At 36.8% G+C, this 61,728-nt stretch overlaps 1 protein-coding gene across 2 annotated transcripts; it reads left to right on the forward strand.

The window, feature by feature from the left end:
- Window positions 1-8,145: 8,145 nt before the first annotated feature.
- On the forward strand, window positions 8,146-57,797 carry atp10b (ATPase phospholipid transporting 10B). Of its 2 annotated transcripts, XM_088604055.1 has the most exons (21): window positions 8,146-8,712; window positions 17,247-17,451; window positions 22,337-22,422; window positions 25,696-25,802; window positions 28,543-28,674; window positions 28,848-28,975; window positions 29,375-29,627; window positions 30,464-30,678; window positions 35,232-35,411; window positions 39,225-39,822; window positions 41,275-41,381; window positions 42,006-42,132; window positions 42,503-42,687; window positions 46,280-46,586; window positions 48,772-48,848; window positions 49,594-49,719; window positions 50,036-50,236; window positions 51,261-51,341; window positions 51,430-51,534; window positions 52,615-52,802; window positions 53,107-57,797. In XM_088604055.1, the coding sequence occupies exons 1-21, from the start codon at window positions 8,303-8,305 to the stop codon at window positions 53,570-53,572; spliced, it is 4,284 nt and encodes a 1,427-aa protein (XP_088460181.1). In that variant the 5' UTR covers window positions 8,146-8,302; the 3' UTR covers window positions 53,573-57,797. The 2 variants fall into 2 exon arrangements, with proteins under 2 accessions (XP_088460181.1, XP_088460182.1); XM_088604056.1 differs by lacking the exon at window positions 28,543-28,674.
- The last annotated feature ends 3,931 nt before the right edge of the window (window positions 57,798-61,728 follow it).

The raw sequence follows: 61,728 nt of genomic DNA on the forward strand, positions 1-61,728 counted from the left end.
TCTTGACTAATATACTGTATTTCACGATAGGAAAAACGTATTTCTTCTACCTGGTTTTGCAAACTCATCTCAAAATAGTCAATATCATTGACATATATGTTCTTTCTTAACTACAATGTGGTAAATGCATTGTGTTGTTCAGATATTCCAGTATTCGGAATGCTCACTATTCAATCAAGTGTTCGTCGATATATAAATAGGCTTGTATAAAAGGCATTCACTTACCTGAACAAAATACAGACATAACTGTTTCAGTAATTGTCCTTTGAATTAAAGGAGTATAAATGAGTTGTATATCCTTTAAAATGTCTTTCTATACCATGCCTGCTCAAGATGTTACACTGATACTGTACAGTATGTGTTTTTTTACACTGAATTGCTGGGGACAGCAATCCTGACTCCAAGTTACAAAAGGCATGGAAATCATAGTCATTATTTCAACAGTACAGATAATTCTGGACTTTTCAGGGTGTTGTCATAGCTAAATTACGTCACTTAAAAGCTTTTCACTTTTAATTTGATCTCCAAACACTTGTAGGTCAAATGTGAACCTATTTGTTCTGTTTGAATCTATTTGTTCTGTTCACTCAGAACCAGCGACTTACCTGCTTACCCGTCTATCAAGGCTGCAGTTGTATTAAATTTTCAGCTTCCTGTTTGATAGCAAGAGTGTCATGGCCGTAGATATTCCTCAAGCATATAAAACAAAGATAAGTAAATAAGGGTGAGGGTTCTCTAGGATTACAGTCCTAATGAGTTAGTATTAAAAAAATAAATTAAATTTCTATTAATACAATTCTATTAATTAATTTTCAGATGTTCAAATGCAACATCTGAATGGGCCATAGATGTTAACTAAACACCTTCCTATCTTATGTGCAATGTCATAATAGTTGATGTAACATAGCAAAGTGCTTGGTCACACTGTGCTGTACAGATGTGGTAAGATTTTAACATGGAGTTTAATTTTAATATTGTGATTTAAATGTACTTTTTTCAAACCGATATATTCTGGATTATTCTCCATCTGGGTTCTTAATCACAGTCCTGTGGATTTCTGTTGTCTTTTTGACGCATATGTTTTAAATTTGCTTCCAGTTGTGGATTGACATTTGTATTGGTATACAATTGGTACAATACAATTGGTATCATCCCTGTACCAATTGCTGAATCTAAGAACTCCCCCTCATTCAGGTATGAAGCATGTAGCATAACCAGTTGGTCCCTAATCAGTGGTTTAGTGAAGTTACCAGAAATAATATATTTGTGGTTTGGAATAGAAATAAGTGCAAAAACTGATAAACAAGCAGATCAGTTAAAAGCTTCAATAGCTGTTAAGAACAAAAAACACAGTTGTCCTCTAAAAGAATGACTGGGTTAAACACACACCATCTTTGAAACTAATTAGCATATCTATTTGCTACTCCAGCAGCCATATCACTCTGCAACTCACAACTGACTACCCACTGAAACTAAGCAGGTATGAGCCTGGTCAGTACCTGGATGAGAGACCTCCTGGGAAAAACTAAGGCTGCTGTTGGAAGAGGTGTTAGTGGGGCCAGCAGGGGGCGCTCACCCTGCAGTCCATGTGGGTCCTAATGCCCCAGTATGCTGACGGGGACACTATACTGTAAACAGGCGCCATCCTTCGGATGAGATATAAAACTGAGGTCCTGACTCTCTGTGGTCATTAAAAATCCCTGGGCATTTCTTGAAAAGAATAGGGGTGTAACCCCGGCGTCCTCGCCAAATTTCCCATTGGCCCTTACCAATCATCGCCTCCCTAATAATCCCCATCTATGAATTGGCTTCATTAATCTGCTCTCCTCCCTACTGATAGCTGATGTGTGGTGAGCGTTCTGGTGCACTATGGCTGCCGTTGCCTCATCCAGGTGGATGTTGCACATTGAGAGTGGTGGAGGGGAGTCCACATTACCTGTAAAGCGCTTTGAGTCCAGAAAAGCGCTATATAAGTGTAATCAATTATTATTATTCAAAACTATAACCTCTATTTACTCCACTTGTCGTTCAATCTCCCTTAATTCTATAACAAATTTCTTCTCCAACCTCTCTTTTTTCAGTTGATGTGGACTGTGGCAGAAAATGGCACTGTCAATAGACTGGGTTAGATATCGCTTTGGGACATTTTCCTCACCTAATCCTGTTGGCAGGTGCCCAGAAACAGCTCCCCTGTTGACGTCAAACAGCCAGGAAATAGATAAAATGTGTCTAAGGAAGCACCGTGTCATCTTTCCCAGCAATGGAACTTTTATCAAAGACCGTACAAAGGTTATGAACAAATATTCTGGAAACAAAATCCAGACAACAAAGTATAGTGTTCTGAGCTTTCTGCCAAGAAATCTGTTTGAGCAGTTCTACAGGTGATTTGCCTTTTTATTCATTCCTTTATAGATGTGAATACAAGTTCAGATTACCTTTATATAAAAACAAAGCATCTAGACCATCATGTACACTGTGATCTGGTACATTAGAGCATGGAAACATTCTTTAATGCCTTATTTAAAATTGTCAACATGCACAGGAAAATGTGAAACCTAAATCCCTCCAACCTGTTATTAACATTGGTATTTTAAAAATAAAACATTATGTATTTATATGTAATATATTTATATGACTATATTTTATTTGTGTGCTTGACTGTGTTCCCTTTGAAAATGCAGAAAAAACACAGAAATATTAGTCTGCTTGTGTGTGAAGATTATACAGCCAAGGCTGATTGTGAGTGATATTAAACACAAAAACTGATTATGTTTCTATAATTGTTTAACTATAATTGTTTAAGTTTTGAGGGATTTAAAAGTTGGGGTGAATGATGAAGATCAAGATAGTATTTAATGAAGATGGTCCTAATTGAGTTCCTTAACTCTGTTAAGGTTGCTTCCCAGAGGGATTGGGTCATCACATGGTTTTGAAATGGATAAACAGAGTTAATGCGATTTGCTTACCAGCAAACACTGTCGATTAATCTCCGGTGTAATCGCACATCTCATGGGAGCACTCTGCTTAAAAGGTCACATATTTCAAGGGCGTCCAGTCCTCCTATGAACGACACTACGTTTCCTTATAAAGCAGGGATCTTTCATACCAGATACCTTAACAGCTGCTAAAGATGACGAAATATGTCTAATTGAGGAATTAATTGACAGCCCTGGTGAAACTGTCAGTCCTTTCTTGTGGGATGGTTTTGGATATCCCCTGTGTCTAAGGCTAGCACAGTTAAAGTTGTTTGGCAGAAGAAATAACAATAAGTTGTTTCGCAGAAGAAGTCTGTTTTAATTAAAATAAAGATCAGTCTTTTAACCTGCTGTCATTTTGTTTTAAAAAAAAACAAAGATGGCTCTTGCTAGACTATAATCTAGCATTATCATACTGTATGTAAGACTGCTAAAATAAAATGACCTTAATCGTCATTTTATTTTTAAGAAATATTTTAATCTAGTGATTTTCCACTGGTATTTATAATACTTTAGGTGTAGACAACCATGGTCCTAGTGTGTTTGCTATTTATTTCTGCTTCGCATTCCATCTCAAATCTTAATGACTATCAGCTGTGAATCCAGGCTTGAATCATGTTATCACTAAAAGTAGCCCCTTAAACCGACAGAAATCCAGAACCCATTCCTTACCTTTAATATAGAGTCTATTATGTAATACATGTCATAATATACTGTATAATATCAATAAAATTATATAATGTTGCTTCTTCTTTTCCCAGACTTGCAAATCTTTACTTCCTATTCCTGGTCATACTAAATTTGATCCCACATCTGGAAGTATTCCACAGAGAGATTACAGTGCTACCCCTCGCTATTGTGATGACCGTAATTGGGTTCAAGGATGCTGTGGAAGACTGCAGAAGATACAAGTTGGACCAGAAAGTGAACCATGGAAAAGCAACTGTTTTTGACTGGTAGGCATAACACACCATTTATCGTTCATTGTCTGTACCTGTATGTGAAAGAAAAAATGAGCATAGCACAATTAATTCTGACATTGTTTTCATTCTTATGATCTGTACCACATATTTTATGAACCTCAGTTAATGCATAAAGTTGTTGTTTACACAACAAGTTGCTGTTATCAGAATGTCTTGCACTTTTAATGAATTTCATATAAAGTATTCATATTTCTTTTGTCCAAATGCCACACATTTACTTGGATGTACAGGTTTCCTACTAAAAGAGGTGCCATAACATTTCTGAGACAACCTGTGCTACTTTAAAAATCAAACTCCATTAATGAGCAGGTTATCTGGTTATGGAGGTATCCATTCACTGCTCAGAGTCAAGAAGACTTATCAATATTGTGCTCAATCTCTGTTCCTCTCAACATCATTAATTACTCTCAGTGACTGGATATTTAATTTAAAACAAGCTCCACAAACCTCTTTTTTCACAAATATGTCTGATCAGGAAATTGCATTATCTACAACTGAGAAAATACACATATCTACATAACTTTCAAGAAGCTGTTTTGTAATACAGAAGTTTAATCATTGTTAGTTTATTGCTGTGTAGAAGTTGAATTAATGAAGGAATGTTATGACAGCTACTGTATTCTTTGTTGGTGACATGTGTCTCTTGTTGTATTGTTATATTTATCTCTGCCAAGTAACAGGTTTCCCCCAGGGGACAAAAAATTTAAGTGAATTTAAAAACCCATTTAAAATACTAGTGTATACATGTTTTTTAGTCATATAAATCTGTCCTGTTCTTGCTTCACCTGTTACAGAAGTGTAGCATTTCTGTACTTCTCAGTGATCATTTATCTCTCACCAGCTCCTTGACACAACAGTTAGTTATTAGTTAAGTTTATTGCAGTAGTTCAGTTCAATCCTTACAGAAGCGCATTGCTGCCACCAAAGGAAAAAATGTTTTGCCCCATTATCTCATAATTAGATAATGATTAATTAAAGACAGCAATGATTACTTCAGTGTACTGTGCACTGTAAGCATCTAGAAGCTACCATGAACTTGGCTGGCACTTTTGGTTTAATGATTGTGTCGATGTCCAACGCCACAGAATTTGTACGGATTTACTTTCGACTGGGGTTTAGTCATAATGAAATCTTGCAATTTGTAGCAAATATGAACAGAATCATTACAAGCATGAGGACCAGTTTTGTGGGATTTAGAGATCAAAGCAATGATGTTTCCGTCATGAACAGTTATACAGTATATGCAATCAGTTCCACTGCTTAAAACTGTAAGTCCGCACGTAGCGATACACAGTAGGTATTATTTTACAGTTGTGCTATCACGTGATCACATAAACTACGTGGAAATTACTATTATGACAAAGTTATTTCGTAATTACGAGATAAAGGCGAGGAGTTGTTTTCCTTGGTGGTAGCAATGCCCTTCCGTAGATCCTAATGAATTGTAGCGGCCACGATGTTCACGCTGGGAAAAATAGAACCAAGACCAACTTTGGAGCGATATATACCATCTTTATTCCCGGAACTCAGGCCGCAGCAAGACTGCAGTACCCATATTAACTCCAAGAAATGCTTGATTACACGTGGCCAGCAATGGGAACCGACACACAGGTTTAGGGTGGACACAACTCTCGGAAAAAGGGGGCCAACAACAACAACACGCTATTCACATACTTTCCTACCCAACTATTTACATGGCCAGGGTCATCAAGTGGCCAGCCAGCTCAGTCCATCCCCCGTCAGCGATGCACTGTGACGCATATATTATCTGGGAGCACTTCTGCTTAGGCACCCGACCAGGGCGCTACAGAATGCAATTGTAACGCTTCGGGGTTCTGGCCCTTTTAGCAGTGGATCTCTCTTTAGTTCACCAGGCTGGGTCCCTGTTGAGTGACGCCAGAGGCCCAGGTTCACATCCCCGACGGTGTGGGGCCAACCTGTGTAGGCAGCAGGCGAGGGCGCCCACCTGAACCCCATTGCGTTATAAAATAAAGAGACGAAAAATGTCGAGAGAATTTAATGCGACAGCTAACTGAGCGAATGGCAGCCTATGTGTGAGAAGGCAGGAGGGATATGAGAGAAATATACAAAGGGAGGAAATGGGTGCAAGACTAAGTGTGCAGGCGAGCAGAAGTGTGCAAAAATTGGACCTTCCTCACTAATGTCTATTATAAACTCCATAAAGCTTGTTTTTGTCTTTTTTGTGAACTAACTGGATCTAATTGGATGTACAGTATAAGCAATTTTATCTATTAATTAATCTAAAATTCATGAAACACTTAAATGTAAAACTCTATTTTTACCTAGTTTTAGCTAACAAAACAGCTTAGTATGTATCTGCAAAGAGGCCCATAAAAGCTCTTTGAGCATCTGCCAAGCCATCTGTTGATTTATGTGTGTCTTCAAAACAATCTAGCAGAAAACAAATGTTCATTTGTTTGATATATAGCACATTTAGATCACTCTTGACTTTCATTTATATATATCTTTGTGAGTATGGGTGTGCAATGGGGCACTGTTGAGACAATATGGTGAAATTAATTTGAGTATTACAGAATGGATAAAACTGTGCATTTCAGACAGAGATCAGTGTCAGAGAAGATAAATGTTTTTATTGGACTAATGGAGGATAACACTGGCACATTGTGCTTCATTGGTAAGACAGTAACACTCATTTATGCTAATTCAACATTTGGCATTTACCATACATACATTTGTGACTTTTCTTGTAGAAAATCTTTATTTATTTAATTAAATCTCATCTTGACATTTGTTGTGAGTCATAAAAAATATATATTCTAAAATACTGGATAAATTTCTCAAATATTAACAATCAATCAATGTAATATTTTTTGCTGGCGATTTAAGAAAATAAACAATCTCCTTTATACATTTTTTGTAATCTTAATGAGAAAAATGAAACTGTTTTTGAAATATGTATTGCAGATACCCAAGAAAAAGAATGAAAGTGATGAGCTCTTAGGTTTGAGATTTATTTATTTTTTTGGCAATGAGCTTGCTTTTGTTTAATTAAATAGTTTAAAATCTTAGTTATTTGAACAGAAGCAAGTATAACAACACCAGTGTGAACATAGTGTCTATGATATGGTCATCTGTACTGGGCACAGTATTTAAATAGTGGGAGCTAAGAACAACATCTGAATCCATACTACAAGTTTGTGCTTGGTGATCTTATTCACTGTGATTTCCAACAATTTTGAATTTTGCTACTGTAAGATATGATGTTTTTATACGCTACTCCTACAGTAGATACATGTTTAAAGTGACAGAACCATCATGATTGAGATTTTCTTGTTTAAAAAAGCTTCCTGCCTTCCTTCCTGGTTTACTTGACAATGTTTAAAATTATATTAAATTCAACCTTAAATCTGACCATAGCCTTCATCTTAACCCTAAAAATAATCCTTACATCAACCTTGACCATAATCTTATTTTTAACACGAACAAACAGCCTGGTAGGTAGCGCTCAGGGTTCGGACTACAAAGTAAATTTGTGAATTCTGTTTACACCATGAATGGTTGTGGTTGTGCTACTGTTTTTTTTACTGTCCAGTTCCTCACATCATATAGAATTTTACTTTTTAACATCCAAGAAAATATAAACATGTATTGTAACATGTAAGTTGTATTAGACTGTCCAGGATGTACCCCACCTTGTGCCTGTTGTTTGCCAAAATAGGTTTTCGTTCCCTTGCAAACCTGAATTGGATGAAACAGTGAGAAAATGGATGGATGGATTAGTACTATTTTAAAGACCCTGGGAATGTACATGCGTGTTGTTATTGTATGCTTTACATGAAGCTCTCTGGGGGGTTGGCTTTAAACAATCAATGACTTCAGGTCAAGATGGGTCTGAAACAGATTAAGTTACAGTCAATAATTATTTAAACAAAGCACTGTGGTGTATGAGTGAAATTGGAAGGAAAATCTGGAGGTCATCCTGACCTCAAGAAAAACTTTCATGTTGCTGAAATATTTTCTATTACATCTCTGCCTTTTCCTCCTCTATATCCTAAAGGATTTTTCCCTTGAGGGTTACAGGTAGTGTAGTACAGTTCCACCCTATAACCGGTAAGGAGCTAGGACCCAGTGACAACCGATCACAGGTGTAAGACGGAGTAAGCTAATTGGATCATACCTGGTTTCACTTTTCAGTCACAGACAGGTGCGGGAGACAGTTGTGATTTCCTCTTTACATAGTTACTTCAGAAAGAAGTTCTTGGAGCTGGTTGTCACCCACGCTGGGCTGCTGCAGTACTTTTGACTTGACAGGCTATGCGAGCTGTCACCAAAAGGACTAGCTTTTGAAGAGACAGGGTGGCTATGGCTTCATTGCTTCCTGACAGCCTTCAAATAAGGGGATGGAGGAAGAATAAAAGGAATGAAGAAAAGGTTCGAGTTTTGGTATCCAACTTGCCATATGAAGATTGCAAGAAAAGGCACCAACCTAACCGCCAATATGCTGGCAATGCCATCAAGACCACTAAATACACTTTGTGGTCTTTCATACCCAAGAACCTTTTTGAGCAGTTTCACCGTTTCGCCAATGTGTACTTTATAGGAATTGCTTTCTTGAATTTTGTGCCAGTAGTGAGTGCATTTCAACCAGGAATTGCACTTATCCCTATATGCGTCATATTGGCTCTCACTGCCATAAAGGATGCCTGGGAAGACTTCAGGAGATATCAAACTGACAAAGAGTTGAACAATACAGCGTGTCTCATCTACAGCAGGTAAACACAGTAACTGTTGAAATGGCAGAGTGAGCTTGTGCTTCTGATACAGACTTTTAAATCAGTGTACTCCTCCTTTACCTGTTCAACTCAGTCATATCACAGCACATTCACAATGGAAAATTCATACAAGTAGGAGAGAAATGCAGCAAAATAATGAGGTGTATAAAAAGCTGTTCAGACTCCAGACAGAGTTTCCTAAGAATTAAACCATCATCTGAAGTAAAAAATAAATAAGAAATACGAGGCACAACTGTTAATTATTTTTAAATGACTTTGTTCTAATTATTTCTCATTCCCAAACATTAATAAATGAGTACTGTTCAAGTGCCTGCAGTATTTAAATTCCTGTGGACATGGTTTGCCAGCTGGAAACTGAAAATGTACTATACAGTATTGTGTACGAATCGGGTAGTAGGACTTTCAGTACTGAAATGGAAACATCCTAGTATCTTAATCATAGTAATTCAATGAAGTTTTAACAAGTTCTTACAAAGCCTTTTGTCTTACATTCCATTGAACACCTGTCAGAAAAAAAAAATACTTGTTTGTTTCTTGTTCCTGAATTAAGTCACCAGGAATGTAGAAAGTACAGTATTGAGCATAACAGAAATATCTTGTTACTTTAACAGATCAGATTTAAGGTGGATGCTACATTGAGGTAGATATCTAAAAATGGAAGAACATCCAGTGCACAGCCCTTTATTCTCAGAGATGCTAAACTGCAATAAAAATGGAAATATAGTATACGTGTTGCACACATTTTCTCTTGGGTAAGAATCAGGCATGTAAACCGCAGTATTTGTGTGTGTGTGTGGAGAGGATGGGGGGAGTTAGGAAGAATAAATCTCAAACCTCAAGCTATATCCTACAAAATGTGATAATCATCATTCTTTCAATCCACTCTTAGCAAAGAATCTATTCCTTGACCTGGATGTTTTGTTTAGACCTTTTTTAACGATTATTTCTAGTCCATTTTTACTCTTGAATATTATGAGATTAAAAACATTTTTGTGGCCTTTATAAATGCTAAAAATTGTTTTTTTCCCCACAAGCTATAATGGGGATTTTGCAGTGTCAGATTCATACTTTTTTGTTATCAAATTTATATAATAATATTATATTCCTTAATTTAATTAAAAAATGTGAAGAAATACAGTAAATATCACAAAGAGATCTCTTAGATAAAAATGTTTGCTGGTGTGACGAGACTTTGGATACCTGTCCTCATTTCCTAATGAGTTTTTTTAAAACATTTCCTTTCACAGTGGGATAAGTTCTACTGTACAGTACATAGATAAAAGTAATTACTTGAGTTGTTTCTCATTGAAAACCAGACATGAATTTCCTCATTTTACTTCAGAAAAGGTCAAAGTACTTTGTTACTTGTAGCTCTGTTTAAGTATTTACTATAACCATAATCTCGGGAGTCTACAGCTGCGCTTATGAAATGACTAAAGAATGATAATTTGCTCCTTCCTTAGACATTGGATTTTTAAAATTCATGGCAAAAAATTAAGTTCCGGGAGATCTAGAAGATTAATTTAAGACAGACACATTAAATTTAAAATGTTGCAATATGCTGATTCACTCAAGGGCCTGGCAAGTCTGTCAACTATAAGCCTTGTAAAAATTTCTGACCAGGAGAGTTTGTTTTCCATAACTTGCTCTGTAACAGGAAATAACCATGTTTCTTTTTTTCTTTTTTTCTTTTTTTAGCAGTCCCATCATAAACACGTAGATCATTTCTCTTATTGCTCATATAATAAAATAGGGGTGGCATGGCTGCGTCGCAGTGATTGGGCCCTGGGTTCAATTCTGGACCTGGGGTGCTATCTGCATGCAGTTTGTACTGTATGTTCTTTTAATGTCCATGTAGGTTTCCTCTTTATGCTCCAGCTTCCTCCCAAAGTCCAAAAACAAACTGGTAGGTTAATTGGTTTCTAGGAACACCAGCCGTGGTGTAAGTTTGTGTGGGTTTGTGTCTGTATATGCCCTGTGATGGACTGTCATCCTATCAAGGGTGTATTCTGCCTTGGGCCCGTTGCTTGCTGGCATAAGTTCTGGCTCCTCCATGACCCTGAATTGGAAGCAGTGGTTAGAAAAGGGTAATAAAATAGTTCTGTTAGAAAAATGGGGGGAAGGGTAAAATGAAAAATCTATAAATTAAGATGATACCTAGCAACTGCTTCACAGCAAAGAGAATGACAATCCAGCATGTTGTTACTTTATTAAATATAAGGTTATTTCAAAATGTTTGCATACTTTATTTGAATTTTTTATAGCCAAGCCCATTTGGGAACATGCCAAAATCTAAATCTGTAATCTGATTTGGCTCTATGGCTTGGCATTTGACTTACTGTTTATGCTGCCATTTAGCACTGTATTTGTTTCCTATCAAACAATTTCTCATAATTAATAAACAGTACTTGGAGTATGAATTTAATGTTACAAATTATTCTTTTTTTGTTTTGCTTATGTACACTAATACTTTAAATGAGAAATTAAACTGACTGTTTGGTGATTAAAGATCCCATGTCACCGTGTGTAAAACTAGAGGTGTTAATCCTGGTGTTCTGGCTAAATTCCACTTTGGGCTTGCACAGTGTGGCCTATCCTAAATTCTCCAATAATTCTATCAATGAATTAAATAGTGAAGTTGTTTCTCCCTTCATCATGTGATCTGTTGTGTAGTTAGTCTTATTGAGAGTCTTTGTGCTTCGGTGTTGGATTAAGAGTTTTCCACTATGACTAGTGCTTTGGGAGCCTTTGGAGATTAAAAGAATTATAAAAAATATTCGTATGATTATGATGATGATTATTTAAATGAATATGGAATTCCTAGACATAGTACTCACAGTGGTTCACAGAATGCATTTGTTAGATGTTGTACAATAAGTACTCAGAGAGTTGTTTTTTATATCCCATGTTTAAAAGTCACCTGTCACCTCATTTCAATCAATTACTAGACATTTCATCACACCAATAAGTTGGCATGGTGGATCCAATGGTTGTAGCTTACATTTCTCCCATAGTGAGGACTGTACAACTTCAATCCGTCTCAATGTGACAATGTGACATTATATTTTATCCCTGTTTTACATGGAAGATATTGTAGCACTCATGGGTTCATGTGGGTATGTGGGCTACTGGAGACTCGAACCCGGGCCTCTCAACAGGGACCCAGCCAGCTGACCTAAAGTAAAGTCTCCTGTCAGCCCGACGGCTGCAGTCCCTGCTATTCACAGGGAAGGGCGGTGACGTCACAGGGCTGGTAAGCCGGCTCGCACAACCTGCAATGTCGGTCATAAACGTTACAATATGTTCTCTGATTTCTAGTTAAATGGAGTCTGATTTCTAGTTAAATGGCAGGTTGTTTATTAGACCACAGCTATTGTTTTTTTTATTAGTCTGTTAACAAGATGAGTAATTAGTCATATTCAAAATACTTTGATACATGTATGAGAAGCCATTTCAAGCTGGATATAATTGTATTCCTTTGCCCATCTGCTCAACTGGCTGGCAAAGGCGATTTTGCCCTGATATCATTATTTTGAAATGATAACCTATGAAATAATTCATTTTCTCACCTTCTGACTCAGTGAAGTGTGAGCAATTCGCCATTTTCTGTAGCCTCAAATTGCCCACATACTGTAGGTCTGTAATCCACTTGTTCTTATAAAGCCATATAAACCTCTTTGGCTTCTACTGCTGTTGAAACACAGGTCCATATTAATCTCTCTGCATTGGTATGTCATTGCCTGTGCCCGTAGTGGAGAAGATGACCCCTTAATCTGATTACAAATCACCTGAACCTTGCACATACAGTATAGTGCACATATTGTTACAAATGGATAGACTTTCAAAAAAAAAATGAGAGGTGCTTCATTGCCAAATAAACAGTAATCTATGTACTGTATAGCATAATTCACACATGGGGTCTAAATTCACTGGGCACTTGACAGACGTGTTGGAATGTATTTGAAAGGTTATCACATTGTCAGTTATGAAGGATAAATCCTAATTGGCTATATCATGGAAGCCTTTTAACTAAAATGCTGTTTTTGTAAATGTCATTGTTTATGGTAAATAGATGAGTAAAGTATGATTTAAAAATTCAATTAATATAAATATACATATAGAAGAGTAAACAAGTGGTGTATAATATGTATCTGGACTTAATGAAACTGCAGTTTCAGAAAGTGTTGTCTTATTTGTAATAAAATTGAAGCATATATGAATTCTGCCTTCCAAAGTGATGAGTACTGCATTAGGTTAATTGTAATGCTTCTAAAATAAATGTTGGTAACCACTTTCTTCTTCTATAATTGTACAACAATATGAATAAATGATAAACGGTGCAGAATTCTGCCTATACTGTCTTATTCTTGCAAGTCATTCCTATAATAGTAATTGCTATTATGGGGAAATTTCATGTGATTTAAATCCATTATTCATTGACACAGAGTTATAACAAGTTTTACCAAAGTCATCTGTGCTATGCATTTTTAAATCATTTAGTCTTATTTATTGGCGTAAGAATTTCATAAAACATTCTACAGGAAAACCCAAAGAACGTGCTGGTGCCTCAGGATACTGTAGTTTCTCAATGCACAATGCTAAAACAGTTGTCATTATGAGGTTTCATGGAAGCTATGGTTAAGAACAATCTGGAGTCAAGAACTATCCACCCTTTCAGGTTTTACATGTATGACTACAAGTGCTGCTGGCTTTCAGTTCTGCTTCAAAATTCCATTTGCAGTTTCTGAGAAGTGTTTTATTTTTTTGCACATCTTAAATGCCTAGTGTTTGGGGACCAATGCAAAAATGCAGAACATTAACTTTCTAAACTCCTCCGTCTCTTAATCTTTCTGAGTTGTATTCTGGGTAGAAACTGTACCGTCTATTGCTTGTGAGATGTCAGCGGTTTTCAGCCATGTGTCTTGATGAGTAATTGCACCTTACCCATAGGGGCTATTGAGCAGAGAACCTAAAAACACACTTGAAGAATCCATTGACAAGGCATGGTCAGCCTAGCCATTTAGGGATTTGTAAATGTGCAAGTTAAATCAATTTGAATTTAAGGACCTTCTAAAGTTGTTTTTTCTGTATCAAAAATTAACTTATCTGGGAATTGTGAGTGACTTGTCTTCCTGGCAAAAGGTCAGATTCTTTTTGTAACAGACTTGGATTGTGCTTATCCAGAGACCAGCATGCAACAGAATTAAATATTGAAACTATTCGTCTTTAATTTTCTGTCAATTGAGCAGCACACAACTGTGTAAAGATGTACTTCCTAATTTGGCTTCTTATCCTGGACTCTTGTTTCACTATGTTTAGGTTTTCTCCTTTTTTAATGAGTTTGTTTATTACGTTCGAGGGTACCTGTGTCAACCCCCTCATCAAACTTCAGTTTTTTTTAATCTGTTTGTATAACATTGTTCCTTTTAAAACAGAAATGATTCTACTCAGTATTTTTTGCACCTTTTCCCTGGAAAAGTGTTCTTCGTTGTGCTTCAATAAAATTTCCATTTTAATTTTTGTTTTTGCAAAATTCACAATTGTACTCTAGAAAGGGGCACATAATGAAAATTATGCATGAGTTAAATTGGTACTTTTTTCCATTTGTCAGGCTGCAAATGAAAGGAATCTGGCTGTCAGCACTGTAAGTCCACCAAAGTGATCTGAGGGACAGATGGTTTATATAAATTCTCTTACTTAAATTTTGAAGAAAAAAAACTATGATTGAACCCGCTACTTGTGTAAGTGTTGAATAATGGTTTGCAAGCTGTGAGGCTTCATTAAAATGAAAATTAATTGGAACTAATAGGCTGCAACAAAACAGTGCCAAAATCACGGAAAAGGGGAACAGTCTCTCTCTACTACAGAGATGCTGCCCGAGGCAGTCTTGTATAATGAGGTGGTTTGTGCTTGAGAAAGCCACATGAGCAGAATGCAGTATGGTCCTTCTTGTCAACTAATCAGTTCCTTCTAGATTGTGCAGCAAGGTTCATATGTCAGCCTTTGTGTGTTCAATATCCAGGAGGTCATTTTAATAACAAAAGTAGGCTTAGGAAGCTTTAAGGAAGTCTAGATTTCTTTTGTATCTGATTTGACAGTGACCTCTTTGATGAGTGATATATCATTAGGGAATATCAACACCAGACTATCAGATGATTCCTAAGAGATTGATTGTTTTATTTAGATATTGTGGCATTCTCTATTTTTTTTAAAAAAAAGCACACTTGCTAAAGGGATTCTCTAAGTTATGCATATTGTAACGCAACGGGGGCTCTGAGGGGCGCCCTAGCCGCATTAGGTCGGCCCCCCACCGTTGGGGGCTCAAACCCGGGACTCCTGCGTCTCTCTGCAGGGACCCAGCCCCGTGAGCCAAAGAGAGATCCCTCTACAGCCCAGTAGCTGTAGTCCTGCTATCACAGGGAAGGGCGGTGATGTCACCTGCTCTGGTACGCCGGCTCTTACACAGTGCCTGCCGGCCGTAAGCGTTACAATATCAAATAATTCAACTTAAAGAGCATGCTATCTGAAACACCAAAGGTAACAATATGTGTAGTAGCTGCTGTTGTTACACTGTAGATATCCGACCTAGTAAGTTGATTCCTTTGTTTTGTTAATACAGTAACTTGTGTTACACAGTTTTCCACCTCCATATTCCTGGTCTTCTCTATATTGCCTCATTCATGTTTTATATCAAAGTAAAATTAAGGCGCTTTTTTGTGGTTGCTCTATTTAAATTGTTATTCAGCTCAGTACAGGGTCACATCAGACTGTTGCAATAGTTTTGTTTTTGCATATCCTGGTCTTCAGTGATTGTTCAGAACCCCTTAAAAGGGATCAGTTCACTATGGGAAACTTACATTTTAGAGCTCATATAAACTGAAGATCAAATAAATGTTTGGCTGAAGTCACAAATACTAAAAATACAAATATAGCTAACTACAGCTGACAAAAGGAGGTCAGCAAATACACCTCAGAAACTGTTTCCAAAGAGTCTTTTGATTTACAATCTATTTATTGTAAATAAAGGGTGGATTGGTGGCACTGTGGCTGAGGATCTGTGCCTGTGGCTGGCAGGTTGCTTGTTCAAAGTCTGTGGCTGGCAGAGGAATCCTATTCCATTGTGCCCCTGAGCAAGGCCCTTAACCCCAACTGTTCAAGGGGCAGACCCTGTGCTCTGATCCCAAGCTTCTCTCTCCCTGCCTGTGTGTCTCATGGAGAGCAAGCTAGGGTATGCAAAAAGACAAATTCCTAATGCAAGATATTGTATATGGCCAATAAAGTGATCTCATTTATGGTGAATCCAAGATGATTGTTTTCCTGATGCCCATTATACACAGGGTCTGTATGTATATTCTATATATAATGATATTGTTACAAATGGGGGGGTTATGAAAAATGGTGAAAATCAGGAATGGACTGAGCGTTTTAATCAGTGAAATAATTATTCATAACCCCTGACCAGACACACTTGGTTAAACAAATATTTGTTACAATGACACAAACTACACAACACACTACAAAGCATACAACAGACAAGTTACTGTATGTACAGTATTTACAAACAAGGCATTCCAGAGGCCTAACATTCTGGTCACCCAGAAAACCCCAGACTGCTACTAAGATAACTCTTAATACGCCTACAGATGCCACACAAGAGCTGCCTTCTAACTAAATACAATGCAACCTGCAGTTTAATCTCTCTCTCTGCACCCCGGATGCCACCAAATAAATGGGAGCCTATATCACTATCCATACAAATGGACCCTAAGCAGGAAAGACGTTACTGATTTATCTTTTACCCAGGAAACCCAAGTTCCCTAAAACACAGAATAGCATGCTCTCTCTAACAAGGTTCAAATACTTAGCTCCAGTCAGGTTTGGTTTGGATGATCATGAAGTAGGGGCTCTCCCCTGCCGCAAGTTCAAGTCCCACCTCCTCTGGACTCCTCTCTCTTCTACCTGTGCCCTGCTCCTCCTTGTTTCTCCCTGTCTTAATGTGATCTTATATTGCATGTGTCTGTACTGCTCCTTGACAATCATTAATCCACAACTTGCCTAGGTGTACAGAACTACAGTAAACCTTACAGTTTTTTTCTACTCAAGGGAACCCCTCAGACCTCATCAAACATCCTCTCTGCTTTGAAGTTGGAAGTGTCACAAACTTTATCTAAAATCTAAGAGACACTTCTCAGTCAGCTAAAGCTATAACATATATGAATCTGATATGTACAAATAATGCATAAGAAAGTTAAAAAGATTTAAGTTTTCAAAATGAAATCATTCCATCTTGAAATTCCAATTTGAATTTCAGGTTTACAACTTCAAAGCCAGCATTTTAGTATTTCCAGTGGTACGTGCTTACATGCATCAAGGGGAAAAAAAAGACAGGAATAAATACTGATGCAAAGGGCTTCTCTATTCCAAAGAATGTATTCTCCTCCTATGTTTAAATGTGCCAAACAAAGTTTCCAGTTTTGATGTTGATCTTGATGTGCTTTCTTTTTTTGCTCAAGGAAACAGAAAGATTATGTTGAAAAATGCTGGAAAAACGTTCGAGTTGGCGATTTTGTAAAGGTTGTTTGCAATGAGATCATCCCTGCAGACATTCTTCTCCTGTACACCTCGGACCCAAATGGTATCTGCCACATTGAGACCGCCAGTCTGGATGGAGAAACTAACCTGAAACAGAGGCAGGCCGTGAAAGGTTTCTGGATGCCAGTAAGTATAGTGATACAAAAAAGTAGAGAACTCCTTCACACCTTCAGCCCTTCATTCTGAATAGCTTGAAAATATCTCTTGTGCTTTATTTTTTTAAGTTAACATCTTATCAGTAAAATGTAAGTAAGACCCTATTTTTTAAAAAACAAGCTATTTAATTCAAGTTTAATTTAAGCCATACAAAATAACTACATATATATTCAATATCTATAAAGAAATGTGAAATCACCCAAATCATTTTTTCTCACTTTTTTGGCAAACTAATACATAAACAAAGAGTCAACACATTTTCAACTACCAGCCAGCTTTACTCATCATTGTATGTATATGGACTTATTTTATCTTCATGTGAAAAGTCAGCTTTAGTCCTGGTTATATCTAATATACCTGTGTGTTCAGTATGTAAAGTATGTGCTGTTTATATGACATGAGAAAATGCTGATATTCCTGCAGGTCCAGTTTTAGTTTTCAGGTGCAAAATATGAGCACACCTTTGTAAACTAGCATCCCATTCATATTTCTTACCACAACAGTAATTCTTTTGGCATGCTTTTTACTTATGGAGTTCTCATAATCCTTGTTTGTAATAATAAGACTTAAAAATAAATACACTGACACTGTTGGCATGGGTGTACGTCACAAAATTCTTTTCCTCTGTCATCCTGTTGTTTTAGTTTTACCATATTGCAAACTTGAGGAATGTAAAAAAGAAAATGCTTCAGGCGTACATTGCCATAACATTTAGAAAGTGTTCTGAAGGGAAAAAAAACTTAAGGAAATCAAATAGAAATCTATATAGTCAATAAGCTATTGACAAAACTATGAGCAAAGATCAGCCAAACCTTTTAGCCTTTCTTATGTTTCCTGTGTTGAGTCAGATTACTAGGTTCAGTCGCTTTTATAAATAGAAGGTTTTGCAGCAAACTATAGTGCAAAAGGCATGTATTTCACCTTGAATGCTGTACATTCACTTTTTTAAGCAACATTAACAAATGCATACAGTATATTGAAATCTGTAAATTGCAAACAGTTCAGAAAATGCTAATGCTTATAAATCAGTGCCATATAATAACTGATATCCAGTGTTTTATCTTTTGTGATAAAACAAAAAATATATATTTTTTAAAAATCACAAATCATTCTTTTAAAAATGCATGACTCCTTAATGAAGGGCTTTCAGTTCACGCCCTATGGTTTTGGTCAATACAAATGTATTGCACTTACAATTTCTCAATGTTTCTGTATTTTCAATTTAAGATTTTTTAAGTACATCTTTTATCAAGACTCTCTATTATTGCTTTGTGCTTCACTTTTTTGAGATCATGAAAACATCGCACCAAACAAAGAAAAATGTTATTTTTAGTCTGTTACTATGTAGATGCTTTATTCTTTACCTTCAGGACATGCTTATCATCTGTTTTTATGCTATTGACTTTATGCTGTTACATAAAGATATTGAGTTCTCAAAGGGTTGTCAGTCACCTAGCAACACGAGGATAAAGTCCTAAAAATTAATGCAGAAAAGATACCTTGTGTCTTTTATTTATTTTTACATTTGTGTGTATCAGTGTTACTTAGAAATATGTTGTAGTGCCTTGTTATGTGAGGTTTGAGGTTTAGATCAGACATTTGTCTTTACATGAGGTTCTAGATCATAAGCACTCTGGTTATGAAGTTGTTTTTCATAAAAATGAAAAAAAATATATTAAGATTGATTGTTTAACATTTATAAGTGGAAATACATTCTTTCTGTATTTCTTTCATAAATGGCTTCTATTTTCTAATTCCTGTTTGAATAATCCTTATTGAATTAAGTGATTCCCTCACTTTAATGATGTCTTACTGAAAAGAAACACAAAAAGGGACACTAATTCAGTAATTAGTGACAAGTATTTTCTTTGTGATACATAAATATTTAAGAATGAATTTAGTCCAGAACCAAGTTCTACTCAGTCTATCAGAACACTGCAGAATTTTAAACCGAGGACCAATAAGTCAACATGGCTGGAAAGCTTATTATATACTCCCACAACCCAAATGTCAGTGATGGCTAAATGTAATATTAATTTTGACAGCAGCATTACCAGATCTTCTAGCCTAATCTAGTTGAATCTCAGATGCTAAGCAAGGCTTGGCTGCTCAGTACTGGGATCATAGACCTCTAGGGAATATCAGGTTGCTTGCTATAAGGTGTTCTTCCCTCCAGACTAGAATTTCCAAAGTTCCTCAATATGATGATAGGGGTCACTGTGCTGTAAGAAATGCCATCCTTGAGATGTGATATTAAACTGTGGTCTTGACCACCTGGTCATTACAGATCCCATGGCACTGTTTGACAGTCACAGTATGAGTTACAACTACTCCAGGGTAATTTCCAGGGTAAATTCCACTCTAGGCTTGTACAAGCTTGCAACAATATTGAGTTCTTAGTTTAGCATCAACTTACCCCCTGCTAATTTGAAAAATAAAGGCTCTTTTACAGGTTTTAAACCTAGACTAAAATCTTATCTGTTTAGTCTGGCTTTTAATTAGTATTTGCTTTTTTATTTTTTCCATGTTTTTATTTAATTATTTCTATTTTTTCTCTTTTTTGCTTGTTTGGTTTTGCCTTGTGCTCCAAACACTGTTGATGTTCATAAGGGCAAAAATAAATCCTTATCTTAAGCCTTATTATATGACCAAATACTTTTTCCATTTTCTTAACCCAGCCAATCCAAGGTTGAGAAAACTGACATTTGCTGACAGAAATGAGACCTGGCAAAACTACATACCTTCTCAGAAAACAAATCACCCCAGCTAGAAATATTTAAGAATTATAGGTGAATTTTTTAATGTATTTGTAAGACAACACACTAGGCATTGCTGGTGTTTTCAGTTACTCAGTTGGTAGAATCACATCAGTATGAAGACAATACCGTGTCTGGTCAGTCATCATGAAGGAGTACGTTAGCTTGTGTGTTGACTTGTGTTGTGTTCACATTCTAGCCACTGAAGACACCTACAATGCTTAGTGTGCTGTCTTAAAAAGACAATTATAATGTTGTCTCTAAAATTTTAATGCAGATATGACTTACATGGACAGAGTGTCTGTGCTGTACTTACTTTGCAGTAATAGTTTAAAATTTAAAATTTAGTGTTTTGGTACAAATTATATGTTTTCTCAAAACTTCAAAAAAGTACTTAAGGTTGATGTTATGTCTTGACTGTAAACTGTGCTGTTGCATTACAAATGAGACTGTAAGACTCCCACATTAATGCATCCATACCTACAGCCTAGTGATGTCATCAGCAAATTGCAGACACATCTTTGATTAGAAGAGCGAAGAATAGAGAAATAATGGTCGAGTCAGACACATACAAATTACTTTGAGCAGCTGTAATTGGCCCTATAACTGAAAATAAATCTCTACTAATTCATCTTGAAAAGATTGTCACTGATGTCAATAAGATGCTAAGTTCCTTAATGCAGCCATTTTAATTACTTTGCAATGGAACTGTACAATCTGACATTGACTTATTTATCTAACAAGGACTTTTGTTCTCTATGAAGCAGACAAGGACTTTTGTTCTCTATGAAGCAGAACTGCTCTTCAAACAAACCTCAGCACATTTCCCCTTTTCATCTACTTGTGTGAGATTTCAGGGAAGATGTGCTAGGTTAATTATAGGTTACTATAACCCCAACATTCTAGTATTATTGTCACGCCCAGTATACCAAGAGGGTGCTCTACTTTCCTCCTGTTCCTAGTTCCCTGTGATTATTCATGTCTTTCAGGTGTGTCTTGTTGTGTAGCCTATTTATTTCCTGCTTCTGCTCTGCTACTTGCTCAGCATTGATGTTCAGTTGCCCTGAGACCCGCCTATCACCAGGTCACTCCTGTCCTTGGCCTGAGGGCATAGGTTTCTATACAGCTACGCCTGAACAGCTGAGCCTGGGCTAACCCCCGTCTCGCCGCTACGCATAGGGTCTTTATCGCTCTCCTGCCATTCCACGGTTCGTCCTTTCGGACATACGTGACATATGGAAATTATTCCATAATTTGTGTTCTTCTCACAGTGTCTATGGTTGCAATTCACTTGACATTATGATTTTAGTGAACAATCTTGACATTTAAGATTTTCCTAAACAAATGAAAAAGGCTTTTAAGTAGTTTAAAAGCACAACATTCTGTGATATTTTGGACTGACAATAAACACGTCAGAGTGTCTTGAGAGTTTGATGACGTATACATATGCCATATGCAGGCATGCCTCAGTACATTTCTGTTGTTGTAATAATGACAAAACAAAAAAACAACTTTGAACAGTGATTTCTGTCTGAATAGCTCAAATTTATTTGTCATCTGCATTCTACAATATGTATGGCTTGAAATATTCTTTTTCACATTTTCTGCTGTTACGACTATGTTCAGTTTTCTGGAAGAGAAGTATATTAAAATGTCAAATTATTTATGTGATACCCAGCAGAAGACCAATCACATGACCTATTGCTATGTATGCCTTTTGATTTTGTTCAAGTGGCCTGATGGATTCTTGTAAGCTGAGGAATGGTTTTTGCTCAATACATTTTTAAAGCAAGTCTGGTGTTCTGTCTATCCTGTTTTTCCACATATTTGGTTACTGAGTGAGGTAAAAGCTTATTTTGATTTTGAGAAAAAATGTAACTCTTTTTTGAAGCGCAAATATTGTGCCTAAACAGTAACTACTAGTTTAATGATAAATTAATCTTTGAAAACTTTAAACATAAGATGTTTCACTTCCTATGGATTAGATATATGTTTTAAAAATATATACATGAGCAGACTAACAATTTACTTTTAAACAGAGACTGGTTTCCTAATATTTTAAAAAGATGCCATTTTGACTATGGATGTTTGTGTTTCAGAACTCTAGATTTGAACCTGAACATTTCGCCAGCATTGTCATCTGTGAGAAGCCCAACAGTAAACTCAACTGCTTCAAAGGTTATCTGTAAGTAGATGGCATGGTGAAAAATACCCTTTACATTTCATCTCACTCCCAGGGGCTATATGTTTTCTTGATAAGGACTCCACTTTAGAAGAATACTGTTTTACTAATTGATTGTGAAGAATAATTCAAACATTTGCTTGCCCATTAGAAGTGCCCCTTGAACTAATTAAATTCAAACACAAGTAATCAAAATAACCATTGTCTGCAAAGACCTAGCCTTGTTATCTCCAGAAGTGCCAAAAGGGGCTTGTATCTCTCTATATATAGTACAGTCTAGTATCACTGTATACTGTACAGTGCCCTTCTATTTTATTTGTAGCTTATTATTTACCCTCGCCACTGACATCTGGTGGAGAGGGTCTTTTCACACCAGGAGGAACTGAACCTGTTAGTTTCTGCCAGGCCAAGTCCTGAAAACTCTATGCAACCAGAATCCCCTAACCCTACATGGGTGTAGTTCAGTCTCTAGACAATTGCCTACACTCCAAGACAGCACTGCTACCTGATCTGGCACCATCACCTACTCTCACACATCCAAACACACAGAAATACAGAAGGGGCTGGGGGAAGACAAACAAGCAACCATAACAATATACGAACATTAACCAAAGAGCTACACATAATCAGCAATTGTCATCAAACAGTTCTCTCTTACACCTTCAGGGCTCTGTGCCCATGACAACAAACAACAAAGTAATTTACTTTGAACTTGAGATCAGCTTCTCATTATTGCCCAAATAGCCTTTGAACTGAAACTGAAACAAAAGTGGGCAGAAGTGCTAGAGTTGCTGACATGTATTGGATTCTTGAATCTTTTGTGAGGAGTTTGCGGAATCTCCCCACCCTCTCTTGGTGTTCTATTTTTCTCACACCCTCCCAGGTGTGATGGACGGGTGGGATTACTAAGGCACTGTATCTTCAAGAAGATTCAGCAATATATCAGATTTAACACAAAAAAAAAACTTTTTAAACAGGCTGCAGCAACCTTTCAATCACCACCTGTTTTTAAATTAGGTTTAAGTACTGTCAGTCCTTTTTTAATTTAGTTTTGATTTGCTCTCTCTCTGTGATTCAGGGACAACATTTGCAGGTTTCACATACTATCTGCTTTTGGAATCAAACTAATAACAGTTTAGATAAAACAGATCTCTATAAAATGCAGCAGCTGTCCAAAAGGATAAATAAGTGGCCCTCTTCATATTGTCTGATCTATATATAGGGATTTAAAATGGATACTTGTGCCATCATCAGTCTGTTAACATGAGATTAATGAGTCCATTCTATGTTTGTAATGCATATGCAAATGATAATTTTGCTCATGTTTTATCTTTGCAAAGCTGCTTATTTAGAGGGGAGGTGGTTATGAATGGTAAATGTACAGTAGATAAAGCTACTGACAGACGGAAAAAAAAACCTTGAAGGGCACAAAACATCAGGAAGGAAGGAGCAGACTGAGATCAATGGAAAATATGCAAATTATCTGAATATCTGTTTTTGCACTTGGGGGGGAGGACATTTTCCCATTTGCTGCACTGCCCGTGAGCAGTCTCAACAAGTAGCCCGCAATGAACTGCGGATGGAATTTGTAGTAGCATGCCACTGCAAAGTGCTCCATTTCCCCAAGCTCTCCTTCTGCGATCTGAATTCCAATTATTTGTCTTTGAATTTCGATTTGCATTAACTTTCTTCAGAAAAGCATCTTGACCTTGGAGGGATTGCACTTTGCTGTTGAGTCAGCTTAATGAGGAAAAGCCTTGAAGATGCAATGCGCAAAGCGGTTTGATGCATCCATTAGTTAATGACTTTGTAAATTATTTGGGGGTTGGGGGTTGGTGGGGGAAGCGCAATTAATGGTCTTCGTTACCACCTATCCCTGTTTTTGTAAATATTTTCTTTTACTTGTTGTTGATTTTTCCATTGGAACTCCCCACCAGCTTTCATTATTTTGCCAGTTAATCCTTGGAAGTATATTGTAAAACTCTATACTGCTCTTTGGTCCCCAAGGTTGTATCTGCATAATATTGGCATTTATGTGTGTTAAAAAAAAATCTTGTCAGTGGAGTATAAGGATGGAATGTTTGGTTATTGGTTATTAGGGTGGTTTAATGGCTCCTGACTTTACCAAATGTAAAATTTTTGAATGTGAATTAAATCAAATTAATTTGATACCAATTAACCTCTTTAGATGTGAATTTCTAACATAACTAGAAGTATGTAAAGGTGAGCTGTGTCTGTAATTGGTCTGACATTCAGTGAATTTTCATTGAGAAAATAAATGAATGCTGATAACAGTAGTAATGAGATTAGGAATCAAATTAAAAATCTCAAGCCTTTTTGCAATTAATAGGCAAATGAGATCCATATCCAATTAATGGTAATGGTGTGAAGGCTTTTATAGACCTTTCTGTTTCCAAGTGTTACTCTGTACAGTCCTGTGGTGAATATGACAGAGACAAGACAGATGGAAAATCCTCAGACTCGGCTCACAGTGCTGCTGCAGTTCCCAGGCTTCATCACCAACCCTATCATTAAAACCTTTAAGAGTACTGTAAATGCCTGCGGAAAAGCAATGCTCTGGGATACTCCATAGTACACTATGAGTATTTTTGCACTTTGTATGAAGCACTATACACGTTGGTACAGAACCCTTGGGCATATGCAGTGAAAAATATTATGATTGAGATTATCCATAATTCAGAGTTTGATACCACAAAAAAGTGCAGTGAGAATAGATAGTAGTTCCAATGAGAGCCAGCAAATACCAGCCTACTGCTGAAAAATTCAGCTGTGTTTTGCTTTAATATACAGTATATTACTGCTTGTTTTCAGGACTGGAGAAATATGAAGTAAATAAAGAGCACTTGACATGGCTATTGTTCCATCTGCTTTTGTGTTCTTCAGCCCTCACTGCTGTGCCACTCTGTCTCAAAAGGAAAATGAGAATCATTTGCGTCAGATTTCATTTTTTTATAGCTTTGCAGAGGGTGTAATGTCATATTAGGGTAAAACTGCATCAGCACACCATTGCCGGTGCTTAACCACTTTAATTTTGTCCAGCTTGAACTTAAGCGAATGTGTCACTGTGTTCCCAGCTACTTGCCATTTCAGATTGGCTTAGTCACAGTGTTGCCATGCGAAATGGGTCATATAACAACTACGGCTATACTTGCCTTTTGTTGTAGACCTGGTCCCTGGGGCCACAAGTGACTAATGTTTAGATAAAAAGTGAGTCCAGATCTTTTTTTGAAAGGCTGTGTTGTTTTTCATTTGTAGAGATGAGCCTGACAAGAAGAAGATTGGCTTTGGCAGGCAAAACCTGCTGTTGCGTGGGTGCACCGTTAGAAACACAGAGGAAGCTGCAGGAATTGTGGTCTATGCCGGTATTTTAAGTTATTATTATTATCATCATTAATATACCTTTCTTCGGCCTTTTATTGCTCCCCCTCCCCCCCTCCCCTTGTTTGTTACAAGTGTAACAAAAAGAGATCTCCACTTAACCTGACTTAATCTGATGGCTTGCTTTTCATCTGTATCCACTGAAAAAGACTCAGCTTTGATAAACATTTGAGGTGAGAGATTCTTGACAAATCAAGTTGTGTCGAGTGAGTGGCTCCATGTGTTTGTTTCAGCTCTGTTGATGGAAAGGGAGGCATATCACTGCTATGCCTCAGCTGTTGACGCTCTGCCTGTGCCTGGTGAGGTCAGGCGCAAGGTTTACACCACTCCTCCTGGGCTCAAGTTGATTGTCACTCTTCTTCAATTACATTCGCCCAGTTACACCGGAATGAAACTAGGCATTCAGATCAAAGGCATGCTCATTGGCCTTTAGTCTCATTCCCTCACACCTGGGCTGCAGTGAAAATGTTAAATTTCAATGTGAACGCTGGCAGAAAACCAAACAAGAAACCACTACATAGGAGAGCCTTCATTTAAGATGATTCAGTTTTGCAGGCTTTAATAATCATTATGACTGCTCTCAAGAAAATCAAGCCGAGATTTATTTTCTTTGTTTCCTATAGATATAGATTTCAAAACAAAAACATAGCACACCTCATGAATTAGCACATCCTGATTTTAACTCAAATTTACATGAAAAATGAGTTTGCTTGAACACCTGAGATCATAAATAGAGTTTTTCGACCTGCCGTATGAGATTAACCTTGATTGACTTTCATTCCAGGCTGTCATTAAAGGGAAGCAGGAGAAACTCTGTTATAAATTACTCAATTACTAGATGCAGGTGCAGAAAAGCACTATATAGGAAAATAATGGTGTGTAGCCTCATCTTACTGCCATTCTAGATTACATTTGATGGCTAGATTGTCATATGATTGTATTGTACAGTGCCTTGCGAAAGTATTCGGCCCCCTTGAACTTTTCAACCTTTTGCCACATTTCAGGCTTCAAACATAAAGATATAAATTTTTTATTTTATGTGAAGAATCACCAACAAGTGGGACACAATTGTGAAGTGGAACGAAATCTATTGGATTTTTGAAACTTTTTTAACTAATAAAAAAATGAAAAGTGGGGCGTGCAAAATTATTCGGCCCCTTTACTTTCAGTGCAGCAAACTCACTCCAGAAGTTCAGCGAGGATCTCTGAATGATCCAATGTTGTCCTAAATGACTGATGGTGATAAATAGAATCCACCTGTGTGTAATCAAGTCTCTGTATAAATGCACCTGCTCTGTGATAGTCTCAAGGTTCTGTTGAAAGCGCAGAGAGCATCATGAAGACCAAGGAACACACCAGGCAGGTCCGTAATACTGTTGTGGAGAAGTTTAAAGCCGGATTTGGATACAAAAAGATTTCCCAAGCTTCAAACATCCCAAGGAGCACTGTGCAAGCGATCATCTTGAAATGGAAGGAGTATCAGACCACTGCAAATCTACCAAGACCTGGCCGTCCCTCTAAACTTTCAGCTCAGACAAGGAGAAGACTGATCAGAGATGCAGCCAAGAGGCCCATGATCACTCTGGATGAACTGCAGAGAACTACAGCTGAGGTGGGAGAGTCTGTCCATAGGACAACAATCAGTCTTATACTGCACAAATCTGGCCTTTATGGAAGAGTGGCAAGAAGAAAGCCATTTCTCAAAGATATCCATAAAAAGCCTCGTCTAAAGTTTGCCACAAGCCACCTGGGAGACACCCCAAACATGTGGAAGAAGGTGCTCTGGTCAGATGAAACCAAAATCGAACTTTTTGGCCACAATGCAAAACGATATGTTTGGCGTAAAAGCAACACAGCTCATCACCCTCAACACACCATCCCCACTGTCAAACATGGTGGTGGCAGCATCATGGTTTGGGCCTGCTTTTCTTCAGCAGGGACAGGGAAGATGGTTATAATTGAGGGGAAGATGGATGCAGCCAAATACAGGACCATTCTGGATGAAAACCTGTTGGAGTCTGCAAAAGACCTGAAACTGGGACGGAGATTTATCTTCCAACAAGACAATGATCCCAAACATACAGCAAAATCTACAAAGGAATGGTTCACAAATAAACGTATCCAGGTGTTTGAATGGCCAAGTCAAAGTCCAGACCTGAATCCAATCGAGAATCTGTGGAAAGAGCTGAAAACTGCTGTTCACAAACGCTCTCCATCCAACCTCACTGAGCTCGAGCTGTTTTGCAAGGAAGAATGGGCAAGAATTTCAGTCTCTCGATGTGCAAAACTGATAGAGACATACCCCAAGCGACTTGCAGCTGTAATCGCAGCAAAAGGTGGCTCTACAAAGTATTAACGCAAGGGGGCCGAATAATTTTGCACGCCCCACTTTTCATTTTTTTATTAGTTAAAAAAGTTTCAAAAATCCAATAGATTTCGTTCCACTTCACAATTGTGTCCCACTTGTTGGTGATTCTTCACATAAAATAAAAAATTTATATCTTTATGTTTGAAGCCTGAAATGTGGCAAAAGGTTGAAAAGTTCAAGGGGGCCGAATACTTTCGCAAGGCACTGTATACATTATAACTTAAGTGTTAAATAATATATACAGTATTCCATTAATTGTTGTACAGTAAATAAGAGAAAGATGCAAAGCTATATGAGTATTCATTTAACAAAAAACAGTCGCAATCATTGATTAATGATGTTAATTGGTGCTGTAGGTCATGAAACCAAGGCCATGCTAAATAACAATGGTCCCAGATACAAACGCAGCAAGCTGGAGAGAAGACTGAACACTGATGTGCTGTGCAGTGTTGGACTTCTGTTTTTTATGTGCCTTACAGGAGCAATAGGTAAGGCACTGACACAGTGTTACTGAATTATGATTAATGACCTATAACCTATACACAAGAGAGTACAGAGCTTTATTGCAATTATATGACATTTTAACTCATCCCCATCTCAACCTGTTTTTTAATAACAAAGAAGAAACAGGAGTTAATCTCGCCTTTTTCTCCATCCTCAGGTCACACAAGGTGGCTGCAGAATTTTCAGATCCAGCCTCCATTTGATATTCCAGACATAAATGGGGAGTACATCTCACCATCTTTGGCAGGATTCTACATTTTCTTCACAATGATCATTTTGCTGCAAGTAAGTTCTGTTGGGAAATGGTATTTATATATATTTTTTTATTTTGAAATGAAATCACCATTTCAGCTCTGTTCTGAAATTCTGAGCATACTGGACGATTCATGCACATTGTGACATTTTGTTCTGCTTGTACAAAGTATTCAAACAAGCATTCAAACAAGAGGAGCTGAAATCTATAGAAAAGCTTATTTTTCAAAACTTATTGTCATAAAATGTTTTACATTTTGGGCTATGAATGGGAAAGTCTTATTAGTCTCAGAGTACATCTTTTCTTGCTTTCCTGAAGAAATGTCTTCCGATTTCACAGTGAATAGGAAACAACAGAGGTAAACAAAATTCTCATGGTCAGCTGAATGTATTTTAAGTGCTTTTTCCTGTTTTTTTCATCTAACATTCCAGGTGTTGATTCCAATCTCTCTCTACGTGTCTATTGAACTTGTGAAAGTGGGTCAAATCTTCTTTCTTAGCAATGATATTGACCTCTATGATGAGGAGTTGGACCTGCGCCTGCAGTGTCGGGCCCTCAACATCACCGAAGACCTGGGGCAGATACAGTACCTCTTCTCGGACAAGACAGGGACACTCACGGAGAACAAGATGGTTTTCAGGCGCTGCAGCATTATGGGCACAGAGTACTGCCATCAGGAAAATGGTGAATACTTCATTATTTGAATAAGGCACAGTGGTTAGCCTTGCTCCGTTGCAGCTTTGGGGTTCTGGGTTCAATTCCAGTCATGGGGTACTATATGTGGGGAGTGTGTGTCTTCTCCTTGTGTTCCCATGGTTTTTTTTCCAGGTGCTCTGGTTTCTTCCTATAGTCCAAAGACATACTGGTAGGTAAATTGGCTCCTGGAAAAATTCTGTGTCTGTGTTTCTTCCTTGCAACAGACAGATATCCTGTCTAGTTTGTACCCTGCTTTGCACCTGTTGCTTGCAAGAATAAGCCCTAGGTCCCCTGAATTGGAAGGAGTGGATAGAAAATGGATGGATCATGTGTTTATTTTTAACTCATGACTCATCAGACACATTAGAAAATAAAAGTCAGAATTGTTTTTTTTTGTCTTTTCATTGCAAGTAATCATGTACTGAGGCTTTTCAAATTTTACATGTAATCTTTAAGTAGAAACCTTAGTATGCCTTTTCATCACAGTTCTATGATAAATGGATCTCTGAAACATTTGTTCTAACTTTTATTTAGTATTTTGTAAAATGCAATGAACATATCATAACTGAATAGTTCCCCTCTTTAGTATGGGATATGCAAGTAAAAGCAGCTCAATATACTGCTCTGTAGTGCAGTTACTAAAAGTCCTCTTATGAAGTTCTCTTATTTCTTCCACTGTGTCACCCACTGAAAGCCATGCTGAAGTCAGCAGCTCAAACCAGAATACACACAGAAATTTTATTTATGTGCCTATGTGTTCCCCAGTTATGACATAGCAAGACTGAATAACCTCTCATTTGTAATTTTTCTTATGTTTTAAATAGCAATACGCCTTGCAGCCCATGGAGAACTGGATTCAGATGAGGAAGACTTGTCTTATGTCCACAGACAAGTCAGGTCTCGACTCAGGCCTAACCTCAGGAGCCAGGGCACCAAAGGGCTTAGAAGATGGCATAGTGCCAAGGCCTGTTATGGTGGTCAAACTAAAAGGAAGTCAGCAGGGCGCATGGACAGTGAAGTGGCTTTCAGCAGTCCACTTGTGAGTATATTCTCAATTCTCAATTCTATAGAGACCTATTGGCATTGAGGTTGCATGATGGTAAGGTTCTATTCATTTGACTGGGGATTCCTTATATTTTAGCAAGGAAAAATATCAGCATATGGATGGCATGGTAGCACAGTGGTTAGCATTGGTTCCTCGCAGTGCTGGCTGGGGCCCTGGATTCATTTCCTGGGGTCTTATCTACACTATGTGGAATTTGGATGTTCTGCCCATGTTTGCATGGGTTTCCTCCAGGAATTCCAGTTTCCTCCCATAATCCAAAGACATACTGGTAGGTTAATTGACTTCTGAGAAAACTGGCCCTGGTGTGAGTGTGCCCTGCGATGAGCTGGCATCTTATCCAGGACATACTCATTCCAATTGCTTTCCAGGATAGGCTCCAGCACCCCCCCAACCCTAACCCTGTATTGGATAAGGCTGTTAGAAAGTGGATGGATGGACATATTAGCATATTCTAGATAGAATTGGCCTACATATGTTTTAATTGACACAAGCTGTTGTATAGTTTGTGAAATGGTTTTTGTTTTTGTAATGACCTGATGACTTGTGTTCACTGTTCTGACTGTCACTTCAACTGAGATTGTGCTGATATAAATGTTCCTTTATCTTAAGTTACACTGACAGATCTTATGAGTGAAGCCTAAGCATTTTAAGAGGTAAATAATGGAAAATGGAAGTCATGCTTTTTGCAGCTATCCAAGAAAATATGAGCCATTACATGCGTATTGTTCTATATCTTTGTCACCAAAAGTTGCCTAAAACCCAGAGCTCTTAATAAAATGGTATAAGAGACCAGTGTCATGTTGCCACAATCAATATTAGATGTTCTGTACTGTTCACAATTGGATCAAGGAGGGTGTGTTGCATTAAGCATCACAATGTCTAACCAAGTAATTTTAGTTCAGCGGTGATACAAGTAACTCACACAGTAAGTAATTTTAAGAAAAGTGTTTAATTTTTGTTCTGCAGTACGAGGCAAAATTTACAATCTTTCCATGCCCTTAGCTTGTTGCTGTGATTCAAATTGTACTTGTAGAACAGAGATGTTACTTTCTTCTCCAGGGCACTGAAATGGCAACCTTGTCTTCTTCTGTTTTCTTTTTGAAAATTGCAGTGTTGGAAAATGGATTTAAAAAAATGCACGAGGTTAGTCTGACAGGAGAGCAGGGAAACAGGAAAATGCTGTTTGTATCTGTCTGGTGGGATGCCCTGGCTGTTGGGCATTTATCTGGCTAAGCTGATTACATTGTGGCTATGAAGCAGAAAACACTGACTGATTGCAATGACATTTGGCTACAGGGATAAGTTCGGTTACACAAACCAGAAGATTCCCTATGCACTGTACATGGGTCTTTGTTTAGTTTTTGGAAACATTATGTCTTCTGGCAAGGCAGAAAGCAAGCTTGAACTTTATCATCATTAACCTCAATTTTATTCAAGAACAAGAAAGATTTGTAGGAATTTTGGGGGGTTTGAGATACAGTATATTGATTCTAACAGGACTGCCCCACATTTTTCTATCCTTCTGTGGTTCAAACTATAAGGTGCAAATTTCTGATGGATTTGCACTGGTCAGGGGTGAAATCAGTAAAATTATTTCTTATTCATATAAAGCAGAGATTGTATTTAATGTAATTATGAGACCAACACAGCAAATCAGGCCCAGGCAGCATCAGGTGAAAACGCCCATCTGTTCTCTACAAATTATTGGTACATACAGTTTTTTCTGATCACAGTATGTCTCACAAGTAAAAGAAAAAATGTCAAAGGTTTTGCAACATTAAAATACTCCTTGTAACTGCGAAAACTGTTGGAAAGAAAATGCTGCACAGATTTGATCTCCAGGTTGGATCAGTGCTCCCTAGGCTGCGTTGTGCCGATTTTGTTTTTTGAGACAGGCAGAGCACCTGTTTAAAAGGCTGAAAAAAGAGGCTTTGAGTGCTAGGGGGTGACAGCTTGATGTTGTCACTGTCCAGCAGGAGAGGAAAAGTGTACCATTTCCATGTTCTGGCCATTTAAAGCACTGCAGACAACTGCTACCCAGCCTGCCGAGCTTCTGTTCTGTCCAGGGTTTGTCGAAACAACTAGCCTGTGCCAGAGTAACAATTTCCTGGGTGTGCTGACAGTGGAGCACTCTTCCTGATACTGATCCATTCAGACTGGCCTCCATATGGTCTAGCACTTTTTCTGCCACCAATAAAGATGGCTGCAAGCTTTTGTTTGCCATATGGGCATGCTGAGGAAACAAAACGCAGTCCATTGATCCGTCATTACAGTCAGTTACCACAAAGATAACAAATGTGTTATTGTCATGGCAGCTTCAATTTTCTTGATTCTCTGCTATGAATAGTCATCTTTCTATATGCATGTGTCTGAGGGTAGGTGCTAAAGAAACTCTGAATGCAACCTTGTGACTGTGATAGAAACAAATCTGTGCAGTTGTGCAACTGTGTTCTAGTTCCTAAGGAAAGAGCTATTTCACTTAAGCTTATATGCCCTGAAGTTATGTTTGTGTGTATAGTAACATAAGAAGTGCTCATATATGGTTGGCCACTATTCACATCTAGCTCTTTGGGAGATTAACTAGGGCACGTGCCCACCTCTATTATGCAGTCTAATGTCATTGTTCACTGACAAACCTTCCCTTCCTGCTCTTTGAAGCCCAGAGTCAGAGTTCATAGACTTTTGCAACTAGCAGGACTTTAAATGCCCAACTTCCCATAAAGGGTTTAACATCCAGTTCACTGGTATTTAGTTCTTAAGTTCACTGGTACCCTAGTTATTATTTCTAGGGTGTAAAGACAAAACAAAATAGTTGCAGTACATTCAAATCTGTTTCTTAAAGTGTTGTATCTAAAGTAAAAAATGCTGTGGTATATTTAGTACCATTTTATGTTCACATTGGCTTTATATGGCTTTATATGGTGTCCCTCTGCTGTTTTAGCTGAAAGCTTCTGAAAATAAATAGGAAGTTCTTGAGGTTCATTTATCGTATTACTGTAATATATATTATGTGCTCTGGATGTGCAAGACAAATACCCTTAGAGGCAATAAAGTTGAATTCAATTAATTCAAAAATCTGACTAGAAATTCAGTACACATCAAACAATGCGTCTTGTCTCTCTCATTTTCTTCTTCATCACTGTCGGTGTCTGTAGACAATTTCGTGTTAAACAATGTAATTAATCATTTAGTCTGGCAAGTAAACAGTAGTTCTTCATAACCCTCTAAATTTAATTACTTTGTTGTTTTTTCTTCGATAGCTCATCATGATAGTACCACAATTTCTTGAAGATGTAGAAGAAATATAAAAATGGCATGCGCCTGATAAAGTGCACTCTTTTACTGTGTTTTTCAGTGTGACAACATGTTGAATTGCCATCTTCGAAGCTTTGTTTTTCTAAGACACAATCTGTAGCTTAATTAACTGTAATTCCACAAAAGTATGTTGGTGACCCTTCTAACTTGGTTTGTTCATAGTGTGAGTAATACGCCTTAAATTCCAATTATCACTGGGCTGTACTTGAGCAAAGGGAGCAATCCAGTATCACTGAGTAAAACCTAGTACACGTGTCACACAGTGCAGTTTTTGATTTGGGGGCATCTTCTGTCTGTAAGCGTCTGCTCAATAGGGTTTGTACTCTGGCTTGCTCTCCATTGTACTGCACTCCATTCCACCTGTTCTCTAATCCCATGTGATGTCGCCTTGGCACAATTTATAAAACAGCTGTGACAGCAGGAGGCAACATGAATAAAATAAATTGCCAACATCTGTACTCAACAGATTAATGGAGCAAATAATAAGAAAACTAGACCCGGTGGAATTTTATCTGTCAGTCCGACGGCAGTCTTGTTACAATGGAGAAAAGTAAAAAAAAAATGTTGACCCAAAGAAAAATTGCAGCCCTCTTTTACTTTCGTAATCCTTCTTCTTAAAAAAAATCCATAATGGCTTTGTTAAGAATTACGGTATGTAATTTGAAAGGAGACAATTATTGGAAGGGTGTTAGGAAGAAATGTTGATGAGGATGGTGGTATTAAAATCTTTGTGGGTGAATGGCAAACTTAGAAAAAAAATCCCATTTCATATAATTGAAAGACCCATTTATCACTGTTTTGATTCTCTGGCTCAGTTTAATCTATAATTCTGTTTATCTGTTATGTCACTGTCTTATATCTTTTAAAGTAAAAAACAACATGATGAAAAATCTCGCCTCTCATCCCTTTAAAACTGCCTTTAGAATAGAGTCTATTTATCCTGAAAATTGACCTATGACTTTTTACCCTCATGCTGACTAGGTGACTGTGACTATGAAATGTTTATGGTTTTTTTGCATCATTTTTACCTGGTTGTTTTTAATTGTAATGCCTTCATTAAAACATCACATGAAGACAATGTCCTTGTAGGACCTATTTTGATGATTCCACAAAATCAAAATAAAACTGTTTTGGTTTATACTGTGCATACTGTACATTACACATTCCAGACTGAGAGCACACATTCACTTCTGATTGCTTTTTCCCTACAGGAAAAGGATGTCATCCCTGACAGGAAGCTGTTGAAGATTGTATGGGAGACAGACAGCCAAATGGAGGCATGGTGCAAACATGGTCACAGCTCTGACAGCGCCTCCTACTTTGACTTTTTCCTGGCATTAGCCATCTGTAACACAGTGGTGGTTTCTACAGGAACAGTACCAAGACGCAGGGTGAGTAATTACTCATGCACACCCTAAACACAGCTACTCATCTTGCAGCCCTTCCAATCCAAATTCCATAGGAGAGCTTCTGTATGCAACAACAAGCCCCTCTTTTCTTGAACTTGATAATTAGTCAGATCAATTTAACACATACGCTGTAGAGTAATGATTATCACTGTCAACTTGAAGGTTGTGGGTTGGAGTCCCTGCTGAAGGCTGGTGTATCCCTGAGAAAAGATCTTGAGCAACTCTCAAGTCCACTCTGCTACACATACATAAACCAGCATTGCCAGGGCTTATCCTTCAACATCCTAGCGTCTTATTCAAGGGGGAGTCACGTACTCTCAGTCTACTTAATGCTACAGAAACCAGGATAAGCTCTGACCTCATGAGCCTCAAGGATTGAGTATGGGCTGTGGGCTTTACTTTGCACTAAAGAATTGTGGTAATCCTAAGAAATTGCTTTTGTGAGTACAGCTCATTCCAAGTTGATCCCAGTACAATCATCAGATCATTTCTTCAGAAATTATTTTTTTGTGTGTGTTCACTCCCCCACCCCACCCCCATGTGCTTATGATGAGACGTACTAAGACATACTTCATGATTCAGGGCTGTATGGCTGCATTGAAGAGAAAAATTCAGATATGCAGGCTGCCTTGCTGAAGGAGTCAAAGAACAATGCTAAAAAATTATACATAAAAGCAAATCATATAAAACACCTTTATCTAGGAAGATAGCAACTGGCCATTCATATATTTTATTATGATAAACATTTTGAGAGCTCTTCTACCTTTTAATGTTTTTATTTGGCTCAGTTTTAAGTGGGACAAATACTTGTCAAACATATTATTATTAATTTTCATATGCATATGCAGAAAGCTTTGCCAGGCAATTGATGACCCAGTGTAGGTCCTAGCTAATGTTCACTGATTACACTTATCTAGGTTGTACATGAAATTAATTAATGCCAAGGATCATTTGATCCCATCCACTTAATTCTGACAGCGTCCAAAGCTTAGGAAATAATTACAGTCAATCTTATTACTTTGATTATAGTTCATTCATGATTGCATTGCATCAGTTTAATCAAATCTAAAATTAAGATAATCAGAATTGCACTGCTCAAGTTCTGATCAGGCTTAAGATTTCAAAAATTATTTTCCCTTGTAAAAAACATTCTTTTAGCACAGTACCATATTTTTATCAATACCTTACTTTGACTTTATGTGTACAGAACAGTGACATACTGTATAGTATATCTTCCAGTTTGGTTCATGCTTTGGTAGGCTGTTGCAGAGCTACAGTATAATAACAGTGTTTTCAGTTTTCACTTGAATTATCTACCCAGTCAAAAACTGACTGACTATACACTAACTAATAAAATTTGTGGCTATTGCCGTCGAGAACTAATAATGTCGATTCTGTCAGATGAGAGACCTGAGGTTAAAGTTGAGTTTTTTCACCTTAAGTCTAGCTGCTACATTTTTAAAAAAAATTAGCGATCATATAATGAGCTCATCTTCATATCTTCAGTTCAGTACTTGTGCCATCAGCAAGTGTATTCAGGTTATGTCTGAAATGTTAATGAAGACAGAGACCACGATGATTGTGTATCATTTATTGGAGTCATAGGGAAGAAAAAGACAGAAAATTATTTTGTTATTTAATTTATAAATTGCTGTAATAAAAGGCATTTGGCATTTCAGAAAGAGTTGCAGTTTAAAGAAAAAGTCACTGACATGAATATGAGTCCATTTAAGATTTTAAAATAGTTGCCTACCAAGCACAAGGCAATGACATTAGATCATTCCAAGACAGTAGATGATTAGAGTTGGTATAAAATAAACTTCTTCTCCTAACCACACAAACCATTTAGTTTATTAAATTATATTACTAGTGCCAGATTGTTTTACGTCTCTTGCATGATTTATTTCATAAGCTTTGAAAAGGGTGCTGTGTCAGCATGCAAACTGCAAGGGAACAAGCAGAGGTTGAGCCAATGCTGAAATGTAGAAAGAAAAAATTAAACATACATATGTGGAGCTTTCTTCTGTTTATTCTTACTGAGTAGAGAAATTTAAAGTGATGAATACTGTAAGTAGCTGGAGTATATCAGGACTTAAGGTGAGAATCTTCAAGCAAATTTGTGCAGTCACAGTTGCCAGCAGAAAACATCTCCAAAGAGTGGATTTTAAGTTTCTTACCAATTGCATAGTTTTGCAAATTGTACTAGAACAGGACAATAAAATGCAATTTATTGATTTTCATCAAAGTCCTGAGGATTGATAGCATACATATGTAACAAAATGTGAAAACGTAGGCACTTTAGTCTTTCACAGATTATATATTTAGATAAAGTTTGGTAACTTATTTAATTGACTCTGGGCAGAATTTCCATAGTCACTTTTCTGCTTCATGTTTTAATAATGTAGGCCATATGCATAACTAAATCTTAAAAAACAAGATTAATCTGCAGCATTTTCATGTACATATTTAAAATGCAAAATAAATTATATATTACCAATAACCTGTGTTTCAGGCAATTCAACATTTTATATAGATTAGAATGATGATAATCACAGGTTAAAACGTATTTGCATAACTTTCTATATATAATCAAATTATATACTACATTCCTATAATTCAAAAGATATACAGTACTGTTTCAGAACTTTCTTTCTAATCCCAGCCCTAAATCTAAGAATGAAGTGCAACACCCTAAATATAAATCCAACTTTAGCCAATATATAATAACTACGATTGCTACATGATAAGGAAGGACCTAATCACAGCCTTAGTTAGGTAAATTCATTCATCTGTTGTAATGATATATCACTGTGGTTCAGTGCTGTCTAATTATGAAAAGAAGCGAAAAAGGATACTTTCATCTTTTCTGAGTTTCATCCTAATTTTTGTGTCAACTTTATTTTTATTCGTTTAAATTGTGTCAAATTATTATAACCCAAAAACTCACAAGGATGGTACAGTAAATGTTGTATACATTTACAGTATGTCTACTTCATACCTGTGCACATTACACTGCTTTCCCGGCAGTTTAGACAAATTGAAAGCATCACTGGACCTAGGATCCTTGAGGGGCCACTCTTATTAATATTCTTTAGTTTTGTGGTAACATTATTAAAAAATTTTGTCCTGTCCAGTAACCTGCACACCTTTTTGCTATTTCTTAATTTAATCTCCAAATTTCACAACTTTAAAAACTTCTTTATGAAAGGTGATTAGCAAATCTCCATATTGATGGTACAATCACTCTAATTTATAGACAGGTTAAATATTGATTGTTTAACTTTATAAAATGCAGTTAGTTTATATGAAGATCTGCACCGAGCAGCACTGTGGTTCAGTGGTTAACCTTGCAGCTCTGGGGCCCTGGGATGCTATCTGTGTGGAGTTTGTATGTTCTCCCTGTATTCTCGTGGTTATCCTCTGAGTTCTCTGGTTTCCTCCTACAGTCTAAAAACATAGTGGTACAGTATGTTGATTGACTTCAGTAAAAATTGGTCCTAGTGTGTGTGTATGTCTGTGTCTATACTGTATGTTAAGAAACACATGTCTAAGTGGTTAGAAAGTTGATGGATGAATTATCTGCATCTGCTCTTTCACCCAATTTACTTTATTCTAAGATTTTCCAGGTGTTGGTACATAAAACTACACTGAAACTTAAAAATGCTTCATAACTGAGGATTTTTTATAAGCCTCAGAGAACACATTATATTTATCCAGTGCCACATTGTCAGTATTAGTCATCCTTTTCTAATTCTCCTTTAATTTGGAATAATATGAGCACCTTTATATCTGCAGGTAAATGGTCCACTCAAAAAAACACCTTCCCTGAGCTCCCTTGAGGCATTGCAAAGCTTCCTGAAGAAACTAAAATCAGAGCGGTTAAGTCAAGTCATAGCCTCCCTCCAGTCCCTGTCAGGAAAAAGCAGTGGGACGAACAAGGTCAGTCCCTCGAGTTCTGGGGCCTCAGTGAATGAGGACATCGGGGTTGAAGACAGAAGCTCTAGTGGCTCTGCCAGCTCGAGGGACAGTGGCCTGAGCAGCAAAGCTAGCGAAGACGGCAGGGGAGAAGTGGATGCAGTGATGGCGAGAGACAGGCCTGCGGAGAGAGACGTAGGAGACCTTTGCTACGAGGCTGAGAGCCCAGATGAAGCAGCGTTAGTGTACGCCGCCAAGGCCTATGGCTTCACCTTGCTTTCTCGGACCCCTGACCAGGTGATCGTCAAACTGCCTCAGGGCACCATCCTCACTTTTGAAGTCCTGCATACGCTGGCCTTCGACTCCACCAGAAAGAGGATGTCTGTGCTGGTCAGGCACCCAGTCACCGAGGATGTAGTTTTGTATACTAAAGGTGCAGACTCTGTCATCATGGATTTGCTGGACTGCACATCCAGAGGTAAATGTCTAGACTGTGTTAAAATTGCCCTTGATGATAGTCTTCAATAGGGTATCTGCTATTTTTTTTCCCCCAGGCTAATATGAAATGAAACTTCTGCGGTCCAGCAACATATTGTTTTTTCAGGGAACTGATAAAAGAAAATCAATATGTGTTTGACAGCCTTTCCATTAAATATAGCACCTCCATTCAATCAATGAAATTCTAGACCTTTGCCCATGTGACAGCTTCTATATTCAATCAGTGGATTCAAGTCTACTTGGGGTTGTGTGTGCTCTGTGCTAATGGGTACAGGGAACTTTTCTTGCATAGTGATATTGTTTTTTACAGGCTACATGGTTTGCAACAGGACTAAATTAAGTTTCATTACTGCTGTGGTGGGCTGCTACTTCTCCCTAACATGAATCAATTATGAAAAGCAGGTTTTGAAATCAGAATTCACTGAATGTACTGTAACTTCAAAGGTAGGACAGTCGGTTCAGTTTAGATCTCTGAATTAAATAACAAGCAGTATATGTAGTGTTAGTGTTTTACTCAATTTTTATATTCTAATAGTGAAATAAATCACAGTCAGACATACAGAAGAGATCTGTCCATAAGCAGAGATGAAGTTTTCAGTAAACTTTACATCAAAAAACCATTCTACCTTGGATAACATAATGTCAAAACATGATCTGAAACAAACCTGCTGCAATTTTCTTTTTAAAAATAGGAATTGATTGCCATGGATACCAGTAAGAGCATTTTCTTACCATGCTGAAAGTTTGAAAGAGATGTCACCATTTTAGCTTTATAGAAAGCATTTGACTGAAAAATAAATACAGTGTATATTGTATTTAAAAATGCTTTTCATCTGGTTTACTGTTCATCCTCTCTAGATTAGCTCTTTGTCGAAAAACACAAGATTCCCAAGCATTGGCATACTTATAAACATCTCTCTCTGGTTATCTGTCTGATGTCATTGCTTCAATTGTACTGCAGATCAATACAACATCAAATCCAGTTAATTTTTCCCACAAAACCCATTGGTTTTGACAGCTTAAAGCAAACAGTTCTTTACCAAGGTGCCTATTGTTTTTTTGTATCCAACATAAAACTTAAATTTCATACAGTTCGTAGTAGAGGGCTCGTATCAAAAACAGCATAGTGATGAAAACAAATTGGTATGTATTGGCAGTTTCTCCAATGTTCTATTATTATCTAATGCACTATTATTTTTACCAATAGTGGTATATCGATAAGTTATTTCATGAAGGTGGGGGTCACACAGCAATACAGTAAATCCTGCAAAAGCCTGAATGGAATTGAACTGACCAAATTATACTTACTCAAGGTTAATAATTTAATTCAGGAGGAAAACATAATTTTAAACTAGCTTGTGTACTGTAAATTAATGAGAGTCTTCCCAAAACAAGATGAATGTGTTTAATGGATTCATGTTTTCTATTCCAGAAAACCAGGATGGACATAAGAAGTTAAAAAAAATAGCTGTAAAGACACAAAAGCACCTCAACTGGTATGCCAAAGATGGGTTACGCACTCTTTGTATAGCTAAAAAGGTAAAACTTCGGAATTATAGAGTTATTTATAATTATAGTTGCGTAGTCCACAGGGAAATAGCATCTTCCTCAGCACCACAGTGAACGTGAGAGATGTTGAACACAGTGATTGTTTTTGGTGTTCAATGTTTTTCCATGCATGCTTTTATTTTGTGTTTATTGTATAGTTTTAGTCTTCTTACAGCTACTGTAGCTACCATACTTTCTCAAGGTCTTTTGATGGCAGTACTCTTGCTAAACATCAATGTAGCCATCACTATGTCTCCTACTACATGAAGTGTTTTTGCTCACTGCAGACAACACAGTATACAAAGCCAATGCCTTAGTGTCAAATTTATTTCTCTATCAGTGGGTGAAATATGATTATTTACGGCTTGTCTGGATCAGAAGCACTGGTTGTCAGGGTTGATTACTTCCACATCCTTTTTTCCTTTCCACACCTATTAAAATTATGTATTTGATCAGCTATACCCAGAAGGGGAAGTTCCTCTAGCAACAAGATACTGTATGATTTTTTATTATTATTATTATTATTATTATTATTATTATTATTATTATTATTATTATTATTATTATTATTATATTAAGTGGTGCCTTTGGAAAAAGCTCCCTCTGCTTCCCCAGGTTCTGAGCGAGAGAGCTTACGAAGACTGGTCCAGTGTGAGAATGGAAGCTGAGGCAGCAATTGATAACAAGGATGAACTGCTAATGGAGACTGCTCTCCACTTGGAAACTAACCTTACATTGCTTGGTAAGGCTGACAATCTGCAAGTTAAAGGATCCTGTGCAGTGCATTTCTTCACTCCATATCCATATAGAGTTGTGATAATTTATTTGCCTTCAGTATATGATTTCTTTCTGTCATATACATTTTGGGGGTTATAACACATGGGCCTCCAGTAATCCTTTGCCAGGTGTTATGCTGATTGCCTGTACTACACCAAATCTTCTATTTGTGTCTAGTAAAAAAACAGTTCTGTTCACTGAGGGCAGAGGTGAGAAGAGTTTGGAAAATGTAGAAGTTATTCTGAATTTCACATTCTTTTACCAGAAAAAATGGGAAGTTATTTTTTCCTTGATCAGTTTCTAAACGAAATTATCTTTATCTATTCATTTTGTAGGGGCCACTGGCATTGAAGACCGGCTACAGGAAGGAGTGCCAGACACTATTGAAGCCCTCCGTGAAGCTGGCATACAGATTTGGGTGCTGACAGGAGACAAACAGGAGACTGCAGTAAATATTGCCTATTCCTGCAAACTACTGGACCAGACGGACATTGTCTTCACTATAAATACAGATAGCAAGGTACACTTCAAAAGAAAAAGATCAATTCATTCTCCTTTTTCTTAATTCACACAATTTTAAAGAATAAAAACAGTGATAACAAGAACCATTAGCACTTTTTTTGCTCTCCAGTCCAACCAGCAGTGTGTTCAATAGGATTTTTCAAGAGTATGAGCCACGGGGAATAACAAGTAGCATTTCATCTCCTTGATATTTTATAGTAAAGCTTTCATGTAGTAAACTTGTTTTCTAAGTGAAGAATAACATTTTGGAGCAGTATATTAATAGACATCATACATGTATTTTTTATTTGCTGTCAAAATCTATGTGCTCATGGATATGCTAATACAACCTACAAAAATGCCAAAGAAGTTTGTTCTGTACACAAAAGAGAAAAAAGAAACTATCATTAAAATTTAAATTAGTTCATTGAGTATGAATTTATCAAATATTAATAACTTTCAACTCAGGCTTTAGGCAAGACACAGCAGGCCCTTAGACCTACACCTTTATACTTAACTCCTCCAGGTAATATGTTGTGCATTTGATAAAAGAGATTGACATGTGAGGAGACAGAAGCTGAAATTACAACACTGCAGTTATTAGCATTACAATAGTACTAGACCTTCAGAGACTTGGAAGCTGAATTCCATCTGCAATGCAGAGAGTCATAATAAAAACAGACAGATAAGCTTTCATGCTCTACTGTGAAAATGTATTGCCATCTATTGAGCTATGATATACTTTACAGAGGGCATAAAGAAGACAACTTCATTATTCTCTGTAAAGCTCTGATTTCAGTTGGTCAGAAACAGAAAGGAGCAACTGGTTTCTGACCCATGCTAAGAAAGGTGGAGAAATGACTCGGTGAAAGTAGGAGGCAGATTTCAATAATACTTTTAGAAGCTTTTATGAACTGATTGAAAGATGACTGTCTCCTTGAATCACAAGGCATCTTATACATAGCTAAGAATGTGCCCCCTCCTCTTGTTAAAAATGAGCAGTTTTATGTATTTTCATTCTTACATCTGTTTCTGTAGAGAGCACAGGTTTATCAGTCTCATCTCAAGATGAGCAAATACTCTCAAGAGATGCTGTCAAGATTTCTCTGTGCTTGGTGTTTCACCAAAAGAGATTTTTTTCTCTCTTAAGATATGTAAAACAAAGGAGCCAGTTACATGTCATTACATTTCTCGAACACCTTCTTTCTTATTGCCCTCCCACACCTAGAATTAACAGAAAAATATAGGGATTTTCAAGTGCAGTTTTTGTCTTATTTAAGTAGCAGATTAAATCCAGTTCAGTCATTCTGTTCTTTAAGCATCACATCACTGAGACTTATACAGTACATCTGAATGGCTGCTTGAAAGCATTCTGTTCTAAAAGAACGTTCTACAAAAAATCAACGTGTCCTCCTGTTTAGTGGCAAGTATTTTTAGAAAAAATATTTTCTTAATGTCTTATTTAAAATGTTTTTTCAAAAATGTTGGTGATTCTCCTTCAATATTCAAGGACATCAGTTGTCCTTCATGTAATATAGTCTCAAATAATGCACTTTATTTTTCCTGTATGGTTCAGTACCAGAATAGGAATCAAGCACTACAACAGCATTCCAAGCATTGCCCTTTAACCCTAAATTTAGTGATTCTTCAAAGATAATTGTAGAGTTTCACGTCATCAGGGTGACCTGATTGCAAGAGATAGGATGTTTGTTTAATGTGGAAGTCGTTCTTAAGTTGCTGTGCCAGCTGGAAAGTGAGGTGTGCTCTTTTTTTGCATTCACTTTCCAGCTGAGTCATAAAAATCTTGTTGGGGCCTCTTCCAAATTAAAAAAAATAGGCGTGTGCACACATGCACACAGGGACAGATTTGAGACTCCAATTGACCTAGCCAGCATATTAGTGGGAAGTGGAAGAAAACCAGAGTACCCAGTTAGAATCCATGTGGATAGTGGGAGAACATGCAAACTCCACGAAGAAGGCACCCAGGATGAAACTGGCTGAAGAACTGTAAGCTGTTGAGCAGTGCTAACCACCATGAGGCCCCAGTTTTTACCTTGATGTTTTCTGATGTTTGTATTTATATTTTAAAGCTAATGATTTTTTCATAGACCCATAATATCAACAAATCTTGCCAAGAACAGGATGGGGCTGATGATGAGCATAGCACCTAGGTATTGCAGAAATGTTGTTTTTCTTGATAGCAGAGGTGGGGGGAACAAACTTCCATTCTAATTGGTGCATTTCCCTCTTGGCTTCTTTTCTTGACAGACCTCCATTGATTTTTTGCAATCTTGACTGTTAGTTAGTGAGCACTTAATTGCCCCCCCAACCCCCCCCCCAGCTCTTTTCAAATGTAAAATGCATGTATTAAGTCATTGCATGCCTTCAGCTAGTTTCCTTTTAATTGAAATTTGCAATGTGGCCAAAAGCTTAGTCATTAGAAAAAAATTACGTATTAGTAAAGGTCAAGCGACACATGATATACTCATTGTCCTTTATGACTTTTATGTGTGTTTTTTTAAATATCATTTTTACTAACTGTCACAATTAAATTCCATAAGACCACATACTTCCATTATAATTATAATGAAGAAATACAGTTGTGCACTTGAATTTCTGAATAGCCAGCAATTCATGACTAGTTTTTCATTGTTTTCTGGAATGTATTTCTGGCTTTTGAACAAAGTCCCTGTGACTTGAAGTATTATGAGCACATCGCAGTGTGCTGCATTTCTGTAGCTTACAAACTCGGCCCACAATGCAGTAATTAGTTGACATTTGGTCATTATTTTAGATGTGGATATTCATAGAATTTTAACTTTTTTATTTCTGTAAGTTACTATTTCATGTATTTCAGTTCATATAATGGACACGTGGAACAGATGTTTGTCCAGCTGCTGGTTATCTTGATTTGCACCAATTACAGCATTACCATTTTATTCAGTTAGGGGCAAAAGGCATCAATAATATCTACAACACAATTTCCAGGTGTCCCCTGGACTCATGATAGCTTATTCGGGTTGTGTTTTGTCAAAAAGCTACAGTATACTCTCCTTAAACTGCTGTGCACACATTTGTGATTGAAATAAATTTTAAAAGAGCTTGTATTCAGCAGGCATAAAAGGACAGGTGGAGCATGTCATTAACTACTAGAAAACACGTTCCACATGGGCCCATAAGTTCTGTCATATCCATGATCAAAACCACTTTGCAAAAAGGCATCACACGTTGTAGTTTGCCTAAATAAAAATGTGAAGAAACACTTTGTCAGTAAGCTACACTCATAGGTGTGATAACATTTCAAAATTTTGCCTGTGACCTAAAATTAAATTTTTTTTAGTCATTTCTCTTGCCTTTTTTGGAGTATCTCCACAGTTTGTGCTGTACCAGGATGGTTCATGATGACTGTGTTTATTGATTATTGATGATCTAGTTATGGACACAATCATGATGATGCAAGATGGCAGTGATTTTATACACATCTTATAGATTTTGTAGGTTATAATGCTAATGGTGTGGCTTTTGTTTTGCAGTAATAAGATGTGTGTATTCTAGTATCAGTCTAATAAAAAGGTATGCTGACATTTTCTGTCTTGTTTTTATATCTATAGGAGGCCTGTGAGTCCATACTTGACTGCACCATTGAGGAAGTAAAGAAATATGATCCTGTTTCCCAGTCTGAGTTATTTAGAGTAGGTATGACCTCAGTCAGGCCTGTGGCTGAGGTGTACCCCAAGTTTGGCCTGGTGATTGATGGCAGGACACTCAGCTTTGTTTTTGAGGAGGACCTCAAAACGAAGTTCCTCGAACTGGCTCAGCGCTGCCGCTCTGTGCTCTGCTGTCGTGCCACTCCTCTGCAGAAGAGCTCTGTGGTCAAGCTGGCACGAGAACAGTTGAAAGTCATGACCCTCGCCATAGGTACTAAACTAATTGCTCTATACTTTTATGCCTGACTTTACAAAAATATTTATTACTAACATTTAATGTCCTCATAGTCCATCAAGTTCATATACCTATATTTATAAGCTTAAGTTGATATGGAGATCTTTATGTTGAGATGAACTATAGGGAGATTTATGTTGAGATGAACTATAGGGAACCAACTTCTTCTGCATCGAGCTTAGTCCACATTAGCTTTCCAGTTTAACTTATAAGGATCACAATGTACCATCAGAGACAATGAGATTCAGTAGCCTCTTGTACAATGCAGTCCGTAAGTATTTGGACAGTGACACAATTGTTGTTGTTTTGGCTCTGTACTCCAGCACATTGGATTTGAAATGAAACAATGACTATGAGGTTAAAGTGGAGAATGTCAGCTTTAATTTGAGGATATTTACATCTACTGTATATTGGGTGAACCATATAGGAATCACAGCCCTTTTTATACATAGTCCTCCCATTTTAGGGGACCAAAAGTAATTGTACAATTTGCTGCTCAGTTGTTTCTTGGCGTGCTGTGTGTTGTTGCATCATTATTTCATGGACAAGAGAGCTAACAAAAGGTCTAGAGTTAATTCTAGATGTGGCATTTGCATCTGGGGCCTGTTGCTGTTGTCTCTCAACATGAGGACCAAAGGATTTTCAATGCCAGTGAAGCAGGCCATCATGAGGCTGAAAAATCAGAATAAATCAATCAGAGACCTTAGCCAAAACATTAGGTGTGTCAAAATCAACTGTTTGGTATGTTGTTAAGAAGCAAGAATGCACTGGTGAGCTCAGCAATAGCAAACGACCTGGTAGACCACGGAAGACCAAAGTAGTGGATGACTGAAGAATACTTTCAATCGTGACAAAAAAAACAACCTTTTTGACTGTTGAACAGATCAGGAACACTCTCCAGGATGTAGGCATACAGTAGATGTGTCAAAGACTAAAGACCATAAAGAGAAAATTACACCAGCATAATCTCGGAAGGTTCACCACAAACCACTGCTAAGAAAGGCTGCAGAAAGGCCAGGTTACGGTTTTCTAAAGTACATAAAGCCTCAAGAATTCTGGGACAAAGCCTTATGGACAGATGAGACGAAGAATAACCTGTACCAGAATGATGGAAAGAGAAACATATGGAAAAAAAATAGAACTGCTCATGATCCAAAGCATACCACCTCATCTGTGAAACATGGTGAAGGTAGTGTCAGGGCTTGGGCATGTATGGCTTCCAGTGGAACTGGCTCACTTATCTTTATTGATGATGTGACTGCAGACAGCAGCAGCAGGATGAATTCTGAAGTGTACAGAAGCTTCTGCTTAGATCCAACCAAATGCTTCAAAACTCATTGGATGGCGCTTCACCTTGCAGCAGGACAATGACCCCAAACATACTTCTAAAGCAACTATGGCATTTTTCAGAGCCAAAAAGTGGAATGTTTTTGATTGGCCAAGTCAATGACCCGACCTGAATCCAGTTGAGCATGCATTTCACTTACTGCAGACAAGACTGAAAGCAAAAAGCTCCCGAAACAAACAGGATCTGAAAATGGCTGAATTACAGGCCTGGCAGAGCATCACCAGGAAAAATTCCCAATGTCTGGTGATGTCTATGGGTCGCAGACTTCAGGCAGTCATTAATTGCAAATTTTATTTAAGATTATGTTAATGTGTCCAATTACTTTAGATCTCATGAAATGAACTATGTACTAAGTTTAAAAAGGGCTGTGATTCCTATATAAGGAATTACCTATATGGTTCACCCAATATAGACATAAATACCCTCGAATTAAAGATGACATTCTGCACTTTAACCTCATTGTCATTGATTGATTTCAAATCCAATATGCTGGCGTACAGAGCCAAAACAGCAAAAATTGTGTCATAGTCCAAATACTTATGGACTGCACTGTAAGTAGCTGATTTTCTGTGTGAAAAAAATGGTGTCTTAGTCTCCCTGCTAATACTGCCTTCCCTTTCATAGCCTTTTCCTGTGCATTGATGCAGCACAACAAACATGCCAACGCTGAAAGATTTCATGTTAAATTAGCCATTTTTCTGTCATTGTATGTACCATTACCATGTGTAAGCATTTGTTGTCACAGTGAAATTGTAAGGCAGGAATTGCCACTGATGACTGATCTATTATTTTTATTTCCTTCTGTAATTTTAGGGGATGGTGCTAATGATGTAAACATGATTCAGGCAGCAGACATTGGAATTGGAATTTCTGGACAGGAAGGAATGCAGGTGTGTGTAACATATACCTGATGTTTAGGTTTCTTTTTTCAAAAACCTAAATTAGCAAGTTGCGATTTAGCAGTTCACTTGCTAAGGGATATACAAAAAAATGTTAAAATAAAAAAGGAAGCTTAACTAAAATTTAAAAGAAAAGCATATCTTAAGAGATAAATGCTAAAACGTAAAAGACAGAATTTAGATCTTCAGGAAGAGGTTCCGTGCAAAAAGTCAATTTTATTTCCTGCCTTTCCAAATTTTTATGTAATTGGATTTGGAAATGTTTTCAAACAATTTGAAAGAAAATAAGATTGGATCTGGAACACCAATATTCTCTTTGGTGTATGAAGCAAAATTAATTTTAGTGTGTTTCCATTACCACATTAACTCTGAAACATCTTACTTTCTGAGTAAAACGTAAGGTCAGGTTTCATTGTTTAGTTACTAGTTTTATGTTGATATAGTGTTTTACATACATGGACAGATTGCTCTAAAAAAATGTTCTTTCACTGCTTGCTCTTAAATTGGGTTTAGGACTTCATTCTCATACAAATGCAAAACAATCATTCCCCAAGAAACACTTCTGATTTCAGTCGCATAGCAGTCGTAAGCATAATAAGGCATATTATGCACGTTTTATTTTATTATTTCTCTTAAGGACTTTCTAATTTATACAAATCATTTTAACCTCATTGTACTTCTAAATTTGTACAAGGATCACTCTTCTAATGAACATGTCAATGCATTCATTTTGTAGGCAGTGATGGCCAGTGATTTTGCCATATCCCGTTTTAAGTACCTTAAAAAGCTGTTGCTAGTTCATGGCCATTGGTGCTACAGCAGACTGGCAAACATGATTATCTACTTTTTCTACAAGAATGTAGTAAGTATCCACTGGGTCATGCTAGAATGGAATGTTCTATCAAAGGATGGATTTTTCTACTTGTTTGCCTTCATTTATGTTATTAGGTCTTGTCAAAACTGAGCTGTTCATCCTTTAAGAAAGTGAATTACTACTTACTTAACTTTTAGCAGTTAGCGATTTTAATGAAAGATTTTAACTATTCATTATCCCATAATGAATTAACATATAATAAGGTGTATTTCTTTTTTCCAAAAATATATTTAACAGCATTGAAGACTAATTTCTCAATTTACACATGAAATAACTGAATTTTTTTTTTATTATTTGAAACCAGACATATGTGAACCTCTTGTTCTGGTACCAATTTTACTGTGGATTTTCGGGAGCTGCGATGATTGATTACTGGCTGATGATATTTTTCAACCTGCTTTTCACTTCACTACCCCCCATCATTTTTGGCATTATGGAAAAAGACATCTCTGCTGAAACACTTCTAGGCTTACCAGAGCTATACAAGAGTGGCCAAAAATCCGAGGTTAGTATTGTTGTAATCTTGGCCAAAAATGGTCTGTAAAACCAGAAAAGGCTCCTTTTCTCATTGTGTTGACCTATGAAACAAAAGAACCCTGGAGAATGAGTCCTGATTGTCAGTAAAGACATCTCTGGTGAGGCATTTCAAGGGTGGCTGAATGCATATAATGGACATATTCAGCACCAGTAAAAGCTTCCTCTGAATTTCTAAAGTATTATATGTTATATAGCAGAACAATAAACCAGGAACCTCTGAGTGTTATTGCTTCCTTGAGACTTGCTTGTGACTTCAATTAATAAAGGCCTTATTAACAACATCTGCCTCAAGGACTGTTGCAACAGTGCTAAAAATTCTGCATGTCATTACAAGTGCTGTATGTATTTGCGATGCAGAGTATTTACTCTTGTAAGTGAAAATTTATACTGTCTTGAGGCACAACACAGAGATAAATTAGTCATTTTGTGGAGATTGGTAATTTATTAGTAGTAGAGTACGACAGATCTAGTTCAATAGGAATTCTCACAGAAGCCATTAGCTGCCTGTTATATGAATAATAATTCACTTGTGTCTTACATTTTAATGGATGCTGTTTATCCTGGGTTACAGGATGTTATTGTAACATGGTTAAGTACAAGTAAAAGGGTTTAGTGTCATTTTAATTGTATGTCTGGAAGTTCATATATAAAATAATCACATATTTTATAGAGATGTTTGTACAGGATGCTTTGTACACAATATATTTATGTAATATTGTAAAAACCAAGTTCCAAATATGTAAGTAAACATAGCACATAGGTTTTCTTAATTGACAACATAAAGCTCGTAAAGATTGCATTCTTCTATGCCAGAAGTTTAACTTCTGTTTGTTTTGAGGGAATTGTTTCAGTAGCCATTAAATCAACATTGTTATGAAAGATTAAGTTTTTTGTTAAAAACAAGCCATGAATATTGATACATTGCAGTCATTGTGTATTCAATATTCTTTCAATTACTTTCATAAATATCTATATACTGCTTTTGATTTCAGGGATATAAGTGGCATACTTTTTGGATTGCAATGTTGGATGCCTTTTACCAAAGTCTTATCTGCTTTTTTGTCCCTTACCTCGTAAGTATAATACTTCAGTTATATTTTGGATCAATATTTTTTGTACTATTGGTCAGTTCATGTCTTTTTTCTTGTTTTTCTTTGGTAGACATACGAGGGTTCTGATATTGACATATATTCTTTTGGAACTCCCATGAACACTGTGGCATTATTTATTATTCTTTTACACCTGGCCATGGAGATAAAAAACTGGGTAAGCACTCTGTTTTTTTAGTTTGCACTGTAGTTGATGAAAAATTGTTCATCTTTATTTGTGTCTTTACAGCATTTCTCCAATTTGCAGAGTAGAAATGTGACTACAAGCTATTGCAAAGGACAGTGTCTCTATTTCTACCTTGTACTGTTCATAGAAAATAAGAAAAACATATTTGACTCATGTTATAACATGTTGACCTACATGTTGAGCTGCAGTGTTTGACAGAAGAGGGGGTAAAGTTCTTTGGGGGTTTTTATATGGGGTCAGAGTGCAGGGTCATCCCTTTATATTTGGCGCCCCTGGAGCAGCTGGGGTTAAGGGCCTTGCTCAGGGGTCCAATGGAGTAAGATTCCTCAGCCGGTCACCGGCAACCTTCCAGCCACAGGCGCAGATCCTGAGCCACAGTGCAACCGCTCCGCCCTTATATGGGCCTAGGATATGGCATAGTCTCTAACCCCTGTAACATTACCCCATTTTGTGTTTGTAATAGAAAGAGATCATCTAATGTACTTAATAGTATGGCAGGTTGGAGTGAGAATTATGTCATTTGAGACCGAGTAGTTGCAATTTCAGCAAAATAAAGTATTAAAGGAAAAAGGGCCTTTTTGAGGAGATTATTATCCTGAAGAACAAGGCCTTTTTGATGAGAATATTATTCTGAAGAACAAAGACAGGAAGTGTTTTTCCTTTTCTGGGATTAAGATTTCTGAAAACATATATTTAAGCCTCGGAAAGATGGAGTGGTTTCTTTTGTTCTGGTGTTTCCTTGTCATACTCTAGAGGACAAGTGACAAAGAGCCTAGCTGTGGTGATCTGCACCTCCAAGGTGTTGCAAAAGCAGAAAAAGTAAATGTAAAAAAAAAACTTATAAATTCTCTGATGCCGTTTTTCATCGTTTTTTTAAAGTTTCGGAAAGTACTCCAAGTGGAATAGACAACAAAAGCATTTTTTCTACCCCCTGCTATGCAAGCAAATCCTTTATAGACCACTGGACATTCATGTATTCCAGAAAAGGCATCTGGAAACTGCACACTGTCTTCCATCATTGTGATTGCATGCTTTGTCATTTTTTTCCAGACAGTGGTTCACTGGGCTACAATGATAGGTAGTGTCCTATTATATTTCATTGTGGCTCTTGCCTTCAGTGCTTGCTGCATTACCTGCAACCCACCCTCTAATCCCTTCTGGATCATGGAGGGGCAAATGGCAGATCCACGTTTCTACCTGGTTTGCATCATAACTCCTATAATTGCGCTGCTACCAAGGTAATCCATCTTAACTGCTTGGCCTTCGATTTGTGCTGCACACATCCTAGAAGTAATTAGCTTGCGACATTAATTTGGCTTGTTGAAAATTGATAGCTGAAGAAATGAAAAGCATAGCCCTGCCTCTGAACAAGCCATAGAAATGTCAATATGTGATGAATATTGAAACAATGGAAAGACATTCCCATAACATCTTGAGGCATGCAAAAGTTTATTTTCAGTGTTCTGAAAGTTTGCAGGATATAGTAAAGGAAAACGGGGGACAAGAGATCACAAGGAGCTCACTGTTTGTCATCTTTTCCAGATATCTGATTCGCATTTTGCAAGGTACCTTTGCCTTCTCACCTCTTCATCGGGCACGACAGCTTGACCAGCTGGACAAAACTACAAGGGAAATTTTGATCAAGGAATGGAGGGATAGCAGCAGTATAAGACAGTGCATTGCCTCACAAACTGATCTGCCTTCGCCATCCTCCCCAGTTTATAATGGTGGCGAGCTGCCAAGAGAAGGCAGCGCTGAGGCTTCTTTTTACAATGCAGAATCTCACTCTGGGACCACACTTAGTCAGAGGAATCCAGGGAAGGGGATGTCAAGTGGGACAGAGGTTGTTTCTGGCAACCAGCAAGTTCTGCAGCACAGAACCTCAAACTTTCCCACCATCGTCTCTGATCCACGGAATGATACTGAAAACAGCAGCGCATGCAGGAATGATAGCCCTGACCCTTTCAACCCAGGTCACCAGCGATCCATCAGCACCATGACAATTTAGTGAGAACACAGGAGGAAAGGGAAACAGGGATTTAGGGATTGCCATTTATTTTGCCATTTAGTAGTCACAATCTACACAAAGCCTGTTACTTTCTTTCTTTTGAATCCCATATTGGGAGTCTCAAAAATAATGAGTATTATGTTCATTTATTGATGTTTTTAAAACTCAACTGAAAGTACAATATTTATTAGTGTCTTAACCAACGTTATTAGTAAGAGAATGAGGTGAATGTTTACATTTTGTATCGCACTTTGCTTCTTTTTTTGAGTGCTTGAGTGAAGAAATATTTGTTTGTCTCATGCATACAAAGCCAGGAAGAAATCTCATTAAAATATTGCTGAAATGAAGACATAGTTAAACCAAAATAAGGTTTATTTCTGGCATTCACAGTTTTGACATACTGTACACAGCTATCTCTAGAAAATATCTAGTCCAATTACCAGCAGAACTCGTAGAGTTACGTTACCTGAGTATTCTCCATTTAAATGTTTTAAAATACTTCTCTAGTCAGAACCATGTTAAATGTTTGGTTATATTTTTTCTTATCTGCCAAATTGATTTGTTTCAAAATGCAATACACATTTACCTCATTTGTATGTACTGTAGTTCATATTCTGTGAAATGGCACTTTCATTAACAGTAATCATTTAATATTGTTTTTCAAGTCCTGGGATTATGTTATAAAACCTGTGTAAGAGTTTGTAGTTATACATTAATATGTTTATACTTATAAATATATAAAGTAATTACAGTATAATTGATATACTTGTATTATGTTATTTCCCACTTAATGAGAGAAAAGTAGTCTAATGGTATCATGTGTTTTTATTTAAAATTATAATTATATGTATCACCAAAAATTGAAGACTTACAGTATTTTTCCAACATTGTTCTTAGTTGTTGGTTACAGTTTTATCAAGTGAACAAATACTGTACTCTAAAGATATATTTTTGTCTTGCATGATGAATTGTGCTACTTTGAAACTTTGTAATACATGGCACAGTATATTATTAAGACACTTTAGAAATGAGGATGATGTTTTTTTATTGTTTTGTGGTAGTGATCTTAATGTTTATGGGAGCACGTACTGGAGATATCCCTTTGTGTACAGTTTACAAGAGAGTAATTCCCCCCTTTCCCAAAAAGTAATTTAACTTACTTTTTGGGAAAGGTATTTTTGTTTTGTCTTTTTTTGGGGGGTTCAAAGAACTATCATTTTGTTTTTTCATCTCATTTGGGACATACTAATTTCATTTCTTTGCAGTTTAATCACATTTAATCAAATCAAAAGAAATTGTTTCAATTTTTTAAAAACCTATAAACTGCATAGAATTGTATAATTTTTTCAGTGTCATGCTACAACAGATCAATATGCACTGCTATGCAAAAGTCTTAGAAATGTAGACAACACCAGGACATATGATAGAACATCACCTCCACCAGTGTTTTAAACTATGCATATATTTTATAATAACTTCGTTATTGAAACGGCTTAGACTGGGAGAGAAGAAAACACGATTGCCATTTAATCATCTTTCATTTACATTGATCATGATTCTCAAAAACTTGATCACAGTAACTCAAGGTTAAAACATGAACAGCAAATATGAAGTATTGTAGTAAAATATTAAAGTTTCTAATCAAATCTTATTGACTCACTGTCAGATGTCCCTTGTTATAACAGAATTTGTTTCTTTCTATTTATCCATAAAGGTAAAAGACTATTTAATGTACTACACAATGCAGGTCTATCAAAATTAACTTTACACATAAATGTCATTGAAAATCACCATAAAGAGTAAAACACAGATACTTTGCATTGTTCTAATCTTTTTGCTCTAAGACCTTTGCAGAGTATTGCATAAAATCTAAATATTTTCACCAGCCGTTTTTATAAAGTGTGTTTATCCACAGATGATGTCAAGCTATAAATATACACTAACACATGTTCTGATTTTTTCTTAGTGAAACCGGGCAACTCTTCAGGAAAGAAAAATCTGTTTATCACACATAGCAACATGCTGAAAGCGTATCATTTCTCCACAGCACTAATATCTACAAACTGCGTGCCTGAGCTTTCAGACTCTTGTAATAATAATTGTCTTCAAGTGGTATCAAGGTGTAGTCGGTTTACTCTGCAGAACATCACATGGTGCATTTTGTAGAATAAGGACCAGAAATGACAACTTGAACTTCAGAAAGTCCTTTTTATCTACCTTCCATAAAGATTGTTAATAAAATAATAATAGTTAGAGGATGTTATGTATACACTACACTTGTACTTTACAGTCTGTTAATGCATACTATACAAGACAATGAGCTGCTGTTGTATGTAATTATATACACCACTAGGACAGTAAGATATTAGACATTTTTGTTAAATAAATGCTTATTTTAAATTTTCTTCAGTGTCCAAAAGATACAGTATATAATTTAGATTGAGCAAATTCTGTTTTCTCGTAGGCTTTAATCTTTTTACTAGGCAAATACTGTAAATAGCTTTTTTTTTCCCCAGTGCTCCCTATTTTACTAGTTACTTCTCAATAGATAGTACCCTTTTATGTTCAACTCACAATTCTTTTTTGAGCTGTAGGTTGAGGAAAGGGAGAGGAAACATTATATAATTTTTATTATTTTTATTATACAATTATGCATACTTGTAAGGCAATGTAAAGACAAAAAATACTTTTAACCAGTTAAAAAGTACTAAATATTTTTCCAATATTTATTTCAATGCCCCTTTACTGAAGCCTTTTGATAATTTAGTAATGTGATTTTTGTTGGTTATTGAGTTTTTAAAAATACTGAAAATGTACTTTACATCTTTACTTGTTTTTGTAAATAAAGTGAATGGGGCCAGCAAAGAATCAAATTTAATAACCTTTCTCTATTAACTAATATGAAGCTATAGAGATTTCATTAAGTTTGCAGAAAGGTCACAAGCTTAACTACTATAATATAAAATAAACGTTCTAATCTGGATTTGTGGACGTACATCTGTAAAAACATTTTAAAAATGTGGATTGCAAAGGTTATTTTGTTCTATTGCATTGATTTTGGTATAGTAGTTTGGCATAGTAACTGAGCTGTCAGCTTTAATTATGCATGTCATTAACATGTTACATATACAGTAGATCAATAGCAGTTTGTGGGGTTCAGTCTTGCTGTCCTCCATGCATGCGAGTCAACCTTGTCCATTTTAAATCATTATTCATTTATATGCTTTGGAACCAGGATAGACATATGCCAGTCTTCTCTTAATCTGATTTGTGAGACAGATGATCAATACTACAGACTTTGAGCTGCGTTTGGTAGACAATGATGTTGAAGCAAATTTAAGGTGTTAGCGAGCCAAATAATAATTTCATGTCAAACAGCTTCCAATGGTCCTTTAATCTGCTGTGAATTAAGCCATAAAGGAGAGACAAGGTGCCAGACCTCACGTAATATCATCATTCTTTACTAAAGGCAAGAAACGTTCAAAGAGATTCAAGTACAAAAACAATTGCTCAATAAATAAACTGTGCAGCACTGTGCAACTATGTATACCATATTAGGATGGCCAACAAAAGCCAAAAATTGCTCATTTCAATACATAAAATGCATTTTGGTCTTAAAAACCATTAATGATAACTTGATTATATATTGTTATTAATCATTTTGTCATCTTGATTTTTTCAGTCTCTCTCATCTAGCAAATCTCGAAGTAGTCTTGACTTCTGTTTACTGTTTCCAAGGATCTTAAGTTATTCAAATACTGTAGTTTAACTGGTTTGAAGGCTGTGGTGTGGTCCCATTTCACAACTAATGTTTTTCTATAGCCTCTACAGGTATAAGTGATATTACACTAAAGTACTGAAGGGAGTAAGCTTCCACTTCAGATTTATTCTGCTTGCCTTCCAGCACGTTTTCCAATTTATAAAAGCTGTTTGTGGACTGTAGTCTGTCGAAGGTGGTATATTTCAATCGCCATGATGTTTTGTAAGTGCACATGTCAGAGAGTGGCTCTCTATGCATTTCACGATACCCTCAGGGCATTATGCTTTTTAAACATGCATTTCCATGAATTTCATCATTGTTTAAGCCCTGTAATGGAGAAGTGGAGTTCACTGATAATGCAAACTGCCCAGCTCCAGAGTGAATCTATTTGTGAGTTATGTAGATCCACTATCTGGACTGCAGCTACTCAAAGTGAGATGAGAATAAAGAGAAGCTAAACTGCAATTGACGACGGCTCACTCTCTTGCACTGCTGGGCCACTGGTGTATTGGTGAGCTGAAGAGCTCATCTGACTTCTTACAGCACTGTTTATCAAACTCTGTTTCTTTCACTTGAGTGGAGGACTGTACATCGTGTACAGAGTTGATTGGAAAACGAGTAGAACTTGGTAACTGAATAATCTGAGGGATTTATTTTGCTTTTCTTAAAACCTTAAAATGCCAACATAAAAATCATGCTAGGTTATCAAATAACTATTAGTTGACAGTGTGAAATAGTTTTATTTTTTAAGTGAGAGCCATTGTAGTGGGGTAACCCTAAAGTGTCACATTTACAGCAGTTAACAAAAATAAATGGCATTATAGGATTTTGTGCTCCTGAAGCAGTAGATGGGACTAAACCCTGGTGTCCAGGCTCCTTAATTAGCCCCACTTGGACACAATCTAAACTTTGAATTCTAATGTCCTTGTGTCACTCTTTGGTTTTTCATTCAGCTGTGACCATTTGCGTCCATGTTACTGTTTGGAGAGTCTTGAGATACAGTGTGTATCTGAGCATGGTCCTCATTCTTGTAAGGTTTAGTTGTCATGGTCACTTGTTAGTGCTTCAACATGTACCCGGCATTTATTTTGGCATTAACTTGGACTACGAAACCATTTTTTCCATTTCCTATTTACGCACAGAACTTGTTCAAATGGAGATGAGAGACACATCATTTAATATCTTTCAGTGCTGGATTTAATCAGAGAGGTATCATTAAAAGAAGAAGCAGTAAATCTCAACAGTGCTTACTGTATGTAAACTGTCCTGCTATTATTTATCTAAAGAGGTGCAAGTTTTTTACCATGATGGGTGCATCAAGCCAAAATAGTGAGGAGCAGGCTTGTTTCTATATAGTTGAAGCTGGAATATAATCGTGAATTAACACTATTTTATTATTTTAGAAAGAATATAGTATTTAATTCACTAAATTATTACAATGGAGATTTTTCAGATGTAAATAGTTCACTCTGTTGCACTGATGTTTCTTACTTATAGAGTAATACTATTTAAGGAGCCAAATTAAATATCTACCCAGAAAATTGTTATCTTTTCACCTGAGGGATATGTTTTGCATTTCCTATAATACACCAATTACAATACAGCCTCCAGTATGCCTACAGCAATTATTTAGCCCAGTAACATTAATGGTAACTAAGATTTTATGTGTATGTTTTTAGAGGAGGTCTCTGGTTGCCACAATCATAGCATCAAAATACTTACTTGTCATGGGACTGAGATAATCAAACCATTGTTGTCAAAATTGCTTTCAGTGAAGAAAATGGGATGCTAAATGCATATCTTATATCCCCTGTTAATAAAGCAATTTGAGAGTTAATTGTTTCAGTTTTCAACTCAATTCACTTCTTGCACGGTGGAGTGTTTTAAATAGTTGTTTAGTATCATGATTGAATAACAGAAACAGATACAGTATTTACCCATCTTTCTGATGCAGAGAACACTAAAGAATAAATATTTAAAGAAATGTACATACTGTACAATTATGGGTATAAGTGCATAACCTTTACTTACTGTATATATAAAAGAGGTCATGCTTTATCTGAAAGCTAATTTTGGGGGGGTTTAACTGCCAACAGTTAAAGAAATATTAATGGGGTTTAAGGTATATGTAAGTTGTTTGGTTTTTTTTTTTTTTTCAAAATAATGGATTATTGCCAGCTTCTTGTCCAATGGACTAGACATCTTTTAGCTTTGAAATTACTGTATTGTTTGAAGTTGCATTTTTCGTTCACATACAGACATACTATTGTTTTAAAACTTTCCATATGGGTTTAAAATATTCTTGACCTTTACATGATACAGTAAGGGTAAAGGTTCCACAAATGCCAGAGCATAATATTATGCCTCTTGCTTTCAGCTCTACAGGCTACTACTGTTGCATAAAGAAGGTATCGGGCACTATCTCATTAAGGAACTTTGTGTACATTTGGGATTCCTCCTGTAGGAGAGAACAGGGCCTTTCTCAGTCTCAGGTGAGCAGCAAAGCAGAGCTGTCTGTGCCATTGATGGATGACAAAGAATTTTCTTCTACATGATCAAACACTGCTTTCCTTCCACTCTTAACACCCCCACTTCCCCCAACACACTCTCTGAGACCCTGTATTGCATGTTGAGCAAATGAAATCCATATTTCTGGATATAGAGCAAAGTGCTTACCCAGCATCCATGATAACTCATTTCACAGAATCAAGTGATGGCACCGCAGATGTTCAGCATGATAGATTGGCGCTGCACTAATGTCACAGCTTTTCATAGGATACCGTGGGCTGTATTATGAAACTAGTCACTTGCCTCGAAAACATGCACATGCAGAAACAAAACTTTTAGAACTGTTATGTACTTCATAGTACATTTTTGAACGAAAGGTTTTAGGAACATAAGAAAGGTTAGAAATTAGAAGTCATTCTGCTCATCCTAATTAGCTCCTTATTGGGTTAGTATCTTTAAGAAAGCAAGAAAGGTATATCCATAAGGTTGCTTGCACAGTCAACTGAACTATAAGCTTGCTATGGTGAAGTAGTAGAATACTATGAGATCCATCTTTAAAATGTGACTTGGCACTGTGGATCAGTTGGAAATTTGAGGTTACAGGTGATTGGGAGAGGAAAGGTAGTGTTACTATTTACTATGAGTGTTACTATTTGTGGTTTCAGCCAGTACAGTAATATGTCTAGATTAACACAAAAGAAGAGGCTTCTTACTATCATCAAGTTTGAACAGAGCCAGTGTTCCATGTAAATGGGTCATGATTGTGCAAATTCTAGTTGGTTTATATTGTGAAAAATATAATTTGCAAGTTCTTCAGTTTCAAGCTCATCGAAGCATTTGATTTTCTATGTTTTGTGATATTCAGTCCTAATTTCTATAGTAAGAAAAAGGTTAAAGGGGAACTGCAATGCTATTTTTATATTTCTGGGTTGGAAAGAGTAATCATTGATGTGTGCATTTCAAACCACAATAAAATGTACTCAATAACCTCCAATTTACATCACAAAATATATTAAATTTTCAAGTACGCATAGTGCCATGTTCTGCGATTCAGAATGAGGCAACAAAATATCCAGAGACATGGAAAAGCCATATTATATTGTTAACAATAAGACTTCTGAATACATCTCTTTTAATCCAGCAGAAAAGTTGCTCTCGACTTCGAGACGGTTTTGACTAAAAATGCTGCTTGTTAACTCTGCATGCAGATTACATTGAAACATTTCTGCTCTGAAATGTCTGCTGCACAACCTATACTTATTTGCTCCTACTGTACATCGCATTACATTAGTCATTACAATGACTATTGAGCAGGAAGGGCTGCTTGCTATTGCAATTGCCCGTGGCAAAAGCAATCATACATTACTCTACCAAAGTTAACAATTTTGTGTTGATTTGAAATTTGTAAAAATGTTCTTTACAGTCAATTAATCTATTTTGTGACAGAGATTTATTAACTGGTCAGAGAAATTGGGACTGCAGTTCCCCTTTAACTGACTGCAAATAGTCAAAACGGGCCAAAAGACAATATTATAATAAAATACCTTCAGTAGGAACACCCTGCTGTTGTTCATTTTTAATGCTAAAGGTAATATATTACTTACTACAGAGGTAAACAAGTGCTAACAAGTACCAATGATGGAATTATTGCAATTTAATTATTGTTATTGAGTTTTATAGGCCCATTTATTGTTTCTGACTTTCATGCACATTTAGTTAACGGTAATAGGTTCATAATAACCCCACAGTTGGTAAGCAATTAGGGTCCAGATGTTAAAATCTCAGTCCAAACTCAAATTGTAAATGCAAATTATAGGACTAATTTTTTTATTTATGTTATCTTTTGTATCATTGTAACTGAAATAGTAAAAACAAATGTTAGACCCAA

Source organism: Lepisosteus platostomus, chromosome 13 (assembly GCF_059453375.1).
Source record: "Lepisosteus platostomus isolate fLepPlt1 chromosome 13, fLepPlt1.hap1, whole genome shotgun sequence".
NCBI lineage: Eukaryota > Metazoa > Chordata > Actinopteri > Semionotiformes > Lepisosteidae > Lepisosteus > Lepisosteus platostomus.

Excerpts from the sequence above, each read along its gene's own strand:
- atp10b (XM_088604055.1), top strand. The coding sequence starts at position 8,303 with ATGGCTTCATTGCTTCCTGACAGCCTTCAAATAAGGGGATGGAGGAAG. Across the intron at positions 51,342-51,429 it reads GCTTTTTTGTCCCTTACCTC|ACATACGAGGGTTCTGATAT; the intron begins GTAAGTATAATA and ends TTTCTTTGGTAG. Across the intron at positions 51,535-52,614 it reads CCATGGAGATAAAAAACTGG|ACAGTGGTTCACTGGGCTAC; the intron begins GTAAGCACTCTG and ends ATTTTTTTCCAG.